The sequence below is a fragment of the Telopea speciosissima genome, chromosome 6, assembly GCF_018873765.1.
Source record: "Telopea speciosissima isolate NSW1024214 ecotype Mountain lineage chromosome 6, Tspe_v1, whole genome shotgun sequence".
NCBI classification, from domain to species: Eukaryota; Viridiplantae; Streptophyta; class Magnoliopsida; order Proteales; family Proteaceae; genus Telopea; species Telopea speciosissima.
The window spans coordinates 9,821,526-9,893,614 of record NC_057921.1 but is presented as its reverse complement, the minus strand read 5'-3'; positions in this window follow the sequence as shown (position 1 = coordinate 9,893,614).

The window sequence follows — 72,089 nt, the reverse complement described above, 5'->3', positions numbered from 1 at the left end:
AGCTTGCAACTTTCATTTTTTACTCCTAAAAAAGAGAAAAGATTTCTGGCTACTACATATTAAATATCTTCTCAAGAATCAAGATCTTAACTAAATAAATCATTTTATTGTCATACTGCCAAATCTATGACTATCATAGTGTACAAGTAGAAAAAATGAAAATCCTAAGGGATTTCATTATTTCTACTGGAGAAAAAAGGTTTTTATCATCCCTCATTTAGGGTACAACCTTTGTCAACAAACATGCTTTGAATTTTTCTCTTTTTTCAGCCATTTCATTTGTCCTTTTATAGATCCACTTATATCTAATGGGCTTACGCCACATAGTGGAACAATAAAAATCCAGATTTAGTAAAAATATAAAGAGAATTCTAAAGTGGAAATCTTCTATCATTTCATGTGTGAAAAAAACATCCTATATAGTCTCAACAAAAGCCAGTCTAATTTTGAAGAACTAGACACATTTGTAGAAATCTTCTACATAGTCATCCCCCTTCATAAGGAAGGTATGGTACGTAGGATGTTTAATGATCTTCCCACTATATTGGGGCATTTAGGGATGTTCCATAAAACTGGGAGTCACAAATATCGATTCAACTGGTATACATCTATGTCATCGGAATTATATGACAATGTGATACAATATGTAGGGAGGAGGATAATCTAAGAAGCCATACTAGATGCGGACAAATTGTGGCCTACCTCCTTGTAGATCGTAGTAGCATGCCATCTAAATATTGAGAATGATCATTTAAGACTCTCTTTGAATCTACCACTTTAGTCTATCTTTTTCTTAATTTTCTCTCAAATCTTGCCTTCTCAATGAGATGAGACAAGTGTTTAAATAGAAAGAGGGACTCAAGTGTTGGGCCTCATATGTGACTTCTTCAATTCATCCCATTAAGAAAGTGGAGATAGTTACATAACTTCATTACTAAATTAATTATGAAATTAAAACTAACTTTTCACAATAAGAAAGTGGTTACATGAATTAATTATAGATAAATTCATTACTTGTTTAATTTTAAAATTAAAATTGAAATTAATTATGCCAATGTGGCAATCATATGTCACATCAGCCAACATTCTCCCACTTGACTTAGATTATCATATGTCAAATAAATGATTAAATTCTAAACTTGATGTGTGACCATACTGAACTTAATCTCAGTGGAGAATCCTGCATTCAAGATGAAAATTCCAACTTGACGAATCATGGCAGTCTAAGTTCTTAATACTTAACTTTTTCCTTCCATGTATCATGATGAGCTATCCTTCTCAACTTGAGTTATTATGTAATGAAGTTTAAGCTTTATAGAATTAACCCCATGATTAATTCTGGATTGACTCAATGGTCAATTTAGGTCCAAACTTTATTACCTAACGACTTTATAGGCATCTGTTATTCTAAACGAATGTACATAACCATAACGAATAACAAGAAAATCAAATTGGCAGTAATTTTATTGATACTTTAATTGGAATCAAACTTTATATCGTAATATCTGAAATTATATTTAAACACATATTGATTTGCATAAACCCATGTTCCTTACATGATCTACAAAACCCTTAGGTGCAAGCCCTTTTGTAAATGGGTCAGCAATCATATCATTGGTACCTATATGTTCGATCGAAACATTGTGATCCTAAACATCTTCATTTATGACAAAATACTTGATCTCGATGTTTCTGCATCGACTAACTGAGCAAGTTTTGTTAGAAAATCTAACCGCTGTCGTATTATCATAGTAGACATAAATCGGCTTCTCAATGGAATGTATAATTTTAATGTCTGTGATAAATTACCTCAACCATGATGCTTGAGAGATAGCCTCATAGCATGCCACCACTTCAGCTTCCGTAGTAGATGAAACAGTCTTTGTTTGCTTTATGCTTCTCCAAGATACTACTCCTCCAGCCAGTAGAAAAATAAAGCCTGATGTAGATCATCTTGTATCTTTACATCCAGCATAGTTTGAATCTGAGTATCCCTTTAGCTCCAATTCTTCAACATGCCTGTAGGTGAGCATGTAGTCTTTGGTGCCTTTAAGGTATCTCTGCACTTTCTTTGTTGCTGTCCAATGTGACATTTAAAGATTCTTTTGGAATCTACCTAAAACTCCCATTGTAAAAGCAATGTCAGGTCTTGTACACACCTGAGCATATATATAAGACTGCCCACTACAGATGCATAGGGGGTGTTCTTCATTTCTTTCAGCTCTAAGTCATTCATCGGGCATTTCTCTTGACTAAATTTGCCACCTTTAAAAATTTGTGCAATATTTGGTTTGGAATCCTTCATTGTGAATCGGTCCAAAATTTTATCGATATAACTTCTTTGGGATAATCCTAGGGTCTTTTCTGACCTATCCTGATAAATTTCTATGCCTAAGACATAGAAAGCTTCACCCATGTCCTTCATATCAAAATTTTGTGTTAGAAATTCCTTAGTTTCAAGTAGCAGTGTGAGATTGCTACTTGCTAAAAGAATATCATCTACATACAAAACTAAAATAATAAAATCACTTTCCTTAGTCTTGATATAGATACATTGATCTGCACGATTCTCTGCAAAACTAAATGAAGTGATTGTGAGATCAAACTTTAAGTACTATTTTCGATAAGCTTGTTTCAATCCGTATATAGATCTCTTTAGCATACAAACAAGATTTTTTTTTCCAATGAAACCTTCAGGTTTTTTCATGTACACCTCCTCATTAAGATCTCCATTTAAAAATTCAATCTTGATAGCCATCTGATGTAACTCAAGATCATAATGGGCCATCAATGCCATTATAATGCTCATCGAATCCTATCTAGATATTGGCAAAAATGTTTCTTTATAATCTATGTCTTCCTTTTGACTATAACCTTTTGCCACTAATCGGGCCTTATATTGCTCTTTGTTACCGCTGGAGTCATTTTTTATTTTGTAAATCCATTTACAACCTACAGTAGTAACTCCTTTTGGTAACTCAACAAGTTCCCACACTTGATTCTTAGACATTGATTCCATCTCTTCCTTCATGGCGTTAAGCCATAAGTTGGAATCATGACTGTCCTTGGCTTGTTTAAATAACATTGGATCTTCCTTTATTCCAATATCATTTTCACATTCTTAGAGATAAACATAATATTCTAAAGGTATAGCTGACCTTCTAACTCTTGAGGATCGCATTAATTCTTATTGTTTATGTTGAATAACTTGTTCATTAACAATTTGATCCTCCTATGGTGACTATTCATGAGTTGGTTCCTCATGAGTTAAATCCTGATGTACTATAGGAATTAGATCAAATGTCATAGGTAAAGGTATTATTCTTGATCCTTCACCTTGTGACGTGGAAGCTTCTTGTGAAACTGTTAGTTCATGGAACATTATATTTTGTTTCTTTATACTCCCACTGTTGTTCCCATCCTCCAAGAATTTGGCTATTTTAGACTCGACAATAACATGAGTGTGTGAAGGACAATAAAATATGTGACCCTTAGATCTTTTTGAATATCCAATGAAATATCCACTAACGGTCCTAGAATCTAATTTGGTTTCATCGGGATTATATACCCTCACTTCAGCTGGACATACCCAAACACGCAAATATTATAAACTAGGTTTTCTTCCTATCCAAAGCTCAAAAAGAGTCTTTGGTACAACCTTTGAAGAAACTCTATTCAAAATATGTACAGCTATTTTCAGGGCTTTACTCCATAACGATATAGAGAGATTAGAGTTGCTAATCATACTTTGAACCATTTTCATTAGCATACGATCCCTTCTTTCAAAAACACCATTTTAATCTGGAAATCTAGGCATGGTATACTGAGTTATAATACCTTGTTCTTTAAGATAACGAGCAAATGGACCGGATTTCTGTCCATACTCTGTGTACTGTCCATACTCTGTGTACCTCCCATAATATTTACCACATCTATCTGACCTAACAATCTTAATTGTTTGACCAGTTTATTTCTCTACTTCCACTTGAAAGATCTTGAAGACATCTAAGGTCTCATCTTTATGATCTAGAAGATAAAGATAATGTACCTAGAATTGTCATCTATAAAAGATATGAAATATTTTCAACCATTTAGGCACGGTGTAGTGAAAGGTCCACAAATGTCTGTATGTATGATTTCAAGTATTTCTGTACTCCTTTTAACACCTCTCTTGGACTTATTAGTCTGCTTTCCTTTAATGCAGTCTATACAAGTTCCAAAATCAATAAAATCTAGAGTATTAAGTACTCTTTCTTTCACCAATCTTTTCAAAGTCTCTCAATAGAGATGTGACCTAATCTTTGGTGCCACAACATAGAGGATTTCTCATTAGCAATAATTCTTTTAGTGTTTACATTATTGGATGTGGATAATAAATTATTTTCATAAGCAGAACCCAAATATAATAAATATAAACCATCATTTGAAAAACAAATCCTAATGGTGCTAAATGCGAGACCGATATCAAGTTCTTCTTAAAAGATGAAATATAAAAAGTTCTATCAAAATTCATTACAAATCCTGAATGCAAAATTAATCTAAAAATTCCTACAGCTACAACTTGAGATTGCATTCCGTTGCCTGAATAGATGCATCTTTCATTTTTTGTCAGTAGCTTTATTTCCAGAAAGCCTTGTATTGTAGTGGCAATGTGAGTTGTTCAATCCAAATCAACCCACCAATTATTGTTATGAGAATCAACTAGAAATGACTCATAGCATACAAAGGTTTCAAACATACCTTTTTTTCTCTAACCACTATTTGTATTTAAAGCAGTCATTCTTTTGATGTCTTGGTTTCTTACAAAAGTAACACTTTTGAGAAGCCTTCATGTCTTCCATCTTTATAGGCATCTTCCCTTTGTCTTTCTTTATTTTTGTCTTGCTGGACTGACCCTTATACTTAGTGGTTATGAGATTTGCACTTTCCATCTTTGAATCTCTCTTCAACTTGTCTTCTTCCTCCACACAAATATGAGATAAGTCATTAAGTGACCACTCATTTGTGTGTTATAAGAGGTCTTCATGCCAGTAAATCCTTAAGAAGAGAATTCATAATGTGGTAAACCAGATAGTTATCTGGCAAAACCACCTTAATTGCGTTCAACTGTGTTATTATGTCTCTTTTTTTTTTTTTGGTAGAAAAAAGGCTATTCATTCATGCGTGCCTAATGCCAAATAAAAAAGAACACAATACATAACACTAATAGAAAGCATGATAAGCACAACGTATGGATAACTGGTATCCAAAACCAAGGAGTAGAAATTGACCCGGTCTCACATGCAATTGACTGAGTCATCCTAACTAGGGTTTGGTTCACAAACACTACCCTAGAGATCAAGTTGTAAACATAGCAAAATTTAAGCGCTTGCACTAATGTGCCAATAAAAGGATCCTCATACATGCCAAAAAGAAACAATCCACACTGCCCATGCGCATCGACATACTGCCACAACCTACTTTTTAAACAGACACGCCGGATAGGCAAATAACCTACTTTCGCACAGATCTGCAAGGATTTGCTGGATCGATGAGTGGAGCGTTGTCCAGCGACAGAGGGTGGTTGGTGCAGATTGAATGGCCGGTGGAATAACCGAGTCGCCGTAAACTATGGTGCCATAGGCACCAAAATGGGCATCACCTGCAAACAAACAAATAAATAGAAAAGAAAAACCCCCTTTAACAGAGAAACCCCCGGTATTAACCACAAGGAATTTAATTACAGAAAGCATTTGTCAACAATGGCAGAAAACTCTGATTAAACATATCCCAGTGAGCTTCAGGGGAGGGGAAGGGGGATAACATAGGTTGATGGCAGTGGCAGTAATGGAGGGAGTAGGGCGGAGATGGTGTGGAGGCAGGGACAGGTGGAGCAATATGGCAAGGGGGTGTATCTGATGTCGTTTCTCCAAGTGTGATCCTCTTTTTAGTGCTCTTCTCATAAAAGGCTCAGCCTGAGACTTAGAGATTTTGCTGAGCGGCAAAGTCGACATCCCCTCTGCGATGAAGTTGGGGTCACAAGACTTGACTGCATTGAATGATTCATGCACCGAGGGAGTTCCAGCTAGGGAGAAACGAGAGGACTGGTGATGGGGGTAGGGTGGGAAGGAGACTGTCATAGAGTGTAACGATCGACGTCCCTAGGCAGATATATCATTGTCCGCATCATCGTCTTCATTGGCGTCATCTTTATTGGCACTTCTGATGGTTATAATGCTAAGGTTGAGGAGCAGATGGGGTAGAAAAAACCATGTACTAAGGCAGAAGAATGAACACGCACGGCGGCATAAGTAATTTTGTAGTGGCGGAATGAAAGAAAAACCTAATTTTGCAGCGGTGGAAACCCTAATACCCTCAATAGTCTTTTGTGACACTATAACTACATTCTTTTCACTACCATACTAATATGCCTTTTAGGTATTTTGATAAATATGCTAGGCCACACGCCAATTGACCAGGTCAATAGACACAAATACTATGTCTCTCATTTCCCCAATATAGCCCTCACTCCTTTAGTTTTATCATACCTTATGGAGTTAAATTTTCTAATGAGGATCATAGTTATGGACTTATCTGACTAAACAAATTATTCATCCACAGCCTTAAGATAATCAATTGCTTTAGCACTGTTTGGAATTGATCCCTTGATGGTTTGGCTTATATTGCCTTTTATAATGGCAAGACAGACCTTGTTGGATCGCTCCTACTCTTTAAAGTGATCCTTTTCATCTTGCATACTTGATTCCGTGAGAGGCGAAGGCTTCTCTTTAGAAATTGTAAGATCATTGTCCATAACTATCAAGGTCGTTTTGACTTTCTTCCTCCAATCTTGGTAATTGTCTCCAGTTAGCATAGGGATTCTGTAAACATTATCTAGGTTTGCTACAATTAATTTAAGAGAAATAATGAATTAATTGAATAAGTAAAGTATGCTAATATTATACTAAAAGTTAACTCATGTTAATTTTAGCTACCTTATGCTGACATCAGCGAATGTAAATTATCAACAACATACTAAAGCTCATTACAGCTTGTCGTTGGACTATAATTGTAACTTGCAATAGTCTATCAAATTTTTATAGTGAAGTAGTTATTTAAAATAGCTTCAGTGTCAAATCGGGTTTCATTACAGCTCGCCATTGGGTTAAAGTTGTAATAACAAGATTTGATTTTTATGTGATAAAACCATGGTTCAAGAATTCGACTCGACTCGGTGAGATCTCAGGTTTTTGAGAAACCGAGTCGAGTTCCAATACGATATTAAAAAGTACACTATCTCAACGAGATCTCGGCGAGATGTTGGGTCGACCTAGAACTCGACCCATCTAGCTTTTGTTTTACTTACATAACTCGACAGAACTCGACATATCTCGGTCGAGTTCTGTCCAAAGCTCCTAACACTACTCTCTTCTTCCCCATTTGAATCTCCTTCTTCATTTACTTGTGGATTTCAAGACTTGACCTTCGGGAGAGGTGATTCAACTGCACATTTAAAGGATTCAACTACACATCTTCAAGATTCATCACAAATTTGAAGGATTTTTCAAAGATAAACTATTTTTTCCCTAATCTATTTTTTTTAATACATGAGTTTGACAATCAAAGTACTGGGTCTGGTTTTGGGCCCACATTCCCAGTCCCAAACCAGCCATACATGCCTCAATATAACAGTAGCAATGGATCTCACGCCTTATGGCAACCTCCTCTTCCATACCCTAGAATAGGGGACTTGGCATATGTTGATGACAATACTTATATGAGTGTTGTGGCAAACTATGTGCAAAACTATAGCAACACTATGATATGGGAATTCTTTGTGGATCGTGTTAGGACTGAATACATTAACATATCACATTTTATGTAATATTTGTTTAAAGATTGATGTCTTGTACACTTTAAGTCTTTAACATTTCTAATGCTTATTTAAGTTGTTTTACATTAACTGAATGTTTTGATTGCTTTCTATTACTAAATTATGTTTAGAGTAGGGTAATTTAGTATGTCGTCGCCTATCAACCTATGGTTCGAAGTGAAACTCATATTTGGACTTTGGTTTTGCAGCATCTGATAGTACCATTGTGTTTAAATGGCCTAAAATAGACTGAATAACAAATTTTAGACCCAAACTAGGTCTAAAACCCATCGAGTTGAGGCTTCGAGTCGGAAAAAAAATGCACCAACTCGGCGAGATCTTGACTCGACTTGATTTTTCCAAGGGTCGAGTTCGTACCGAGTTTTGAGTTTTAGTACCTTGGATAAAACTAGTATGAATCACACCAACTCAAACCACACCATTGGGTGTAGTGTCTAATATTTATCACTTCTATCTTACCCCAACCTACACGTATGTAATACAGTCCCCTCCCGTTGGGGATAGAAAACTATCTACATACATTAGTTGCAATATAATGATGTAATTTATGTATTAAAGGAATGTATATCACTTTATGGGATACAACCTAAATAATAATCCCTTAATAACATTTCTTACAATACTTACATCTAGATCCCCTATATGTTTTCGTAAGCTTGATTCTATATTTTCAAAATTAAACTAATAATGCCAATGAATTATTAAACTTACTATAATTCTAATTATGTTATCAAGTAAAATTCATCAAGCACTAATTCACATGCTACTAACTTTAATGCATTTGCAAGTTAATTAATGCTAACATATAATTATCTTATGAAAAAATTGATAATAAATATCAACATATGAAAACATGCATAAACATTCACAAGAATACGTAGAGAATACAAAAGAAGCCTAAAATATGATTCCATAATTCTGTAGTCCTAAAGAAATAGGTTGTTTACCTAAATGGTGCGGAATTAGGTATTAAAACACCAACATATTTGGACTCAGAAGATCCAAATTATATAAACCCAAAAGAAATCGATTTTGAAAACTTAAGAAAACATATCACCTAGCTTTAATAGTACAGAAAAACTATGCAGTCAGGTGTAGTAATGCATAATACATGTTCCAATAAAAGAGGCTCAAAACCATATGGTTCATTGAAAAAACATGTCATAAAAGAAAAATCAAAATATATTCAAAATGTAAGTGGTCCGGAATTGGATTGAATCACTTGTTCGATCCAGTTCAAGGTGATGATCTGAACCGTACCAATCCACCCAACCAAAATGGATTGGGCCTGAGTCAATCTAATTTTCTGGGTTGGGATGGTTACTTGAGTGGGTTTGGTTCCCAGATATGGGTCAATCAATATTGACTAGGACTTTTACTTCTTCCAAAAACCGCATAACTAATATTATTTTGATCCACTGATGACTCTCATAATTAAACATGGTTTAAATGAGAACAAGTAATTAAAACAACTTAAAAATTAATTATATGTTCCTTTAAGAGTTCCATTATAATCATGTTCCTTTAAAAGTCTCATTATAACTGTGTTCCTTTAAGAGTCTCATAGAACTATGTTCCTTTAAACTCATTATAACCATACAAAATATGAGTAACACGGTTATATATGACCTCATTTTTTTATTTTTTTAATAGGCTTTATGAGTTTACCCAAAAAAAATTGTTTTATGAAGGTTATGTTTTATGGAGAGAATTAAAGAGAAAGATTCATCTTTCTTCTTCCTCTCATGACCAATCCAACAAAGACCCAATGTCGCAGGACGAATGCCGATTCCGACCAAACCCAAAAATTACTAAGAAAATAAATTTTTTTTTAAATGAATTAAACCTTCAATGGGTCTTTAAATTATCCAATTCCATCAATTATCTATTCCAATCAAAACCCAAATCCAAAGGCAGGAAAAACCTGCTCTGATGCCAAATGTAAGGAGGAGGATAATCTAAGAGACCATACTAGATGCGAAAAAATTGTGGCCTACCTCCTTGTGGAACATAATAGTCTGCCATTTGAATATTGAGAATGATCCTTTAAGACTCTCTTTGAATCTACCATTTTAGCCTATCTCTTTCTTAATTTTCTCTCAAGTTTTGCCTTCTCAATGGGACGAGACAAGTGTTTAAATAGAAAGAGGGACTTAAGTGTTGGGCTTTATATGTGACTTCTTCAATTCCTCCCATTAAGAAAGTGGAGACAGTTACATAACTTCATTATTAGATTAATTATAAAATTAAAACCAACTTCTCATATTAAGGAAGTGATTACATGAATTCATTACACATGAATTCATTATAGATAAATTCATTACTTGCTTAATTTTAAAATTAAAACTAAAATTAATTATGCCAATGTGGCAATCATATGCCACATCAGCCAACACAATACTCTTAAGGAAAAGTCACAACTATTTTCTCTGTAAGATTATAAAACCTTATAGTGTCCATTGGATGCCCTAAAGAAATAGCATATTCTTGATCTAGATTCCACCTCATCTGTCAACTGCCTTCACATGTAAGCTATTCAGTCCCTATAACTTAAGAAATTGGAAAATAGGTTTGTGGCCATTCCATTATTCAACAGGCTCCATAGGTACTGATACACCATACTTCATCTACCCAATCCGAGCTTGACACATAGAGTGGCTGGGATTGCAAGCAACCGGTCCTCATCCAGAGTAGATCAAACCACTAATGAGACAGTTACACTGGTCTAAACACGTCAGCAAGATCTATTTAGAACACGCTGGTGGATGGAGATAGATAACCACAGTCCACGTGTGAGAAGATTCCAGATCCCAGGATACAAGGAGAGGATCGCGCTTTTGAAGGGTTTCTGAATCCAAGCACAGGGAACGGTCTTACAAAGAAGGAAAGCCATCTGGGAGATCTGGGAGATCGATAAAGGAAGGTTAAGAAGAGAAACTTGTATAAATAAGGGCCCTTGTGCCCATGTAAAGCAATGAGAAAACGTTCACTCATCGAGAGAGAAATCAAGAAACCCTAGAGAATCATCTTCGTTTTCCTTAATCATTTCTAATCTAATCTATAATTAATTTGAGCAGGAGTAAACTTTCCGGATTTGTATCCGCAAACTTGCTCATCAGAGGGGTTTTTAAAAGGTTGTGCCTTTAAGACACATCCCCAATGTTTGTTGCTAGCATCTAGTTTTGTACTGTTTCCTGGGTAGAAATAGGGACTATAAGGTTGAAAGACGGATGGAGTGAATTCTACTGGGGTGGCAGGAATTCGAACAAAATCAGTCCTTGGGGTAGGACCGTATGCTCCAAAAGCAGTCCTTTGGGTTGGAATTGCAACTGCTGCCTGGGGATCTCGGATGAGTATTTCGCCAGGACGAGAGGGGAAGGGAAGTATTACTTTGGAGATTTTTTCTTATTACTTCCATGGGCTAGTTTACCTTTGCCTTTGTCCGGAGGGCGAGGATTCATCTCTGCTAAGATAAACAGCCAAAAAGTTGTCAGTACCTTTAATATGAACAATTTCAAATGTACATTGATTAATGGTATTGTACCAATTAATCCATCAAGAATTTTCTTCCCGTTTTTTAGATTTTAGAAAATCTCTTACAGCCTGATTGTCGGTGCATATAAGAAAATTTTCAGGAATAAGGTAAATCTTAAACCTTTGCAAAGCAATTACGATTACAAGAATTTCTTTTTCATAAATAAGATAATTAATTTGAGCAGGAGTAAACTTTACGGAATTGTATCCGCAAACTTGCTCATCAGAGGGGTTTTTAAGAGGTCGTGCCTTAAAGACACATCCCCAATGTTCGTTGCTAGCATCTGTTTCTAGAATTAGTAAATCGCCAGCAAGAGAAAAGTAAACAGAAGGGCAAGATTGTTGTATCTCATCCTTAATGGATTGAACAATTTGAGAATCTTGGGTAGTCCAAGTAAACTCAGCATCTTTCTTTAATTTTAATAAAAGTTTCTTTTCTTTGGTAGAAAGATCTTTGATATATGTGCGTCCGTAATTGAGTATTCCAAGAAACTATTGTAAGTGTTTCTTATCAATCAGTTCGATATGAAAATCTCTGATTTTGACTAAAATATGATCTTGGAGTTGGAGACCTCGATCAGATAAAACTAAATCGAGAAATTCGATTTGAGTTTGTTCTAATTCAATTTTATTAGGTGATAATATGATTCCATGTTGTAGGAATTAGTCAGCAATAATTTTGAGATGCTTTTGATGTTCTTCCCGGGATTTGGAAAAGACGAGAATATCATCAATATAAGCAACACAGAAAGGAAGATTGCCAAAAATGGAATCAATCCATCTTTGGAAAATTTGTAGGGCCATGCATAAGCCAAAAGGCATAACGGTCCATTGGTAGTGTCTATTAAAAGGGATGCTGAAAGCTGTAAGAAGTTTGGATTCCTCTGTCAGCTTGATCTGCCAGAAGCCGGATTTATAGTCAAACTTACTATAAATAATTGCTTCTTTAGCACGATGGATTAAGACATCTTTGCGTGGAATGCAGTATCCATTAAAGATAATATTCTAATTTAATCTTTTGTAGTTGATTACCAGACGAACCTTACTGCACTTAATTTTGGCATGGTTGCGTACCATGAATGCTGGATAGGTGTGAGGACTAGTTGAAGCTTCAATTAATCCATAGTTAAGCAGTTCAGGAATTTGTTTGTCAAATTCCTCAATATCAGGCTTAAAATAGAGAATCGGTTTGACCCGGATAATCTTAAGTGGATGATCTAGTTTAATGGAGCAAAACCTGGGGCATTTATCCCAATGTAACAAGGGATAGTCACTAAAATTGGGTTTAAGCATGTCATAGATCCAATGGGTTGGTTCTATAATAGAGACTGTGATAGGTTCCTATGTGAATCCTTTATCACAAATATAAGAGTGAAAAGAAAGTAATTTGAGATCGACAGTGCCTGTAGGATGTTGTATCTGGAAGACACTTGGTAAGATGGTAATAGGCATATAATTAAAAAGAAAATTAGTGCCTAAAATGAAATCACCATGCATAGAGGGAAAACATGTAATTTTTGGAATAATAAATTCCTTGCCTCCAAGGGTAATGGGGATATTTAGAGCTTTGTACTCTAAAGTGATGAAAAGTCCAGAAACACCGCTGACAAAAACAGGTTTGTCCATTTTGGTCCAGAAATGTCCTGGTATAGCATTATGTTTGCATATACAATCGGTGGTGCCGGTGTCCATAAGGACATCGAGGGCATAGGGTTTGTAACCCAGAAAAATAAATTGTCCTTTAATATAAGTATAATCTTTTGGACTTTGGTTGGTCGAAAAAATTATATGAGAACCTTCTACAATGTAGTGAGTAAAAATGGTGATGACACCAAATTCGTCTGTTGGCTCATCTTGCTGTTGATTACTTTTGTACAATCTAGCGGGTAAATAAAAGGGATAAGCAAGGGGAGGATAAGTAGGGGGAGGAGGTGTAAAGGGTGTTTTCCTTTACGAAAAGAAGAGGAAGTGGGACCAAAAGAAGTAGGTGGAGTTGAAGAAGAAGAGGAGCCTAAAACGGAATTTCATCGTTTCATGTAGAGGTTGTTTCCAGAGGAAACGTCTTCTCTAACAAGATCATTAAGAGAGACGGAAGCTGTTTCGGCCTCAGAAATTTTTGTAATTTCAATGGCAGGGGAAGAAGTAGACTCGTTAGTCATAAAAACGAAATCGTCCTCAGTATCAGAATCAATTTCAGATTCGAAAATTAATTCATAAAGACGTTCTATTGGGTCAGTAACCTCAGAAAAATTAAGGACATCATAATGAAATTCGTCCAAAAACTTAATCATTTTTCGGGCATTTTTATTTTTGTTTGGACATTCATTTGCAAAATGTCTTTTTTCATTACACAAATAACAAGTACAGTTGGATTTGTTCTTAGGAGGGTAGGAATTTTTCTTCCTACTGATAAACCATTTTTTGGTAAACGTTTTATCTTTCTTATGTGATGAAAAATCTTTTGGGGTAAAGGGTTTCCATCGGTATCTCTTATTAGAAAACCGTTTAGTCTGCTACTGAAGTTTCTTTTGATAATTTGGTTTGGTACCAAATTCAAATTCATTTTTAAGCATATCTTTACACAAACCGAGTGAGATCTTGTGCTTGATAGCTTTAGCTGCTCTAGCTTTTAGGCAGTGGTCTAGAATATGACGGAAAACAAAGTTTATCCGATTCCCCAATGTATCACTACTTTTGGTAGTATTGATAAATTCAGGATAGGTAGTATAACAAAGTTCGTCCCAAGGTGGGGGTAACTTAGGGAAGAATTGATCGCTCCAGTACTCGGACTTGGCAGAATCAAGTAACTGATAGAGGCTCATGTATTTTTTAGAAAAAGCCTCGAACTCAGCAAGATTGTTTAACTTAATTTTGGTTAAATTAAATGTGACATCCTCGATAAGTTTATCAGGGGCATGAAAACCATAAAATTCTGTTTTTATGATTTTCGTCAATTCTACTAAAATTTTTTCAAAATTAGTCTGTAAAATAATAAGGTTAGTTTTGGCAAGTTTGCCTTCGTCAGTTTGGTCAAATTTTTTGATGAATTGCAAAAATCTCCCTGTAGGGAACCACTGAGGTATTCAATGAATTTCTCAGCCTGCCAAGTAGCCTTATTATTAGCTATGAGAATGGCAAAGGTTTGTGCCCATTCGTTTATAGCCTTATCAAAATCCTTGAAAGGTATATGGGTCAAATTGAGGTAGGTGCCTCCAAAAGCTAACCCATACTTGTGTAAGTCATCTTTTCTGGTGTAAAAGCCTTCTGTTTTAGTTGTAGAAGTCATCATCATCGTTAAGATGATCGTGAGAGTACTTATACATAAGAACGTGGCCCGTGGGGGAATATCAGGGATTGGTTGTGTGTCAACCGATTCTGATAATATACGTTCTATATTATCTAATTTTTTTGTGATTTTTTCATTTTGTAGAATATTAAAATCAACAAGAAAATTTAAGGTACTGCTAAGAGTTGTATTAGAAGATGCATGTGCACTATGTAAATATGGATGGTCCTGTTCTGCATAACAAGGGGGCTTATATGGATTCATAAGTGCGTTAAAAATCAGATAAGTTACAAGATGATTTCCTGGGGGCTAAACCCGTTCTATAGTAGGTAGACAATGGTCCAAACACCTCCTAGGCACTCTAGCCACGGTGTCCTCAGGACATCTAACCACTACAGAAAATATGGCCATGGAAACCACAAATGAAAATAACCGAAAGTAAAGCAAAAATGAAAACGTACTTCACACCTCGTTAGCAGTAGAACCGTCCCTTAGCTTGAAAGGTTGCAGCTTTTGAGGAATTCCCTCGAGCATCTTTCTTTGTGCAACATTCTTTGGCGCCGTCTGTGGAAAACGAAGGAGAAAAACCTGCGAGGATTCCATCATGATGAATATTTGAAATCAGTCAAAGATTTCCAAGGCTGCTGCCGCCGCTGCGGCAGCCACTGCTCCTGTAGTCACTCAGGGAGGAGCTCTGGGTAGACGTACAAGCTCTCACCCTGGGATGGATGATCCAATCCTAGAGGTAAACGAATCTCAGTAAGAGGAGTCTCAACTAAGACTCCTCGGAGATCCGTCGCAGCATGTGACTGTGGAACAGTTTGATGCGATGCAAGCTCGGTGGTAGGACAAGATGGATCAGATGATAGAGCTGCAGCACGATTTCTTGTAAGGAATCCCGGTACCGCCACATCCATTGCAAGCAAGGGAAAGAACCCTTTCCCTTGAGCATAGCGAGAACCACTGTAACGCGAATAATGCTCAGCAAAAGGGTAAAGAAGTCCAGGGGAACAACAAGTGCCAAGGTTCCCAGATGACCAAGGTCGAATAGGCTTTAAACAATAAAGTGTTGGAGTTATAGGATCAAATTCAAGAGGTCATGAGAGGAAAGAACCTAGCCCAAAGTCACGACTTCCACTTCACCACCGATCTTGCCTTCACTGACGAGATCATGGTGGAACCCCTGCCGAAAGGATTCAAGATGCCCGTGATGGAGTAGTATGTGAGCACGACAACTCCAGAGGATCACTTGGAAACTTTTAAGTCATCGATGTTTTTTCAGGGCTCCTCCGACGCATAATGTGTAGGGCATTCCCCTCTACCTTGAAGGGGGCTGCAAGACAATGGTTCTCACGCCTCAAGTCACGCTCCCTGACCAACTTTGTGGAGCTTGGGTGGGTTTTTCTTACCCACTTCGTAAGTAGCAGAGTCCATAAGAAGACAGCGGCCAATCTTTTGGCTATAAAACAGTGCCCTGATGAATCAATCAGAAACTTTCTCACAAGATTCAACAAGGAGGCGCTGAAAGTGTGAAACCTGAACCAGATCGTGAGTTAAAGAGGTCCCTGATCATGGATGAGCCTGCAAACATGTATGAACTCTTCTCACGCTGTGAGAAGCACATCAACCTGGCCAAAGTTCTTGGAGCTAAACAAGAAAAAGAAGGCAAACTTGAGAAGAAAAGTCAGGAAAATAAAGATGCCCAGGTTGGAGAGAACGGCCCGAAGAATGGTAGAGACCAGAAGGAGGGGAAGAGAAAGAGAGACGACAAGGCCTGGGTTCCAAAGAATGATTCAAGCCCAGAGCCAGTTTACATGACCCTCACATACAACCAGACATATATCTTAAATGAGATAAAAGATCAAGTGATGTTGCGTTGACCCACCAAGATGATTAAGCCCATGCACGAACATAACAAGAGCAAATACTCTAGATTTCACCAAGATCATAGTCATGATACCGAGGACTGCAGGTAATTGAAGGACGAGATCAAAGTCCTCATCTAGAGGGGCCGCCTGAGCCGATTTGTCAAGAAAGATGGCTACAAAAGGAGGCAAGGATATTCTCAGGAACCCGAGGAAAAGTAGAAGTCACCTGCTCGGTTGGAAGGTACCAAAAACAAAAAAGACCGGGCAAGGGTAAAGCGACACACAGAGAATGCCCTACTCAGGGAAATTGCCACAATATACAAGGGCTCGGGACTAGGAGGCGCGTCCTCCAAATCTAGAAAGAATCATGCTCGATGCGTATTCCAAACTGAAGTGCATGGCAAGAGGAGAAAGACTGAGCACCAGATCACATTCTCGGATGAGGATTTATCTGACATACAATCTCCCCACGATGATGCCTTGGTGATCAAAATAACCATTGCCAACTGTACAGTGGCCAGGGTCTTTGTGGATAATGGGAGCTCAGTTGACATCCTGTACTATGACGTGTTTGAAAAAATGCAATTGAGACCCAAGATACTGAGGAGGGTCGAGTCTCCCTTTTACGGGTTCAATGAAACCCTATGCATGTTGAGGGGTCAATTGAATTGTTGGTAACAGTAGGGACGAAACCCAAACTCTCTACGATGGTGATGAACTTTTTGGTAGTGAAGGTAAACTCCACTCACAACGGGATACTAGGACGTCCAGGACTCAACACCCTACCGACAGTTGTCTCCACTCCCCACCTAGTGATGAAGTTTCCCACTGATCAAGGAATTGGGGAATGTCGGGGAAGCTAGATAACCTCTCAAAAATGCTATGAGGGTTACCTAAGGGCCAAGGAGAAGGAACCTCAGACACTTCTAATTAGCCTTGAGGATGGTCAGGATAGCCCTACACATGAAAGGACAGAACCAGCGGACGATTTGGTCCCTATAAAAATCGTTGAAGGAGATGGGAGCCGTACCGTACAGATTGGAGTAGGCCTAAGCGACAAGTAGAGGAATAACTTGATGAAATTCTTAAGGCACAACGTTGATGTGTTTGCATGGTTGGTAGCAGACATGCCCGAGGTAGATTGGGAGCTAGCCAAGCATAGGCTCAGCATGTATCCGACCTCCAAGCTAGTTTTCCAGAAGAAGAGGACCATTGCTCCAGAACGACAAGAGAAGGTGATTGAAGAAATGATCAAGCTATTAGAAGCAGGGTTCATAGAGGAAGCCCCCTACCCAAAATGGCTTTCCAATGTTGTAATGGTACCCAAGCCTAATGGAAAATGGTGAATGTGTATTGATTTCACCGATTTGAATAAAGCATGCCCTAAAGACTACTACCCTTTACCTCGTATCGATTTACTAATAGATGCAACCGCCGGCCATGAAATGTTAAGTTTTATGGACGCCTACTCTGGATATAATTAGATTAGAATGTATGAACCGGATATATTGAAGACTTCCTTCATCGTCGGAAGGGATACGTACTGCTACACCTGTATGCCCTTTGGGTTGAAAAATGCGGGGCCACCTACCAACGCTTGGTGAATCACATCTTTAAAGATCAAATAGGGCGCAACATGGAAGTTTACGTAGATGATATGTTGGTAAAAATCTTGAAGGCATCAAACCATGTAACTGACCTAGATAAAGCATTCCAAGTCTTGAGGAAAAGCAAAATGAAGTTGAACCCAGCCAAGTGCGCATTTGGGCTCACCTCAGGGAAATCCCTCGGTTTTATGGTGTCAGTGAGGGGAATAGAGGCAAATCTAGCCAAAATCAAAGCTATACTAGAAATGCAGCCACCAGGCAGAGTCAAGGACTTGTAGGAACTAATGGGGAGAGTGGCGGCACTTGGGAGGTTTATCTCAGCTTCCAGAGATTGGTGTCTCCCTTTCTTCAAGGCATTGAAAAACCGAGCATGGGAGAGACAAGAAAAGGAGGTTAGGCTCACTTTTGAATGGACAGAAGAATGCCAGAAAGCGTTTATAGACTTAAAGAGATATTTGACCAACCCCCTACTCTTGACCAAGCCAGACCCGAGAGATGTGCTTAAGCTCTACTTAGCCATTACCGCGGTGGCAATAAGTGCAGTGTTGGTCAGAGGTGATGATCGGATGCAAAAATTGATCTACTATGTAAACAAGGTGCTCTTAGATGCAGAAACTAAATATAGCAATACTGAGAAGCATGCTTACACTCTGGTAATGGCTGCGTGAAAATTGAGACCTTACTTTCAAGCCTATACCGTAGAGGTAGTAACAAACCAGCCGTTGAAGAAAATTTTGACCAGATTCGATCATTCAGGACGTCTAGTGGCGTGGTTGGTGGAACTTGGAGAATTTGATATCCAGTACAAGCCCCATACGGCTATCAAGGCCAAGGCCCTGGAAGACTTCCTTGTCGAGTGCACTTTGCCCGATGATAAAGTAGTGGTGAATGGCGACTCCCTGGAACCGATGAAATCCTGGACTTTGTACGTGGATGGATCATCCAGCGGTAGCGGATGCGGCGCAGAGTTAATACTGACAAGTCCAGGAAGGTTCTTAGTGCAGTACTCGCTAAGATTCGAGTTCCAAACTACGAATAATAGAGTTGAGTATGAGGCCCTAATTGTTGGTTTGAATCTGACTAAAAGTCTGATGATAAAGAGTATCATCGTGCACAACGTTTCTCAGTTGGTGGTTAATCAAGTGAAAGGCGATTATGAAGCAAAAGAACAGCGCATGGCACAATATCTAAATAAGGTCCGCGACTTAATTCCTGGGTTTGCTTACTTTTAAATATTACAAGTGTCCCGAGCACAGAACGCCTCCGCCGATGCATTGTCTAGGCTGGCCACCTCAAAATTTCAAGACTTAGGCCGAATGGTATACATAGACGTTCTCGGCACACCAAGTATAGAAGAAACCAAGAGCGTACTCCCCATTGACGTGGAACCTTGCTTGATGGACCCCCTCATAGCCTAAATCCAAGGAGGGACACTCCCAACAAACAAAGAAGAAGCTAAGAAGATAAGGATGAGAGTAGCACGGTTGACAATGATCAAGGGGTATTATACAAGAAAGCTTATGCCATACCCTATTTAAAATACCTCTAGCCATCTGAAGCAGAGTATGTGCTTAGGGAAATTCATACAGGCATTTGCGGACAATACTTGGAGGCACAGTATTAGCTCACAAGGTCATCAGGCAAGGGTACTTTTGGCCATATTTATAAAAAGAGGCAATGAGTTTTGTATGCAAATGCATCAAATGCCAAACCTTCGCACCAATCACGCGCCAGCTAGCAACTAAGCTCACTCCCATCTCTAGTCCATTAACTTTCATACAATGGGGGATGGACATAAAATGTCCATCCCCAAAGGCATCAGGAGGTAGACAATTTATGGTAATGGCAGTAGATTACTTCACCAAATGGGTTGAGGCAGAGGCATTGCCATTAATCTCAGTTGTAAAGGTGTGGAGGTTCTTCCTCCATTCCGTCATATGCAGGTATAGCATCCCGAGAACCCTTATCACAGATAACGAAAAGCAATTTGAGCAAAAAGTTAAGGATCTTTAGTGATCGGTATGAGATTCAGCTACGTAAGACTTCGGTGGCACATATCCAATCTAACGGATTGGCAGAACCCATGAACAAAATCCTACTGGAAGGGATCAAAAATAAGTTGGAGACAACTAAAGGATTGTGGGTTAAAAGCTATCGAGCATTTCATGGGCATACCGAACAACCACCAGACTTACAACAGGCGAAACACCATTTATGTTGACATATGGAACCGAAGCAATGATTCCTGTGGAAATAGGAGAAACTTCACTGAGGGTACAACTCTATGATCAAGAAACTAATGGGGAAGAACTGAGAATAAATTTGGACCTATTAGAGGAAATCAGAGAAACAACACATGCAAGGAATGTCGTGCACCAGCAACGGACAGCGCACCATTATAATGCGAAGGTAAAATCAAGAATGTTTCATCAAAGAGACCTGGTGCTCTACAAAGTAGAAGCGTCCGATCTAAGGGCCTTGGGAAAACTAGTGCCCAATTGGGAAGGACCATACAAAATCTCCAAACAAGTGGCCCTGGGAGCTTATCATTTGGAGACTTTGGAGGGAGTACCCATACCCCGGTCATGGAACTCAGAAAATTTGAGAAAATTCTATTAATAAAGATTAGTCCTCAGCCCTCATTTGTTCTGAATCAATTTGGGATTATTTCAAATGCTCAGATTAGTACATTTAATGAAAATATCAATATTTGTGATTCATTTTGATGAGCAATGAGTTACTTTATAAACAAATTAGTGAGAATCCGCATATTGTTATCAACCCACAAAAACAATTAATGGTCATCCGACCATAATGGTGAGTTGCACCATAGTAGCGTTCCACAAAAATAATTAATGATCATCCGACCATAATGGTGAGTTGCACCATAGAAGCGTTCCACAAAAATAATTAATGGTCATCCGACCATAATAGTGAGTTGCACCATAGTGGCATTCCACTAAAATAATTAATGGTCATCCGACCATAATGGTGAGTTGCACCATAGTAGCGTTCCACAAAAATAATTAATGGTCATTCAACCATAATGGTGAGTTGCACCATAGTAGCGTTAGACAAAAGTAATTAATGGTCATCCGACCATAATAGTGAGTTGCACCATAGTGGCATTCCACAATTAATGGTCATCCGACCAAAACACTGAGTGACACTATAGTGGCATTTCATGGTCAACTGACCACATCGACAAGTTACACCGCATGAAAATAAAGGACCCAAAGTAAAAGAAAAGCAGCAGGGATAATCTAAGTAGCAGAAAGTTCTTTATTGACAAATCCAAATTTTACAGCAAATACATTGATCGGACTGTAATTATGCATTGAATTTCTAATTAATTATGATTTTAATTTAATATCTTTAATTTAATTAATTCCATTTTGCTATTTAATTTTGTTTGCAGGGTGTTATAGGGCCATGAGCATAAAAGATGTTGAATGGAAGGATTTGATGCAATCTAGACACCAGTCTACCCATGGATCGACTCACATATGATCAAGGACGAGATGGGAAGAAGTTCCATTAAAGACCCAAGGGCATAACCATAATTTTAAAAAATTAGGAAATTTTCAGAAGATATCCGATACTGGGCTCACATCATGCGGAACATTAATTGCAGCAACTTTAATTCTCGGATTGGATCCATTCGGAACCAGGATGGAGAGATATTTTCAAAAAGAGGATTCGATCAAATTTAGAATTTAGGTTTTTCTGAATAGCATTGCGCAGAGATCAACACCATCGTTAGTTGCCACACCATCATCTCTGCAACCGCTGCCTCCATCAACATTGCTCCAACTATCCACCTGCGTATTGTGTTCCATGGAAGATCACTGTTGTTGCCCCCTGTTAATTAGCACCATGAGTGGCTAAGTTCCCTTTGCCTTTAGGTGTAGATGAACCTTTGATAATTGTTATTTAATTTTTGGTTTAATCATACTTGATTGTTTGATGTTGAGACTCCATCCCTTTGTCGGTGATTTTAATTGAATTATTTAGTTTAGAGAATGTGCTTCTGTGATTCATATTTTCTATTCAAATAATAGTTTTGATTGAAATTTTGGTTGCACCAATGATAGCTTATAACTGACCAAACTAACCGTGCTAAGCGTATGCGAAAGATGATAGTGATCGGCAAGATAGGTTATAACTAGGATGAACTAAAATTATCATTGTGTGGTTGATGAGCACATTTATGTGTGAAATTATTCCATTTAATTCTGCATTTTTATCTTCTTAGAATGGAGCTACCTTGGGTATTTTCTGTTATTTTCAGGTTTAGGTCATTTTATGCGATTTCATACTATTCTAGACTATCAGGCATCGTATCTTTAGATTTACACATAAAGTGGTCTAGTTTCTTTTCATGGTTACAAAGAGGGCTGAATTCTGAGCAAGATGGACGTGTTGCATTAAAAATATGCATTGGTGTTCGGAGTCCATTCATGTGATTATTCTTTTTGGACCAGAAAAGAATAATGGGCCGAAAAATGAGTTGAAATGCAAGCCCGAGCCCAGAACCAGGGAAGATTAACTGGCATAATACAAGTGGGCCCCTCCTTCATTGTTGGACGAATTTCCTCCCCTATTTTCTCTCTCTTCTATTTTATTCTCTTATTTTATTTCCTCTCCTATTTTCTCTCTTCCATATATTTTATATATTTTATTTATTTTTCTTTTTCTTCTTTCTCCCATTCACTTTCCTTTTTGTTATTATTTTATTCAAACTCCACATGTTTTCAATCCCTACTTCTCTCCCATCTTCTCTCAAACTCTTCCACGGATTCCACTTTCCTAAAACCTATTTTATCCTCCTAATTCCTTAGTTAGGACTCTAGTTTGCTAGGGATTGATTGGATTTTTATTTTATTTTATTTTCTTTCCTCTTTTCTAGCAAGCTACCAAGAAGGAGAGCTCTCCTCCACACGCCAGCCTTGCTACCCTCTCTCTTTTCTCCATATCCCAATCGGCCACACTCTAGCTCTCTCATTCCTTTATTTTCTCTCACACCACCTCACCTTCCCACATCTAATACTTAACTAACTCCGATATCCCTAATTTCCTTCTTCATGCTTAACCTCTCCCATATCTTTATTTATTTTATTTTTATCTCCCCCTAATTCCCATCTCCCTCACAGATTCTCTATCTCTACATTTTCTCCATCTCTCACGTTCTCTTTTTGTTTTTTTTTTATTATTAGTTTCTTTTTAAACAGCAAATATAACACCCATGGACAGATGGGGAGATTGATTCCAAAAAAAGCAACCGCACTTTCTCTTCTTCTTCTCTCTATTTTTCCTCTTTCTTCTTTTATTTTTTTTGTTTTTGGATCTTGGGTTCAGCAAGGGGAGGAGGATCACCGTTCCAGCAGCTTCATCTCCATAGATCATCATCACTATTGCTTCCCTTTGTCTCTTAGCATCATAATTGGCTAAGTTCTCTCTATCTTTAGGTGTAGATGAACTAATGGTGTTTGCTATTGAAATTTCTGGTTTGAACCTTGATTGCTTGATGTTGAGACCCCATCCCTATTTGGATAATTTTAATTGATGTATTTAGTTAAAAATTTCTATTTCTGCGATTCATTATTTTTCATTCAAGCAATGGTATTTTCTTCTTATGTGGTTGTACCGATGATGGATTATAGCTTAACGAACTAAGTGTGCCTAGCCTATAAGCGAAGGATGATAGTACTCGTCAAGATAGTCCATACCTAGGAGGAACCTTACATTCTGTGGTATTATTAGGCCTATGATTATAATAAATCGAAGCATGCAACCGAATTGAATAGCAACCCATTGGGGATTCGAACTATAAAGATAATCTTCTCCCATATTTGCATATCGTTGTTAGCTTAGATTCGTTTGTTTCGTTCATAGTTTAAAACCAGATTTATTGTAATTTTATTTTCATCACTTTCATCTAATCATCTTAGTAATTTAGCCTTCCAGTTCCCTGTAGATCGACCCCTTACTTGCTACTTGCTAGATTAATTTAGGGTTTTATTTTTGATCGGTTAACGACACGATCAGTGGTTGCATTAGACTTGTAGCTATAATGCACCGAAGTATGTGCTAGAGTTAAGTAGTCATGCCAAAGGGGATTTGAAACCTAAAGGCTGTTTTTCTCATCAATTCTCACTTTTGTTAACTAGTCTTTAATTTAGTTTTAAATTTTGCAAATTACTTTTCAAAACCACTTTCACATCATTTTAGTTAATTTAGCCTTTCAGTTCCCCATGGATTCGATCCCTATTTACCACTATTCTAATTAGTTTAATTAGGGTTTATTTTTTATCTCTTAACGACACGATCAAATTTTGGTGCCATTGTCGGGGAACCGAAGCACGATTTGCTAAGATTGATTTAGTTGTTTCTTTTTCTGTTTTGTTTTTGTTTTAATTTTAGATTTTTTTAAAATAAAAAAACACAATCAGAATTTTTCTTTTTAATTTCTTCTTTAGTTTAATTTTTGTTTAGTCTAAGTTACTTTTATTTTGTTTTGCAGGCAGCCCAGTTTGAAGAGCAAGGACGAGTGCGCCATTTTCAACCCAACTTGTTGAACTTGCATTCACCCCCTTGCACACATTTTTTTTATATATTTTTTTCCACGCTTTTATTTGGTTCTCATCATTGTTAAAGCAGAATTTTATTCTCCCTTCCCCTTAAGATCATATATGTAATTTTTTTTATTGGTTATTCATTCTTGGATGCGGCAAAGTTCAAGTGAGGATCGATCTTCATTGAAGCTAGGCGTTTCAGGTGTATACTCTATCTCTTCTATTTGATTTGCTTAATTTAATTTTATGATGTTTTCCCATATTGGTTGTGAGTCTTTTTGTCGTTAGTTGTTTTTTTTATAGTTTTTAGTTTAGTTGATGCTTGGTCGTCGTTCCTATCATCCTATATTGACCGATTTAGACCTTGCAATTGAGAGAACTTTGAATTTAATTCGGAAAAATAAAATAATGGGAGAGAACAAACCAAACCACCACCCATTGAGTGAGCACTTCACTCCCTCGACCTATACATCGACATCATGCATTAGGGTTCTTGCTGTTCAGGCAGCCCAATATGGATTAAGTCCAGTGTTATTCAAATGCTCCCATCTTTTTATGGACTTAACAATGAGGAACCCTACAAACATCTGGATGAATTTTTAGAGATATGCTCAATTGTTAAAATCCAGAATTTTTCTGAAGATGCTCTGAGGTTGATCTTGTTCCCATTTTCCCTCAATGATAAAGCCAAACAATGGCTCAATTCCTTGGATGCTATAGTGATCACTACTTGGGCGCAGATGCAACAAGAGTTTTTGAAAAAGTATTTCCCCATAAGTCGGACCAATCAAATTAGGCAAGCCATCACTAGCTTCATAAATTGATGGTGAGCAATTTCATGAGACCTGGGAAAGACTTAAGGACCTAATTAGAAAGTGCCCCATCATGTTGTACCTAAGTGGCAGTTAGTTCAATGCTTTTATGATGGACTAACTGATAGACATAAACAGATGGTGGATGCTTCTTGTAGAGGTACATTCATGCATAAGAGTGAGATTGAGGCTTGGTAATTGTTTGAGACCCTTCATTGCATCATGTGTCGGCCTCTAGGACTGAAATTCCCATGACTAGACCCCAAAGAAAAGGTGACTTCTATGATGTAGGTCAATCTGTGGCCATAAACGCCAAAGTGGACATGCTTTCTCAGAAGTTAGATCATTTGTTATCTATAGGGTAGATTCCTAAGCCAACAAATTCTCCTCAAACCTTTCAGGATGTGTGCATTCTTTGCGCCAATCCTTCTCATTATATGAGTGAGTGTCCCTTAGCTAGGCAATTCCCTGAATATGTTCAAGAACAATCCCAGGCTGCACAGAGTTTCTCTAAATCGGGTAAGGATCCATTCTCTAATACTTATAACTCTGGTTGGAGGAACCACCCAAACTTTGGTTGGAAACAACCTAATGGATTCTAGGCTCCATCCTATAGACAGAATTTTTCCAATCAATAGAAAGCCTATAGAGAGCCACAACAACCATTTCCTCCACCGCCTATGAGTTCATCATTAGAGGATCAGAATGCTCAGCTCTTACACTTCCATACTCAATCTCTTACTAAGTTAGAAACTCAGTTGGGTCAGTTTGCTGATGCCATAAGTAGGAGAGAAGAAGGTCATCTACCAAGTTAAGTGGTAGGAAATCCTAACAATTAGCCTAGTAACTGAGTTTTCCATGAATAAGCTAAGGCAGTCATGACTTTAAGGTGTGGCCGAGTATTGGGAACCCCTGAACTAAGTTCCCCTGCAAAGAATTCTGAGAAAGAGGTGAGTCCAAAACCTAGTCCTAAAGCTTCCCAAGCTTCCAAGGACCATGAGATTGAACAAGTTTGGGAGGGTAACAACCTGATGCTTACATGCCTAGAGCCCCTTTTCCCTTTTGTTTAGAATCTCCATCTTCTTCTGCATTTGACAAGAAGGGTGCAAGAATGGAAGAGATGATGGAATTGTTCAAACAAGTCCAGATCAACCTCCCCCTTCTAGATGCCATCAAGCAAGTTCCAGCTTATGCTAAGTTCTTGAAGGACTTATGCACTCAAAAGCGTAAGTTGAAGACCCACATTCCTAAGACTATCCATCTTACTGAGCAGGTTAGTGCAGTCTTGTCTAATCAACTCCCCCCTAAGCTTAAAGATCCAGGCGCCCCTCTTATATCTTGCACCATTGGCAACCTTACCATTGAGCGAGCGCTTCTTGATCTAAGGGCGAGTGTTAATATTTTATCTAGCTTAGTTTATAATCATTTTGGGATTAGAGAATTGAAGCATACACAGGTTATTCTCCAACTTGCTAACCGTTCCATTAATGTGCCTAGAGGTGTCATTGAGGATGTGTTGGTTAAAATAGATGAGCTCTATTTTCCTGTGGATTTCCTAGTCCTTGACATGGAAACACATACTAATGGGAAACCACAGTCGATTATCTTAGGACATCCATTCTTGGCAACTGCCAATGTTTGCATCAACTGTAGATCAGGTACAATAGATATTTCCTTTGGTAATAAGAAGCTTCGATTGAATATCTTCAATGCTTCTTTAGGGCCCCAATGTGAGGAAGAGTGCTTCTCCGTTGATGTTATAGATGAAGTAGTAGTAGAGTGCACACCGATGATGTTAGCAAATGATCCATTGCAGTAGTGTTTGACCTTCTTTAGAGGTGATGATTTTGATATTGATGCGTATACTACTGAGGTCAATGCGTTATTAGATGCTCCTATTCCTCCTGACCGTCCTTCATGGACTGTCAAGTATGAGTCACTTCCTCCCCTGGTTGAGAAGCCACCATTGAGTTCTATTGAGTCCCCATCGGTGTTAGAATTGAAACCATTGCCTGATTCATTAAAATATACTTTCTTGGGATCGAATGAGACGCTACCTATCATCATTGCTTCCAACTTGACATCTGATCAAGAGAGCAAACTGTTGGGTGTTCTCAAAGATCATAAGGCTGTCATCGGGTGGTCCGTGACTGATTTGAAGGGTATTAGCCCATCGATTTGTATGCATCGTATCTACTATTATGATGGGGCTAAACCTTTTCAGGATGCACAAAGGAGATTGAATCCTAACATTCGTGTAGTTGTCAAGAAAGAGGTGGTGAAATGGTTAGATGCAGGCATTATTTACCCCATCTCTGACAGCAAGTGGGTGAGTCCCACTCAGGTTGTGCCTAAGATATCAGGCATCACTGTTGTTGAGAATGACCAGGGTGACAAGGTCCCTACTCATACAACCATAGGTTGGCGGGTATGCATATATTGATTATAGGAAATTGAACGCTGTCACCCGCAAGGACCACTTCCCTCTCCCTTTCATAGACCAAATACTTGAGAAGTTAGCAGGTCAAAGCCATTATTGTTTCCAAGATGGCTATTCAGGTTATAATCAGGTGTCTGTGTGCCTAGAGGACCAAGAGAAAACTACTTTCACATGCCCCTATGGTACATTCGCTTTTAGGCGGATGCCTTTTGGTTTGTGTAATGCACTCGCCACCTTCCAGAGATGCATGATGTCTATCTTTTCTGACATGGTGGGGCAGTTTCTCGAAGTCTTCATGGATGATTTCTCTATATTTGGGTCATCCTTTGATGATTATCTCCTAAAATTGACTAAAGTCCTGAAACGTTGCATGGAGACAAATCTGATTTTGAGTTGGGAGAAGAGCCATTTCATGGTTCAACAAGTGATTGTGCTTGGTCACATAGGGATTGTGCTTGGTCACATTGTGTCTCAACGTGGGATAGAGGTTTGTAGGGCTAAAGTTGATGTGACTGCCAACCTCCCGCCCCCTACTTCTGTTCGACAGGTCCGTTCCTTTCTAGGCCATGCAGGCTTCTATAGGCAGTTCATCAGCCATATATCGAGACCCTTGTGCAATCTGCTTGCCAAGGATGCACATTTTGTCTTTGATGATGCCTGTCTCCAAGCCTTCAATACCCTTAGAGCTTCATTGTCTACAGCACCCATAATCCAGCCCCCAGATTGGTCGTTGCCATTTGATATTATGTGTGATGCATCTGACTATGCAGTGGGAGCTGCGTTAGGACAGAGAGTCGACAAGAAACCCATTTTCATATATTATGCTAGTAAGACCTTCTCAGAAGATCAACTGAATTATACCACGACTGAGAAAGAGTTGCTAGCTATAGTGTTTGTTCTCGATAAATTCCGATCTTATCTCTTAGGATCCAAGGTTATGGTGTATTCTGATCATGCTACTCCTAGGCATTTACTTGCCAAGAAAGTCACCAAACCTAGATTGGTTAGATGGATTCTTCTACTGCAAGAGTTTAATTTAGAAATTTGGGACAAGAAAGGTTCGGAAAATGTGGTCACAGATCATCTGTCTAGGATCTTAGTTGAGTTTCCCTCCACCACTGAGTGGGTTAGAGAATCCTTCCCTGATGAGCAATTATTTGCGGTTTCTCATACTCCTCCTTGGTTTCCACATATTGTGAACTACCTGGCTGTTGGGAAGCTTCCTGATGGTTGGAGTAAGCAAGAGAAAGATAGATTCTTCTCACAGCTGAAGTTCTGTTATTGGGAGGACACGAAATTGTTCAAGTATTGTCCTGACCAAGTCATTCGACGTTGTGTCCTCGAGAGTGAGTTTCATAGTATCCTTACCTTTTGTCACACTCTTGCATGTGGAGGGCATTTTAGTGGCAAAAAAACTGCTACCATGGTTTTACATAATGGTTTCTTTTGGCCTACTATTTTTAGAGATGCCCATTAGTTTTGCCGCAATTGTGTCCAATGTCAAAAAGTAAGAAATATGTCTCATAGAGATATGATGCTCCTTAATTCTATTCTAGTTGTTGAGATGTTTGATGTGTGGGGTATAGATTTTATGGGACCTTTTATTTCTTCTTTTAGCCTTGAGTATATTTTGGTTGCGGTAGACTATGTGTCTAAGTGGGTTGAGGCATTGGCCACTCGAACCAATGATCATAAAGGGGTGGTTAAGTTTGTACAGAGCCATATTTTCAGTCCCTTTGGATTTCCACATGCCATCATTAGTGATGGTGGCTCTCATTTTAAGCACTGGATTTTTGGGGCTTTACTGCGGAAGTATTCTATTACTCATAAGGTTTCCACGCCTTATCATCCGTAGACCAGTGGTCAAGTAGAGGTGTCCAATAGGGAGATCAACCGCATTCTTGAGAAAATGGTTAGGCCGGATAGGAAAGATTGGTCGTTGAGACTCGATGATGCATTGTGGGCCTACCGTACTACTTATAAGACTCCCATTGGCATGTCCCCATACCGGTTGGTATTGGGAAAGCTTGTCACTTACCTATCGAGTTGGAACACTGTGCTTTGTGGGCCATTAAACAATTTAATTTTGATATGGTCAAAGCTGGTTCCACCCGTCGTCTTCAACTCTTAGAGTTGGAAGAGATACGAAATGATGCGTATGAGAGCGCACATATTATACGGCTAGGACAAAGGCTTTTCATGATACACATATTGTCTGTAAGTCTTTTGAGGTTAACCAAAAAGTTTGGCTTTTCAATTCCAAATTACGCCAATTTCCTGGTAAGCTTCGATCTCGATGGGATGGTCCCTTTGTTGTCACCCAAGTGTCACCCCATGGTACTATTACAATTCAAAATCCGCAGACAAGGCACACTTTTACAGTTAATGGGCAGTGTCTGAAGGCCTATGTGGATGGTATTATAGATAAGCAGGTCATTGAGTCTGTTGACTTGACTGACCCGATTTATGAGTTTTCTTGAGCTCCCACTCTTTGTCTGGCTGAAGACAATAAACTTAGCGCTTGTGGGAGGCAACCCACCATTTTACTTCAGTTTTTATTTTTCTTAGTTTTTCAGGTAGATAGTAAATAACCATGGTAGGTGCGGGTTGATGGTCGTTGCGCTCCATTTCACAAGATTGTATTGCTCCTTCCCTTTGTTTTTATTTGTTTCCTGTTTTTTTATTTGTCATATTCTTTTGCATACCATTGGGGACAATGTCATTTAAGTTGGGGAGGGCACAACTTTGAACTCTGATCTTTATTGGGAATTCATGTAAAATTTTGTTCCAATCTAGAGCATTCAATGTCATTATCAGGAGTTATAGCAGGTGATTCTAGAGTTTGTTGATGTTTTTACTAGTTATTTAAACTTAGAACATTATATCTCTTCCATTGTTGGTTAAATTTTTGCTTGAGATATGAATTTTCATCTTAAGTGAATGTTTATGATGATTCATGTGTAACTATGCAAGCCATTGTGATTAAAAAATTTCCAAAATCATGCATTTAAGACTTCCTCCTTAGTAACCAGGCCTCTTTGTCACAAACATTGAGTTTCACGTCAAACAGTTGGAATGTCTATAAAAAAAAAAAAAACTTCCTACTCAGTAACCGGGTCTCTTTGTCACAAACATCAAGCTTCTCGTAAAATGGTTGGAAAGTAAAAAAAAAAAAGTTTGACTCTTTAATCCAGTCTTGACTTGTAGCTTACTTGGGTTGAGTAAGTAAGTCTGAGGGGTGTTTTTACACCTAATTGCTTAAAGCCCTCTGGTCTAAGAGTAATTGACCCAAAGCTCGTTACATGATCCATGGACACTGCACTGATTGAAGAAGTTTAATATATATATAATGAAAAAAAATAAAGCATGATAATGAATAGTGGGCTTGTGTAACACTTGGACATTATGACATAGCTTAAGATGAGTGATTTTGAATGCATGAGTAGGAGTTGGCTAACTTGGAAGAGTTTCTTCTTCTTTGTTTTGAATTTCTGTTGGATTTTATTGTCATGCTTAAGGGTCGTTGCTATTGATTTATTGATGATGATTTTACTTGCTTCTGAGTGGTTAAATTAAGCTGAACGAGTGATAAGCAGAGTAGTTTTTGTTTTCTTTCACTCGAGGACGAGCAAAAGTGCAAGTAGGGGAGTGTGATCGGGCTGTAATTATGCATTGAATTTTTTATTTAGTTGTTGGTTTAATTTAATATCTTTAATTTAATTAATTTCATTTTGCTATTTAATTGTGATTGCAGGGTGTTACAGGATCATGCGCATAAAAGATGCTGAATGGAAGGATTTGATGCAATTTAGGCACCAGTCTACCCATGGATCGACTCACATGTGATCCAGGACGAGATGGGAAGAAGTTTCACTGAAGACCCAAGGGCATAATTGTAATTTTAGAAAATTGGGAAATTTTCAGAAGATATCAGATATTGGGCTCACATCGTCTGGAACATTAATGGGAGCAACTTTAATTCTTGGATTGGATCCATCCGGAACTAGGATGGACAGATATTTTCAAAAAGAGGATTATGATCAAATTTAGAATTTAGGGTTTTTTTGGATAGCATTGCACAGAGATCAACACCATCGTTAGTTACCACACCATCATCTCTACAGCCACTGCCTCCATCAACTTTGCTCCAACTCTCCACCTACGTATTATGTTCCATGGAAGATCACTGTTGCTGCCCCCTATCAAGTAGCACCATGAGTGGCTAAGTTCCCTTTGCCTTTAGGTGTAGATGAACCTTTGATAATTGTTATTTAATTTCTGGTTTAAGCATACTTGATTGTTTGATGTTGAGACTCCATCCTTTTGTGGGTGATTTTAATTGAATTATTTAGTTTAGAGAATGTGCTTCTGTGATTCATATTTTCTATTCAAACAATAGTTTTTATCAAAATTTTGGTTGCACCCATGATAGCTTATAACTGATCGAACTAAGCATGCTAAGTGTATGCGAAAGACGATCGTGATCGGTAAAGGGGATTTGAAAAGTAAAATTATCATTGTGTGGTTGCATTAGGCTTGTAGCTATAATGAAGCGAAGTATGTGCTAGAGTTAAGTAGTCATGTCAAAGGGGATTTGAAACCTAAAGGCTGTTTTTCTCATCAATTCTCACTTTTGTTAATTAGTCGTTAATTTAGTTTTAAATTTTACAAATTGCTTTTCAAAACCACTTTCACATCATTTTAGTAAATTTAGCCTTTCAGTTCTCCATGGATTTGATCCCTATTTATCACTATTCTAATTATTTTAATTAGGGTTTATTTTTTATCTCTTAACGACATGATCATACATGATCGTTTTTACAACGTTAGAATGGGAAATAAAAGCTATACAAAATCTGGAAAAAGAGTATCAAGGGTGTTCGGCTCCCGGTAAACGCTTCTTCCTTGCAACAAAAGTGAAACAGGAGAAAGGTGCACCTAAACCACAAGCACGCAGAGCATCGCCTTGACTTGCCAAAAAGGAGGTTTGGGGGATGAGGGATACAGGGGCCCAGAAGCGTGAGACAGGAGTAGCCATAAAGAGGATGCCGTACAGGTTACGATCAACCTAGACATTCATGGCATACCATCCTGTGGTCCAACGCTACCCCGAGAAGCCTTGGAAAGCTGTTTCTCCAAATGGGAATCACCATACAGACGTCTTTGAGCTCCTCTGAACACGGAATGGATCCCACTGGTGGCCTCCTGCCTCTGTAAAAGATGAGGAGGTTGAAGACAACAAGAAAGGCACCGGCTTTTATCCTCCAGCGCACTGCTTGTGCAAATCTCCCATCCTCGAACTCTGAGGAGGTTAGGGAAGGCAGGAAACAACCCACTTAAGACTCTCCTCCTCTCCGTGATAGCATAACCGCTGTAAGCATTGACACGGGCACACTACATGAAGAGGTAGCCCCCAGCTTGGAACTACAAAAGGCACCGTGTGTCCATTGAAGACCGAAGCTGCAAGAGCAAATGTCGATTAAAGATCAGAGCCAAAAACATGGCCGCCAAACTGAAGGTCAGCAACCAAAAAGGGCATCTGTATAGCCATAGAAGCAATGACAGTCACAACACCAAAGAAATAAGAGGGCGTCAAGGGAAGCATACGGAAGAAACCCACAGAGAAGGTCCATGGCTTCACTCCAAAGGGAAGAAGCAGAATGTGGTAAGGAAAGAAGAAGGAAAATTACTATTTATAGGGAGAACGGATGGTCTAGATCAAAAGAGAATCCCAAAGGCAGTATTCAGGATTTAAGAGAAGTAACTGCCAGGGGCCACACGGCGGTCCCCATTGCACCCACGCTTTTTAAAACATGTGGAAAGGTTTAAGAAGGGAGGCGACAGTTCAACTTCTATTTGAGTTCCATTAATGGCTCAGTAAATGAAGCGTTAAAAGGGGCTTAGATAATAAATGTTCTACGTTGGAAATTACAAACAAGGCATCCAGGAGATGAAACTAAGATCACAAAAAGATCTTCCAACCATAAAGGCGACTTTCGTCCCAAATGGTGATAAGAACCACAAAAAAAATAATTTCCTCCTAACCATGTTAGAGAATCGTGTCCCGAGCATTGCGAGCTAAACAAGGCCAGAGTGAAGTGAAGTTTAGACGCAACAATCACGGAACAAGGGTAACACTAGCAACAGACATTAAGCAGCAAAGAGATAAAAATTCCATCTACTCATATAAATAAAGTTTGCCAGTTATTTCTGCCAGGCCATACACAACAAACAATTACAAGTATAAGCGCTTGGGATGCCGAGGATTGGAGGGTAGTGGTCCTGGACCATTCTCGGGAGGAAGAAAGAAGGGCACCAAAATAGAAGATGGGTCCAACCTCACCTCTTGCACGGTAATTCTGGGATTGAATCCTAAATCAATCTTCCCCCACTTAAAGTGGGGGGCAGCCTTCTTTACTCTGTTATATAGGCGTTGGGCACCTTCCAAAGCCTTATCTTCACGAAAGCGCTGGAAGACTGTCGATTTTAAGAGATATTCATTGGTAAGGTTCGTCACGTCATACTTCTTAACCCAGAGATAGTTAGCAACATTATCCACGATATCACGAGCAAAATCCAGCCTTTCGAGCAGATCTAACTCTCAACTGACTTGTAGCAGTCTAATTCATCTTGAAGACGAGATTTGAACTTCAACAAGGTAGTGTTTGAAATCGCATACATCTTTATCTGAGCTTGTAATTCCTTTTCTTGCTCCGTAACGTCAGGTTGTACGACACCAGGCGTGGAAGTATAGCGCTATATGCAAAACACAAAGGTCATGATCGGATAATGTGACTCTGAAGACGAGCATAGAACAAAGAAGCCCAAAAAAGGGTTATTTTTTATTAAGAGCATGCATGATGAATTACAAATGCAAAATAACAGAAGAACACACCCAAAACAAAAAAGAAAAGGGAAAGAAGCTAAACTAAGGTGGAATCCTTTGGATCCTGAGCATAAGAGGTCGACATTGCTTCATCCACAGGTGACGAGGAAGAGGTTCCCTTTGGTGGGGCGATGCCTTGCTCAACGCCTTGCTCGAAATCTCTCCTAACCGTCTCAACTTGCTTAGTATCCCCAGCAACGGTCTGTTCAACCTCTGCAATAGAGGTGGACCCCTAGCTTTGGTGTTCGCCACATTTATAGTCCTTGAGGGGGGACGTGGCACCGAAATTATCAATTCTCCTCTATTCGACGGAGGGACGAAGGCCCCAGCCTTCAACCAGACGAGTATATATTCCACCTCAGCCATATCCTGGAAATCAAAATCATGCTTCTTCTCCTTCACCTGCGTCTAGATAGAGTGTGCCACCTGCAGAAAAATCTTGGAAGCAGTCTTCACGTGCTCCTTGGTGTTATCCTCCGAGCAAAGATAAGCTTCCACGGCCTCGGTACCAGCATCCTCCAACTTGGACTTTAAATCCGTAATTTCTATTTTCTGGCTCTTCTCCAACTGGTTCTTCTTATTTAGCTCTTCCTTAACCATTTTATTGGATAGGCTGAGGGCCTCAATACATTTCTCAGTGGCAGCACGACCTTTATCCGCTGTAGGGCCTTCTCCACGACCATCTTCTCCTCCGTCATTGATTTAACCTCAGCAACTAGAGAATGGATCTACTCATTCCTGTTGTCACAGGTTTGCTTTAGCTCCTTGCAATCCTTCTCCAGCTGGCCCTATACGGAGGCAATTTTCCTCTTCCATTGTACCAACCCAGAGGCGAAAGCCAAAGCTTGGGACAAGGAAAAGTTAGTAAAGATAAACCGAGATCACTGAAATCTCCAATAGGGAAGAGCGTCACATCATAGGCCCGTGCGAGGGCGGTGTTTTCCAGCGTATCATCCTCCATATCTGAGAGGGCATCCCGATCAGCTGGGGGAATGTAGGTCAACGCCATATGCTTGACAGCCTCAGTGTCCGCAATCACCTACTGGTCAGCCCATACCGACCACTTGGGGACAAACAAATCCGAACAAATCTTCTCCTTACCCTTGTTTTTCTTGATGCTCTCCAATAAGGGGGCACCATCAAAGACTATGAGAGAGCCCTCCTCCCGTGTAGTATGATTGGAGGAGGAGAGTGCCTTCTTCTTACTTAGGTGCTGGCCCTGATTCTTATGGCCCCAGAAATGGGGGAGGGACATTCTTCTTAAGTTCCTTCCTCGGGGGATCCTTCTTTTACTTGGTGGGAGCCGCCTTCCTTTTCTTCTTCTTCTCCAAGGGGGGAGGGGAGAGGACCATATCCCCGGTAACTTGGAGATTCTCCATCTCCATGAAGATAACAAGGGAACCCAGATCAAAATTCACTACACCAAATAAGGAGGAAGGAGTTAGCACACCAAAGTAAAAATCAATAAGGAGAAGACGAAAAGAAAGAGGGAAAATCCAGGGGCACTCACCCCTCTCCAACTCAGACATATCCAGGGCATCAATGTCGGCCAGTTCCATAGGCCTCAAAGTATTCACTATCATTTTCAGGTTGTATAGATCCTTGTCATCGAGAATTGGGATCATGTTCCTAGCAGAGGTGGTCGGAAAGCCCCATATATTGGGAAACCTGGGTCCCACGCATGAAGCCCAAAAGAACCTTTGTTTCCAAGCATGGATGGAAGTAGGGATTCTGCCCATAATAGGGATGTCACGCTGACAAAAGTAATACCACCCAAGGTGACCACTATTTGAATTCAATAGAAAACACCTAATGAACAGTGCAGGAGAGGAACGTCTACCTAACCGAGTACACCTAAGGATGTAAGCCCCAACACATCTCCAGCAGTTCGGGAGTAACTGGCTAGGGGCAACTCCGTAATGCTTAAGAAGACAGGAAACAAATGCAGGAAGAGGATAATGGAAGTTGGCTTCAAAGGTATCCGAGATGAGGCCAACCTCATTAGGATACTCGGTATTTAATCTGTCCTCTGGAGAGGCGGCCCTGAGATCAACGGACTCTGGGATCGAGTAGATCTCTCGAATCTCCATGGCATCAGACACAGTTAATACCGAGGGGATTTCATCCACCCCTTTTCCTATGGTGGGATCAATTTGATGTTGTTGAATGTGGTGAGCCTTTCTCCTTAGGGAAGCCGAAGGTTTTTTTGGAGGGATACGACCAGAGGTACCAGGGGAAACACCAGACTTACGCCGTTGAATCGAGGCAGAAACCTTGGGAACTGCGATAATCTCTCCAGATACCCTAGGTGGAACCACAGTGGTTCTCCTAACACCTTCCCCATGGTATAACTCCTCAGATTCTTTGAACAAGGAAGCTACATCCCGGTCGGACTTGGAAGCCGAAGTTTTCTTAGAGCTCGACATCTCTCAAAGAAAAAAAAAAAGAGAGAGAAATCAACTATAGAAGTAAAGGAAAGAGAACTTAATTGAGTAAGAGAAGTGTAGTTAAAGAAAAAATGTAGAATGGAATAGCTTCAAGGATGAATGAAGGCAGAGAATCAGAAGATTTTCAGGCTAAAAAAACTCGAAGATAATGGAGAAGAGAAGCCCCGGGAAGTTAGAACATTTTATACCCTTGGGGAAGGAATGGAAGCTTCTGATCAACCCGATGAATTTGAGTGGATGGTCAGGATATAAGGAAAAGACAAAAGAGACACGTGTTTAAAGGCTGAAGGAAGCTCCCTCGACAAGGAAAATACCGAGAAAAGCAAGAGGTTTAAATTTGAAGTTTATGATATCCTTTCAACTTTCCTTAAAAGGCGTGAAATCTGAAAGATATTTCAGATCCATGTACAAACGACGGCGGATGGTAGCGCAGTTTTGGAGACTCCCGCTCCATACCCAAGGGTAAAGTCATCAATGAGAGAAATACGACTCAAAAAAGGAAGTAATGTTCATATGTAACCGATAACTAGTTTTGCCGAGCATAAAGCAACATAAATAAAAACCGATCATCACTGAGATAAAGTGGTACGCAAAGGTCGCAGATAACCGAGCATACGGGCTGGAAAGCCACTACACCTGAGAAATGGATAATCCTCCCTGTACCTCATTCCAGGTAAGGAGAGTAGGGGGCAAATGATACACCATACTTTATCTACCCAATCCGAGCTTGACACGTGGAGTGGCTTGGATTTCGAGCAACCAGTCCTCGTCCAGACTAGATCAGACCACTAACTAGACAGTTATACTGGTCTAGACACGTCAACAAGATCTGTTTAGAACACCCTGATGGATGGAGACAGATAACCGTAGTCCACTTGTGAGAAGATTCTAGATCCCGGGATACAAGGAGAGGATCGCGCTTTTGAAGGGTTTCCTAATCCGAGCACAGGGGGACGGTCTTACAAAGAAGGAAAGCCATCTGGCAGATCGAAAAAGGAAGGTAAAGAAGAGAAACTTGTATAAATAGGGGCCCTTTCTCCCATTTAAAGCAATGGAAAAACGTTTACTCATCGAGAGAGAAATCAAGAAACCCTAGAGAATCATCTTTGTTTTCCTTAATCATTTCTAGTCTAATCTGGCTTGAAAGGTTGCAGCTTTTGAGGAATTCCCTCGAGCATCTTTCTTTGTGCAACAGGTACAAATTTAAATGCATTCTTGTTCACAATAATTATGGTTATTTCAAAACGATAATCCCGATAGAAATAACTCTTGAACGTTGTCTAACAATGTTCGACTTAGTCTTTTTACCACATCATACAATATGATTTCTCTCAGCATCTCGACGGGCAAGCGATCTTATATCGCTTTTAGGTAATACCAAAGAATATCCAACAAATATTCTCGCTTGATCTAATCAAGAATAAACACTCATATCCTCATCGATTTAAATTATTTATTAAATGGGAAAAAGATATCTACTTGGTGGTGTTTTCTACACCCTCTCACAGGACACCATGAAATGAAATCTTTGACACCTAGATAGATACCCAGATATGTTCTCCCATTGGCCCAGAGCTTGTGTAGAAATCATGCGACCAAGTAGAGATCTCTTGCCCTAAATAAATTTGATAAAGTCCCTACCTAAACTTAATTTGTACCTTATATTGCCGTGCCCCAACTTGATAACTAAAATGATGACAACTTTGATAATTTAGAGAAGTCAAAGCCACCATATCTTTTGGCTACCTCTCTGTATCTAATCAACTTAGATTTTCTCCCTCTTTTAGATATTATTGTCACGAATTGAATGGTCCAACTTCATGAATTGATAGGACAATTAGTTATTACTCTCTTGTCATATTAGGTGAATGAGACTGCATTTAATTATTAGAAATTATATAATCTTAATTAGGTTCATACCTTATGCACACATGTGATCCGAAGAAGCGAGAATTGAGGAAGAATTTGGAAAATTATGAATAAGGTCAACGGTTGTGTTACGCGGTTTTGATTCAAACCCTTCACTAATTAAAACGTGGTCAAAAAGTGAGATGTTCTTCAAGCTAACTATCCTATATTAATACATCACCATCCAAATACTTGAGTCAAAAAAGAGAGAGAGACACCTCTACATCAAGGACGGTGATCGCAATATCAAAAAATTATCATGCTTTGACCAGAGGACACCTCCGAAGGTGAATAATCAATTTTATATGGGATGCAGAGGGCAATAAGGTTGAGGACCCCAAGGCTATGGCAAAAATTTTTGCGACCAACCTTCAACAGTTGTTCACAACCACGAACCCATTGGATGCTAGTTTTATTGAATGCTTAGTCCCTCCCTCTGTGGTTTCTGGTAACCTTGACTTTCTCTGTTGTGCACCAAACTTTGGAGGAGGTACGAAATATTGTCTTTTCTATTGGCTCCTTGCAGGCTCCAGGTCAAAGCATAAGGAACTAGAAGGGGTGATCACCAGAATGCAGAACCGCCTTGCCTCATGGAAAACTAATCTACTCTCTTATGCAGGTAGAAATGTGTTAATTAAGTCAGTTTTGGCTTCAACCCCCGTGTTCCTTATGAATTGTTTCCGCTTCCCGCGAAAAACTTGCCACTAGATTGATTCTTTGTGTCTGTTCTGGCTGGGGGATTATGATAGGTCGAAGAGAAAAGGAGTTCTCATCTCTTGGGATAAAATGTGTACACCGAAGGTAAATGGTGGGTTGGGATTTCACAAGGCTGAAACCCATAATAGGGACCTACTGGTCAAACTGGGATGGAGATTACTGACGGAGCCACAGTCTCTTTGGGCGAAATTAATTAAGGGCAAGTATTTCAATAAGTGTTCTCTGTTTGATCCCTCCATAAGAACGAGGAAGGGATCTTGGGTTTGAAACAGTATTTCATAAATCATTCCCGATCTGGAGAAGTTAGTGATTAAAAAAATCGGTAATGACACAACCACGTTCTTTTGGTATGATAAATGGATTCCCAACATGGCAGGTAATCTCTCCTCCTTGCAATCTTCAATTTTAACGCCCTCTGACAAAAAAACACTGGATTACCCACCAAGGCCACTCTTTCGAAATAGATCCAGATTGACTCAACGTGTGCTCTTTGTGGAACTGGTGTTGAATCCCTACGGCACCTGTTTTTTTCTTGTGAGTGGGTCAAACACGTATGGGTGGGAGGTCCTTTGGGGTTAAGAACTGATCTCTTGGAGTTGGATAATCCTAAATCTGTGTGCCACTTTTTCTTTTTTTTTTTTCAAAATGGATAAATATATGCTCCGCTGGTTTTTTAGTGTCTTCCTCATTACCTGTTATTTTATTTGGATGGCTAGAAATAAGGCTGTTGTGGCCTTACTTAAGCCTGATCCTGTTTGGGTGGTGGACATGATTTACAGATGGTTATCGGATCTTCATATTCCCCCCCCCCAACCATTTCATCCCTGGATGTAATTGATAATTGTTCTCATATATCACTGCCTGGTTTGCCTCAAGCTTTGCCAAAGGTTGACTTTCCTGTTTTAATCTGTGCAGGATTCTCTAACTTAGGACTAACTACCGCAGGATGGTCCTATGTCTTTTTGTTACATGGCAGACTAAAGTTTTTTGATACAGGAACTATCTCTAACAATGCAGACTTGGTAGTTGTTCTTTTTGCAATCCGCAAAGGCTGTGATCCAGCGGGAGACTTGGGATTGAAGATCAAAGAGATTTGGGATGATCATGGTTTGATTCCGAATACTCTTTCTTCTCCAACCCAAGGTGTCTGGCCGATGGTTTGGTTTAAAGAGTTTATGTATATATCTAACTGTACTTAGGGTGTAAAGTTTAAAAGGATAGATGACAATGTGTGTATGGCCCTAGTTAAGAATATGGCTCGCAACGCTTGCTTAGGTACCAATGTAGAAAGTGTAATCTAATCTTGCTAGTTTTAATGAACTTTCTTTTATCTCCAAAACAAAAAAATGAGAGAGAGAGAGAGTGGAGCTATGTATGAAAACGTATTCACATTTACTTGGCATTTCTCCATGTCTTTTTGTCTTTCCTTAAATTACTCTGATGCCTAAAAATAGTAATTTTGTTAATGGGCCAATCTAAAAAGTTGAGATTTCATACTCATTATTCTTTGAAACTTTGTTTATTTAGCCCAACCGCATAAAGAACCGAATATCACCTGGTTAAAGAAGCTATCCCTAATTCATATTCCTTTAATTAATTGATCTTGGAATCTTTCCTGCATCAGCCAGTTAAAGAATATGTTGGTTTTTTTTTCCACGTGGAAGGCCAATTTGGTGGGACTAGGGATGTAAATGAATAGTCAAAATCCATTTCCGTACCCGTGTCCGTATCTGTTTAGCACTATTCGAATCCGTCCGAAAACTAAAAGGATACGGATACGGATAGGCTATAGCTATCCGAAAAGCTATATTTACATGTAAATGGATAAAATATCCGATCCGTATCCGTTTAGCACTATCCGAATCCGTTCGAAAGTTAATCTGATGCAGATGCGGATATAGCACTATCCGAGTCGAATCCGATCTGTTTATATCCCTAGGTGGGACCAATATGTCCTCATCACCTTTGTGGTGTTAAAATTTTGGGATAAAGTTTTCTGTGCTGGGACACAGGGTATGCCCAAACACACAGTGTGGGTGAAATAACCAACTCGCCTCCCAATGACCCAAACCTTGCCCATGTTCTGCTCCATGTGTCTGGGCACAACCTCCGCCCAGATACGTTCCCGGACGGAGAACATGCACCCTAAGATTTTACAATCAAATCTGATCTAATGGGTGGAGTTGAGATCTCAATCTCTCAAGATGGGTCCTACAGGTTGTAGTTGTGGTATTGATTGGACGATGGCCCCGCTCTGGCTCCCTGGAATACCTATGCAGACCTTAGATCTCGGTAAAAGGGCAGATTAGGAAAGAGTGAAATACTGAGAACATCTGGCTGTGGTGGGAAAAAAGAAAATGGATAATTGAGATTGTGACGTGGCCGCGTGAGGGAATAGAAACCTATGAAAAGGTTTGGTGTTCCTACTTTAATCATTCTATGGTAGGTGACTCGCGCCGAAGATTCTGTGGTCATATATATATATATATGTTAAAAGAAATTTTTGATACCCATATAACTCTGCCAATCATAACCTCACAATTAGAATCACATGTACACCTTGGCCATGTCAGGTATTACGAATTGGTACCCTGTACTATATAACAAAAAAAATTGATCCCATGTACAATTAGCTCGTGGGGCTACCGGGTACTATCAGCCGCCCAACAAAAGAGTAGACCCATTGCATTCGGCCGAAGAATAACGCAGGGCTAATTAATGAAAGCATATCTAGGAACATTGAAATAGATACCATTTTCATTTCATGAGAGGCAGGGCAGTACTTTCGAGCAGTCTTGTGTCTCCATTAACGGTGTAAATCGGTCCAATCTAGTGTGGTTTATCCGTTTTTATCTGATTTTTTGTTAGCCAATTTATAACCGATTTACATGTAGTTTGTAGTATCAATTTTGAGAAACGATAAGAAAGGCAATTTTAACTTTTCAAATCCTACATATTCTCCGTGTTCCCTCATTATCTCCTAGTCTCCCCCACTCATCCTATTTTTCAAGCCTATGGGATAAAAAAACCAATCACATCTTTAACCTTCTTTATTAATTTTTTTTACCCATTCTCTTCTCTCACATGATAAACAAATTATCTATTCCCTTAACAGGTAAGATTTTGTTAATTTATTTTAGGGAAACAGTTTTCTGTACAGGAGTGTGGCCTATGCCAGCACTCCTATGTGTCTATCTCTCTCCTCCTTAAAACAAGGGGGCAGAGGTGTCTTTTCACATGGGAAGGAGAGTGACAGACTCATGGGAGTGCTGGCGTAGGCCACACTCCCGGACATAGAACTTTTTCCCTTTATTTTAATATGATCCCTCATTTTCAATCTGCTCTTGAACATATGTAGCACCAAATGAAGTAACAATGGCAACTAAGAGAGATGTAGTTATCTTTTAGGAGATTGGGAACTTGAAGTGTTGATAGACACGATTCAACAAGATCATAGAGTAGGTTGAGCTGTACCAATGGGAACTCTCCTTAATCGCCCCCTACAGGTGCAATAGGTGTATGCGAGTAGGCTTCCAAGATACAACAACCTTGTTGGCTTTTCGGTAGTAACAGTTCACTTCCATACTACAAATCCCTTCAAGAACTTTGAAATAGTACTTAGGTTACACTAGTATACAATGTATTTGTGAAGATAGTATCGATTTTTCTAGTAAATGGGCAGCATAACAGTATAAGAGAGAGAGAGAGAGAGAGAGAGAGGATGCATTTGTGCATTAGTTTTGAAGGCACCCACTTCTGCTATTTATAGAGGTGGGTGCATCCCTTAAAGGCATCCCATGGAATGGGTGTGTCCACTAATCCGTACGAATTGGATTAAAATATTCCAATCTGAGCATTAAGATTGCACTCTTTCAAATGGATGTCGAGACATGTTCACTACGTATAGGTACATGGACATGTACGAATATGTATGTCTATGTTCGTATAGGCCTTGTGCCACCATTGAACAAAAAAAATTTAATACGTAACCAAGTCCAATCTAAAAATTGGTCCACCAATGAACCAACAAAATATATGGGTTGGACAACCATGTCTTGTTGGCCCAGCCCGACTTGGCACGCGTGTGTGTGAAAAAGCACTCCGGAACCCCAAACACATGAGTGAAAGGAAAGTCTCTACTCTAAGGAGCTTACACCTCTATAAAACCCATCTTATATACGCCATACATTCCACATAAAAAGTACACTGGCCAAAACATATGAAGATTAAAGTGTAAGAGTTCTAGTGGGAGGGAAAACCAAAATTTTAAAAATAAAGAAAAAACAAATAAGACATTTAGAAACTTAATTATTTAAATATCATTTAATGCAACAATATATATATATTATATAGTTAGACACAAGACATTTTACATATTTTATGTTTCAAGTATCATGCAACAATTGTTTTATATTAAATGGGAAAGACAACCCTACCTGATCGCGTGTGGCGCATGGCTCCTGCGCCTAGAAACAAGGTTGCCACACCCTCGGAGGTTTTTGCCTTTCCATGGGGTCACGACGATCATTTCGCATGGCCCTATGTCTAGGCGCAGGGCACACCGCACGCGACTAAGTAACCTTCTTTATCCCTTATTAAATTAATCATTATTTTATTAGTTACCTCAATTTATGCGTGACTTAGTAGTCAAGTGAGATGTACCAGTTTCTATTCTGTTTTTCCGATTCCTATTTGATTTTGAACTATTAGTTTTATGATACAAATTAAAACCAAACCGAAAAATAGACTCTTTGAAATCAAAACCAGTTCATTTTTTCTGCAGTGTAGACCAATTCAATTATAAATGGCAAGTTCTGATTCGAATATTCGGTTCCTAATCCATTTTGATACTCTTAGTCTAGATGCTCAAACAATGCGATCAGGTAGCATTCTTTTTTGTTTTCGTTTTTTTGTTTTTTATAATTTTAGGTATTTTTTGAGAACTAAGAGCCCGTTTGGTAATGCTTTTGTTTCAGAAACGTTATTTTTTTACTTGTCTCATTTTTTTTCGTTTTTGTTCTGAAAACACATTTTTGGGCTCTAAAATGGTGTTTGGTAAACTTGTTCTAGAAACATTTTTAAAACAAAAAAACAACACAATTTCGTTTGATAAAACTTGTTCTGAAACACCTTTTACCAAATTAGTGGATTATTATAGAAATGTCATTACTTGACTATACTTACTTAAAATTAAGATGAAACGTCCACCATGATCATGTGTGACCATCCAAAATTAATGACAATATCTAAAAAAATTATACACTAAAAATTTAAAACCTAAGGTTAAAAAAAAAGGGCATTTATAGAACTACAGTATTCCAAATCCTCAATAAACAATATTCTAAAGTATTTCAAAAACATATGAATGACATCAATCTTCTTTCTTGTTTAACTCCAACTTCGTCATTGCACTGAGAACGTCTTTCAAGCTCTTTGTATGATCCTCTAACCCTTTAATTGCACCTTCAACATATTCTTTCATATAATATGATGCAGGGGAAGGAAGCATAGATGTTGATGTTTTTGAGCATGGTGACGTAGGCAGAGTATGCTATATGGAAGAGCTAGGCGTTGCCTCATCTATCTATGTGAACATACCACAACCACTATTGTTAGCCTGTTGAAAAATTAAACATGATTGTCATACTTGAATATATATGTAAGTAAAAATAATGAAGTTTACTTATTAAGAAGGAGAATAAACATTATCCTGTTGGATTTAGGACAGCATAAAAAATATCGTCCATTATTCAGAATTATTGTCGCAGTTCTAACCTTACATTGACCTACTCCATAGTTACAAAATCTTAGTTGGTCAACCCACATGAAAAGTCACAGTGCCTTAGACATTTGAAAATGTCCCTTTTAATATTTTTCTCTTGCTTTGTTTTGTAAACAACACAATCAATATTGCATATTTCGCATTTAGCTAATGCGTGAGAGGGAACTTTAGAAGTCATCTGTATATATTGTATCTTGTTAAAACAAATAATGTCATATTAAAGACAAAAAATATTAAACTAATAAAAAATTCTACCAAGTTAATATTGAACTGAAAATTTCAAACAAAATGAGAATACATTGTATCATATTAAAGACAAAAAAAAAAAATGATCACAACCATAGAAAGTATTGTTTAACTGAAGATTATATAGGGCAATCATGTCTGTACTATCTTTGACATTCCAACATTTCTAGCCAGTTCATTAGCAGTTTGAATCCTAGTTTCATTCATCTCTCTACCATGTTCACGCTGACTTTTGTGATGTAGAAGGGACATAGTCTTCATGCTGGGGGTTAAGTGCACCAGGATCTACACATACTTATCATTGCTTCATAAAATCCTCCTCTGCAACATTCTCTTCTCTGATAAAGTGATGAACTCCACAACATGAAATCACAATGTGAACTTAGTCCTTCAAAGAGAAACCATGCATTTGCGTTAATAAAAAGAATTTGTTATTCAACATCCTAAACGTACGTTTAATGATGTTCCTAAGAGATGAATGCCTATAATTAAATAATTCCTTCATTGTTGTTGGTTTTTTCCTATTCCCTCTATAGTTTGGTAAATGGTACCTCTTACCTCTAAATAGTGTTAGATATCCTATTGAACTTGCATACCCGGAATCGACAACATAATACTTTCCTACAAGTGGAAGTATTTGCATTACTATACTATATACACAAAAAGAAAAATATAATATAATGTGTATAACTGAAATTGACATACCCTTATGCCAATAAGGGATAAAGTACAATAAAAGGGTATGACTGGGATGACGCGCGTCATCCTACATCACCGCTAGGATCACAAATGCAGTGTCTCAAATCATAGTACAAATTAAAATAATCATCATAATAATATCAGAGTGTGGAAGCAAAGACATATTACCTTTTCAAAAGGATCAAAGGTAGAGGAAGCGTTTAAATAACAATTGTAACACATTTAATCGACTAAGTGGTACATAATAAAATTTAACATTTACCTCACTAACCGTAACATGATTACTCAAATATACATGTATAAAAATGAAATGTTTAAAAAAAGGCACAAGGCCCCAAAAGAACCAAAAGGGAGTAAATCCCAACTCAGGGTGCTCCATTGCCATGCTCCTCAGTCACGGCCTCCGGGCCTTCAGGTCCAAAAGTGTCGTAGACCGAAGGATAAACCTCAAGACCTGCCAAGTATCCATCATCTGGATTAACATCTAAAAAGGTGTGTACACAGGGTATAGCTCCACTGAGCCAGTGAGGGGATGGGGAATGCACATACAAGCAGTTCACATATAGTCCATGATGTATGAAATTATTATCCATTTTTCACCTATCACACAATCTAAGTCAATGGTATATGCTACTATAACAATTCGGGAATCACCATGGGTCACTTATATTATCACTACAGTGACACCTCAGTTGTTACCAGGGGCCCACGCCGGTCGAAGCCACCAAAACCACCCAGAGACAGACCCCGATGATCAGTGGTCATCCCTGACCTAGCCTCTCTCCCCCACAGACCACAAGGAGTCCTGATCACCCAACACCTAAACCCCTGTTGGTAAGGGTTGTAACATAGGGAAAGAAATCCTAACCACAGTTATACTACATGAAAAATCTATTGTCCCGAGAGGTATTCCGGGTGCATCAATGTCCCATACCATTTAGCACCCGGGTACCAGCACGACATAGCGCATATAGGCCAATATGACAAACAATAGCAATTTTTTCGTCGGGTTCCGGTATTGGCACTCCTGGCACCATACTCCAACATAAGTACTGAAACACAAATCCATATAATAATCATCACAAGTCATCATAATTCATCAATCAAGATAAAGAATGCAAGTATGCAACATGCTCGAATGCAATTCAATATAATGATGGATATACATAGATATAGTCAAACCTAAACAATCACTCAAACCCACTCACCAATAGTTCACGTATCATTCGTATTGTTCGTTACCGTCCGTCTTGGTATACGTTTTCCCGTAGTTAGTTAATAGCCTAGGAGTGCATGAACAAGGTGTTAGGAAGTGTAGGAGGGCCCCACAAAGAATCCCCAAAGTTTACTTATTAGGACAGTAAAACAGAGTTCGAACGGATTCTCGAATGAATTAACATAAGTGAGTCCGGTCGTGGATCCGTTCATAGTTTCATTCTTACTGCATTGAAAGGAACCTCGAATGGAGGCATACCGGTGAGTCCGGTCGTGGTTCCGTTCAAGACTAAGCTTTGATTTTAATGAATTTAACCGCCCAAACTTCATTTTTTAAGAATCATAAGGCCATAGAGGCCATGTGAGGGTGCCCTAGGGTTTCCTCAGTTCATACTACCATAACCATGACAATGGATCAAGGTCGAAGGGATTTAAAGTACTAATACCCAAACCTAGGGTTTAGAAGATTAGAACCCTAAGTCTAGGATTCAAACACAAGGAGGTCTTGAGGTTATAATGCATTATTAGTGATATTGGTCATTTAGGTCTAATAAACATATTAGTTAAGAGATTTGTAAACCCTATGAATTGGATTACCAACATTTGATCCTAGGGTTTAAGGTCTTTGAAACTTAGGGCTTCCAAGTTGGGTTAGGGGTAAAGGTCCATGAGGTTTCCAAGGATGAGTATTGACTCATCAAGGACTTACCAAGGGACATGCAGCCAATACTTGGGTTCCAAGTGGAACCATAGGTTTGAGGTCACCGGGGTAAACATATTTAATTCTAACCTTTGTTGTCAAAACATATCAGCCAGGTTTGGATCCACTTTGGAGGACCTTACACTCCAAGTTCGTCCAGGGTTTTTTCATATGAAATGTATCCCTAGAAGTCTAGTTTATAATGCAACTTGAATCGTGTTGATACAATATATATAGACAAAGTTATAGCCAAAACAACGGGCAGAGGTCAAGTGGTCAACGGTTCTGGGGATGGGCGGTTTTATGGGTGGTTGTACCCCAATACCTAAAACCACAGGTAAAACCACTCCCAACAGAGGTCTTTAAGCCCTGACGGTTTTATGGGTGGTTTTACCTAGAACATGAAACCGCATGTAAAACCACTCAATACTAAGTTCGAGATTTTGGGGTTTTTCACCTAGGATTTCATCTCCTAAGGGTTTGAGGGCTTTAGGGCTTCAAAGGGGAGTTACCCTAAGGTCTTATAGGGTCCTAAGATCCTGTTAGGTCCATTCAACCAAAGGATTCAAGGGGATAAACCTTGGTGAATCCAATATTAGGTGAAGTAGGATAAAACCCTAGGTTTTAGTAGTAGGATTCAAGGATGAGTCTTTGGGGTCATGTATAGAGGTTATTGATCCCATATAGGCATAAGGTAGAAGTTCCAATCGATCCTTGGATTCCAAGTGGAACCCTAGGTCAAGGTCTTCCCATTACCCCAAGTTCTTAAACCCCAAAATCGATCAAAGAGGGGGAGGAGGTGTTAATGGCTTACCTTACCAATGAGAGGAGTTCCACGATTTGGCCATCAAGGGATGTGGGTTCAACTTCAGCCAATCCCCTACTCCCTTCACCTTCCTTCAATCCTTCCTTCCATAGCTTCCTCTCTTAGCTTGACCTTTAAGAGGGGAGGATGAGATGAGCTTCAAGGGAAGGACAGCAAGGGCTCCCTTCCTTCTTTCCTTCTTCTCCTCTCCTTTCTTCTTTCCCTTCTTCCCATGTTTTTGGTTGGAGGAGGGAATGAAATGGCTAAGGGAATCCAAGCTCCTATTTATAACTTAAACCCTTCCTAAGGTCCATTTGGTTGGGTAGTAAATAGGTCAAAACCAATTATTGGGCTATAAATGGTTAAGTGGGTCCACTTGTTGGTCCCACAAGAAGAGGAAAGGTTATGGATGGGGTCCACAAGGTATGGGGACACCAATCCCTTGCACATTTTCCAAGGTAAGTGAGACCCATAACAATTCTCTCCATTTACAGTTATTTTAGCCTAGGTGGTTTTATGGGTGGTTTTACTCAGCACCCAAAACCATATGATAAACCACCCACGTAAAGATGGGTTATTCTTCACTCCAAACATCCCCAGCTTTGTCTCGTACTTCAAGGACTTCAAAGGGAGCATGTACATATAATATTTAAGAATTAAATACTCACCTTCGTGTGGTCACATTGCCCATCAGATTGAAATTCCACCCTTTTATTTCAGTTATCCCCTTGACTGCCGCTATCACGCCCCCTCCTAATTAAGGATAAAATAATACATTATTGAGGGGTATGACTGGGACGACACGTGGCATCACACAAAACCTCTAGGATCTCGATGCAGTGGCTTTAAATCACAGTTAAAAATAATAAAATTATCACAATAATATCAGAGTGCGGAGAAAGGAAATGTTACATTCCTAATAAAAGTTAGAGTTTGCTGAAGTGTATAAATAGAAATTACATCAAATTCAATCAACTAAGTGATACAAATATAAAGTTTATAACTGTCCGACTGGACTGACCATGACGTAACTACTCAAAATATAACTGTATAATAGTAAATGTTTATACAATGGTATGGAACCAAAAATATCAAAAAGGGATACAATCCCAATAATCACGGTGCCCCGAAGGTACAGTCATCGCAAGTACATTCGTCTTCGTGATCCTCAGTCACGAATCGAAATCCTTGGCACCAATACTGTCGTACTCCGAGGAATGAACCTCGAGGTACGCCAGGTATCCATCATCTGCATCAACAGCTAAAAGTGTGTACCCAAGGGGGGTAAGCTCCATTGAGCCCAGTGAGGGGATGGGGATGCACATACAACAACCCACATAGTCCATGATGCATGAAATTATTAATTCATTTTTTCACCTAACACACAGTCTAAGTCAGTGGATATATGCTACTACAACAACTCGGGAAACATTGTAGGTCACTTATCTTATCACCATGATGCAACCTCAATTGTTACCTTGGGGCCCACATTGGTAGAAGTCCAAGACCACCAAGAGGCAAACCCCGATGACCAATGATCAGCCTACCCTAGCATTCTCACCTCCTCAGGTAACATAGGGGCCCTAGTCATCCAACACCTAAACCCCTATTGGCAAGGGTCGTAGCATAGGGAACGAAAGTCCTAACCATAAATATACTACATGAGATCCTATTGTGTCGAGAGGTAATTCAGGTGTATCAACGTCCCATTCCATCTAACACCTAGTTACCAGCACAACACGGCACATACTGGCCAAAATGATGCATAATAACCATTTCATTTCATGGGGCTCCGGTACCGGCATATCCGGCACAGTAGCCCGACAAGTTCAATAAACATAATTTAACAACAAAATCATCTCAACAATAGAATCAAGTAATAAATATGCAAGGATGCAATATGCTTGATAAGTGATGCAATTATATATGATAGTATAAATGTATATAAATAAACCCAAGAATCAACCCAAACCCACTCATCGATTAGTTAATCTCTCGAAGTTCATGCCCGTGGTTCGATTCCTATGTGAATTACACCGTATGCTTACTAGTGTCTAGGGGGGTGTACGAGAGTGTTAGAAGTGTTAGGTAAGGTCCCAAGTGGGGCCACATAGACTGCCCAAAGCAACAGTCTAAAAGAGCAGGGTCGGATTCATGAGCAGGGCCAACAGCATTCTTGAACCCGTCCATGAGTCCGACCAAACTAGTAAGGCCAATCGTCCAAAAGGGAGGGTCGGGTTCACGAGTGGGGCCAACAACATTCGTGCACCCGTCCATGAGTCTGACCAAGGTTAAGCTCGGGTTCTTGAGGGCTTCACCCAAAAAACTCAAACCACATGGATTCTCAAACCATAGAAGTTTAGGGAGAGTGTCTTAGGGTCCATTAGGGCCCGAACATCATAGCCAAAATACGGTAATTGGGGATTTCAAGAGGAGTTGAATCCATAACCAAAACTAGGGTTTGGATGGCTAGAACCTTTCAAACCTACAATGGGTTTAATGGAGTCTTTTAGGGTTCACATGACAACATTAATCCATACTTGAGCTACAATAAGAGCTCATGATTAACCTTGGGTTCCAAATGGAACCCTAGGTCAAACCCGATTCAAGAAGGGTTCCAATCCAACCTAGGTATAGATGAGAGAGAGAGAGATAGATCTTACCTAGATCAAGAGTGGGGTATAAGTGGTACCCCCCCAATGGTAAGCCTCCACCTCCTCTCCTTCTTTCTCTCCTTCTTTGCTCCTTTTCTCTCCATAATCGGTTGGTAGAGAAATAAATGAGCCAATAAATGGCTCCCAAGCTCCATTTATAGCAAGTGGGGACTTAGGGCTTGATTGGTTTAGGTCTTAACCTTAAAATCACATTTTAACTTAAGTTGGGCCTTATGGGCCCACCTATATGGTCCAATTAGGTAAGGGATAGATGGGGTGGGGTCCACCATGCCCGGGGATACATCTGTGATGTACGGGGTACAGGGGCATGTGGATCCCACACAAAACTAACATAAAAGGGTTGGACAGCAAGGTCGGATTCATGAGCGGGTCCAACAACATTCTTGAACCCATCCATGAGTCCGACCAAGGTTATATGCCCCACATCATTTCTATTGGGTCTGGGCCTTGGCCCACACCACGGAGGCCTTAATTGGGATGTATGCAAGTGATTATTAGGGTTAGAACCCTACCTCATGGTCAGTCTCGATCTACGTCGAGGCTTAACTCCCAGATTCCATATAGTAGTCTCTTCTTGATGCACACTTCACAGAGACACCATTTGTTGATGGTGCAGGGTACGGGTTGCTCCTGGCGAACCTCCTCACTATCGGGCTGGTACAAGGAGGGTAATAAGAGAAGTCACCATCCATGAATCTTCCCCAATCCCTGTTGATGAATCTGTCTTCCACCACAAGACCTGTATACTAGTCAATGATCTTGCGAGTTGGTTTGATGGTCATTGCATACAGCTCCCCAGCATACATGACAACTTCACGTACGTGGCAAGAAGAGAATAATAATAAAATATTAATATTTTGGATGCAGGCATAACATTCCCCCCACCTTACAAGAAATTTCCTCCTCAAAATTTAACGTACCTTATAAATCAAGAAAGGTGGGATACTTTTCCCGTATTTCTACTTCGGATTCCCAAGATGCCTCCTCAACCGGGTGATTGCCTCACTTAATCTTCAGATAAGAGAGAGGGCGGTTGCGGAGGTGAAGAACCTTATTGTCGAGTATCCTTTCGAGCTACTCCAGGTATGTCATGTCGGATGTGAGCTCTGGTGGTTCTTGTGATAGAATGTGGCCCGGATCATGAACATACTTTTGCAACTTGGAGACATGAAACACATCATGTACACCCGTCAAAGAAGGAGGTAGTGCCAACCGATATGCTATCAGACCGATCTTGGAGAGAATCTCATAGGGCCCGATGTCCCTCGGACTCACTTTCCCCTTCTTTCTGAATCGCATCACCCCTTTGGTCGGTAATGTAGACACCCAATTTTGTATTTTTTCTTAGAGGTTCCCTGTAACAATGATGAGCACCCTCCAAGGCCTAGAGCCGATGTATCTGTGGATGTAGTGTCAGTGTGCACTACCCAGATTCATAACCTGATCACCCCATTCCCGATCAAAGCCCAAAACAGGCCTAAACAGTCCCCTAGACCAGCTTGACCCAGCCTGACCTAGTCCATTAGCCCATTTCCAACCATCGATGCCCACACCCAGAATCGACATTGAATCACATAGCCTCAACATCGAGCCATCCCATTTCACTGTCGAACAGTGCATTTTTACTGTCTATCTCACCTCGACATTCAGAGCAATGGAAATTGACACTAGATTCATTTCCTTCGATGTCGATCCCTGTTCATCGACAGCCACTCGATGTTGACTGCACCCCAGTTCGATGTCGCCTCAGCCCCTTTCACTGTCGATGCTGTGCTAATTCGGGAAGCCCAAACTTGCCATATTTCACCCCGATTACAATTCCTTTCGCGTCCTAGCCTATTTTTGGCACTTTGGATCTCAATATTAGCTCCCTTAGGCCCCAAGAAACACTCCTAAAGACAACTAAACACCTTCCTAAACCCCATTGGTCTTTCCCTTGACTTTACACCCACCATCGATGCAAAGATCCCCCATTTGGAGGGTCTAGATCGGCCCAGCCAACCCTACACGAATTTGGGAGTGCACACACCCCTCTACATCTATAAATACACCCCCTCTCACGTTGAGGAGGGTTACATACATAGCCTTGGTATATGCTAGAGTTAGTCTTGCCTCCAGTTGAGAGACAGTTTCCTCTTTTAAATGCCTTAGCCTACAAAGAAGGTTAGAACTCTCACCCCCAATTCTCCATTACTACTTCAGACTCTCACTATCTCATATACCCATAGCCATACTTGGTGACACCGCTCCAAAGCTCCCTCGACTTGCCCAAGGTAGTGCTAAGTACAAGAGCCAAGAGAAGCCACCACAAGCGGCGATACTTGCTCCCCATACAAATCTCCTGAGTTACAAAAGGGGAACCTCCACTCCCACCTTTTTGGTCTTCCGCCTATCAGGTAGGCCTTGATTTTGTCCTTTTATTTTCATTGGGTTGTTTGCTTTTTACTTATTCTGTTTTGCATCTCTCAGGAGGGTGTGATCCCATCTCTCTAGATGGTGATCACACCTTCTCCCATGTTGCTTTTCTCACATTTTTCTTTTTCTTCTTTCTTCTTCTTTGACCTATGTTTCACACATGTTTTATTACACTTTGTATGTTTTACACATTTTTATGTGTTTTCCATGCATACTCACATGATCCCTTCTCCGATAAGCTTCGCTATTTCTTTTAGCATGTCTAGCTTATTTTTATTTCCCTTCTCTTTTATTTTCATCGCATGCACACCCCATCTTCCATGTTAGCCTAGATCCTACCATGCTTAGGTTTATTAGGATGTGAGTCCCTTTTTCTAACTTTCAGTATACTAAACTTTGTTTCGCAGCCAGACCATCAGGTATGTGATTTCTTATCTCCTTTTGTACTTTAGAATTCACTCTATCTTCATTACAGTACTTCACCTTTAATGTCAAACCCTGCCCCTGACTGACTGGAATCTTGACTGAAGGACAGGAACCCCTAACATGTCATCCAAGCACACTATGGAGTATCACTCCAGTGATTGAATTTGATGAAGAAACCCTGAGGATGTCTTCCTACATACCTGTCTGAAGATGGACAGCATAATGTACTGCTTGGACTCGAGGTATTCTCTCTCCTCTCCATAAATGTGAGACCCACCCCTGATAATTGGTGTAAAAGACCCTGAGTGACATGTGGGTGCAAGGCCCTGACCTTGAATTAAACCCCTGTGCAAGCCCACAGAGAATCAGCCTTACTGAAATCATTGGGCGATGCACTGTGGGATGCAGACATCACCCAGAGACATCGTGCAGAGTGGGAAAATGCAATTTTTCCATGATTTGATCTGTGTGGACCACCCATATTGGACATGGGCACCCTACATAGGTTGAGGGGAGTTTGAGGGACCACCTCATACATTTGGATCACTGTGGACCCCACCTAAGTGCCTAGAATGACTGAGAATGCAGTCAAAAATGCATTTTCAAAAGGGGCCTTAACAGCCAAACATACCCTAGTTATGGGCTGGGCTATAAATAGAGGTGCCTTAGGCTCATTTAGAGCTTTGGCTACTATTGGAATCGTGGAGGGAAGGAGAAGAAAGAAAAGAGAGAAAAGAGAAGGAGAAGAAGAAGGAAAGAGAAGGAGAAGGAGGAGGAGACCTCACCTTGCATCTGCATCCATTCCCAGCTTGGTTTCAGGTATAAAACTGAACTCATACCACTGCTGTGATGCTGCTACTGATTCTCCTCCATAGATTTATGTATTTTTGAAGTTATCCTAGCCAGTGGTAGCCCAGAACAGCTGGGGGCTACTATGAACCACCTCAGATCCACTATGCAAACCTGATGCTTGGAAGATCTGAGTATTTTAACCATGATTTCATATCTGTTCTTTAGCCTGAGACCGAAACATGGGCTGTGCTAGGCTGTATTGTTCTGTTACACCAAGAACAAGCAGTCTAGGCTCAGATCAGTGTGCCCTGACTACATGCAACCTAACCCTGGGCTGTAATAGCCTTGGATCATAGTAATAAACATGAATCCAGCCTTGCATACAACCAAAACCATGTTTTGCAACTGAAGATATGCTGGGTTACTATTCACTGGGTTGTCTGGGCAGCTCCTGGCAGCCGTGGTGGGCCTAAGTGAAAATCCATTGGGACCAGTGCAAAGTATGCCCCTGGGGGTCCATGATGACCTAACATGCATAGGGGGAAGATCCATGCAGTACCCATGGCCTGCAACCTAGGAATCTCAGCCTGTCCTGGTTTTGCAATCTCTGGGCGATGTAGACATCACCCAGTGAATGAAATTTGGCTGGAATGCTGATCTGATTTGGGGATCTTCACCCATGGGCTATAAATCAGTGTAGGGAGGTGGAAAATGACCAGAATGCCCCTCCCCACATCTGTCCACATGTATGAATGCCTTGGGTACCCAAGTGGGCCCCACAGGACTTGGAAACCCTGTCTGTGAAGGTCTTGCAGCACTGCCAAGTTGGGGACTGTACTGTGAAGCTTGAATAACCTAGGGACATGTACCAATGTGATAAATGACCATTCTACCCCTAGACCACAATCTCCGAATGATGCACTGGGACATAGGCCTAAGGCCCAGTGCAAGGCCCAGAGATTTCCAAGTGATGACCAATTGTACACAGAGTCAACCCAGTGAGCTTAGATCAACCCTAGGACATCCAAAAACAATTCAGAATATTAAATGACATATTTTTTATTTATATCTAGGGTTTGATCCCATGCCCCATGCTATGGCATCTTTAATTATGATGCTGTGTTACTTATTCAATTAAAATTTCTCAATTATTACACATCGTGTGACTGTTGATCAACACTGCTTGAATTTATCATGATGACTGTGAATGTTAGACTAGATGCCATAGTCGGCTTGGAAATGAGGCCGGTGGTAGCCCGTAGTATGGGATACAGTTGACATCGCCCGACTCATACGATGCCATATAGACATGGGGCTAGAGTTTCATCACTCGTGCTACACACCCTTGCCAACAGGGGTTAAGGTGTTGGATAACTGTGAGGACTACCATAAAACCTCAGGCATTTATGTCGGGAAGCCTCAGCACAGCTGGTATGCCCCAGGGCAAATATGCCAGGAAGCCTCAAGCTACAAGCTTGGGAAGCACTGAAAAGTGAATCATGGCTATATGCCACATAAAGTTTATCCTCGAATTACATGTCTAGAAGCACCGGAAGGTGAAATTATTATTGAGTCGGTTACCTCACAAGTTCAATCTAGAGGGCCAGTCGGACTGACCTGGGCAGGGAGATGCTCGAGCTGGCTGGTTCTCTCCGACAACTCAATGGGTGTATCGGGGGAAAAGGTAACCAAGCCCACACCAGGGATTCATGTATTGGGGATTGTAGTAGCACTGACCTGACTTAACTGTATTGTTAGGTGGCTAATAAATAATCTGGACTTGCATACCATGTAGGTTCATGTGGAATGTGGTTGCATATGAATGCATGATGATATGTTTTGCTCACGAGCTCAGTAGGGCTCACACTCTATTATATATGTTTTTCTTCTAGATGATTCTGCAGGTGGATGCCGCTGTGGCATGGCGGCTCATTACGAGGAGGAGAGCCCTTGTGATTATGATGCTATTGGTATGGATCCCGACAGAGGTCGTACCGATGATGCAAGCGTTCTCAGTGGTTATTGATGAAGGGACTCCTTTTTGTTTTTGATAGGAGTTTATCCCCATCCTTGGTTCTGTCTTAGTCTTTTCTTTTCTTTTTGGGGTTGAGTTATCTCGCCCTGTATATATATATATACTTTTCTTTTGCTTATGTAGATGTCAGCATTCTCTTTTTAGTGTGTGGATTGTACTGGGAATGTATCAGAACTTACATATGTATATATATCACATTCATTCCCGTAGTGCTACGCTTTCTTTTCTTGGGTATAATTATAGATTATCTGCAACACTCTGATCTTACCTATGGTAATGTTACGAATATGATACCGTGAATGTATTAACCACTTCTAGATCCGTGGGATTTGGCGGATTGCCGTTATGGAATTCGGGTCACCTACCTAATCCTCCCAGGGGTGGTTTGGGGTGTGGCAGAGCTTGGTATCAGAGCGTGAGGCTCTTCTTACATTCACAGGATGCTGAATAAGAATAATAAGCTACCAACATTAAAACATGTAATAAAGTAAAAGTTACAGGGGAGGTAGATGTAATTAAAGGACAAAGATGCATAATTATATTAACTTAAAGATAACTGTGGCTGAGCCCCTACAAGAAGTTTGACTAAAGGTACTACCTTCAAGTTTACATAAGCTAACAAAAAAATATATACACCACACACAAGAGAAAATACATAAACTATATAAAAAAAAAAAAACCTACTACATAATCTATAAAAGTGAGATAAAAGTCAGAACTACATAGTGACAAGTCAGACTGGAGCATATGGAAGCTGGCTGGTGTACTACTCTGTCGGTGGTAAATCACTTGGTGGAGGCTAAGGCTGGCATGAGGCAACTCTGTAAAATGTATCCCAAAAGTCCAGGCATCGCTCCACAGATCCCACTCTACCCTTAAGTGATGAGAAGCCCCGGTCCATCCTAGTCGCCATATCAGTGAGCTGATTGCTGAGGCTCTGGAACTGAGACATCACGTGTGACCACTCAGATGACTCTGACACATGCGAGCTAGTGGCACCTATTGCCTCATATGAGGGCAAGTCAGTAAACTGCTCACCAATCCCCTCAAAGTCACCCTGCTCATCTCCCTAAATGTCTCCCTCATCACCCTGCATCTCTCGCTGCTCCTCATCGCCCTGCATCTCCATCTGATCCCCCTCCTCTGGATCACTACCTGGCTCCCCTGGTACCTTCATCTTCAAGATCGAGGTCTTGTTGATGGGCCTAGACCTGTCTCTCTCCATATACTCACCGCCCAAGGGAACCTCGAAGTGTCTGAAAACCAAAGTAAGGAACTTCCCATATGGAAGGTTCCCATCTGAAGGGTTTTGGGCATGATGCAACATGACCTGAAGAAGTAAATACGGGAGGTTTATCACTGGACCCCCCTTGCCCGCTCCCAGTAGAAAATACTACCCCTGTTCCCGCCTTTTGGGTAGATGTTGAATAAAACACATCTACTGATGATGTGAGCAATGGGCTTATAAGAAGCCTCAGACCTAGGAGGGCTCTCAGAACAAGTCAGTGCTTTGAAGACCCTCCTCCTGGTCTCCAAAGAGAACATGTCAGAAATATCAACCCTGGGCTTATAATAACACCTCTCACCAGTACCTGGCAGCCCTAGAATCCCTGCTAAGGTGGCAGTGGTCAGTCTAATGTCCACCCCCTTAACTCTGCTCTGTAATCCAAATACCCGTGCCCCAGATGGCACTAGGTTGCAATAAAAGTAACGAACCAAGTTAGGATAACAAGGTTCTGTAGGTGATAGCATAGAGGCCCAACCTAGAGTGTTGAACCTAGTATATAAGTTGTACTGGTGGAAGTCATCCACTTGTACCATCCTTCCATTTACAATCTTTAGGGACCTAAACTTGTCCCAATCCCTAGAGTTCTCATACCTAGAGAACATGAACCGATTGAACTCCGACTCCTCTGATGATGAATCCTCCCTGGGAGAAGTAGGTGGCACAGAAGAAGAAGAGGAATGCTCGCTCTCGGACCGTAGCCTCTTGTGTGCTATGGATTTCCTTGCCGTTCTGTGGCTAGTAGACATTAGGCTGCAAAGACAGAAGAAAAGAAATAGTTAGGACATGAGAAAGTGATAAAACCCTATCCAAAACATGAAAAACAAAGAAAATGACCTAATGTAAGGAAAAAGGGTAAAGAATCTTACCTAGGGTTGTGTAGAATCGCGAGGGACCCGTGGAAGTGGAAGGAAGTGGTGTGGAAAAGGTCACACTAAGCTCCAAAGCTATGCCCTAGGTGTTTAGGGAACTTTAGAAAAGAAATGAAGTGAAATGGGGCCCTCTTGGACTATTATATCTGAGCCCCGATTCTTTGGGCGATAGCACTGGGCGATGCATCTAACGCCCAAAGACATCGCCAAGATATAAAATTTTTGCTGTTTTTGTATAACAGCTTATGGAATTTTGGTTTTTGCTTGTAAATGCTTCAATAAACACAAAAACATTAATTTTGACAAAATATGCATATAAAAGAATTAATACACAAAAAAAATGATGATAATAATAAATTAAAATATTAGGCTAATAATGTGTTCGAAGGAAGCTAAGTTAATGCTTGAGGAATGTAAAAATAAAATATATATATATACGATACATAGGGAATTTAGGAATTTTTATTTTCTTTTGTATGTAAGTAAATAATGACCAATAAATATGCTTATACATATACGTAATTAGTGTGTATATAAATAGTTAATGATATGTGCCTAGTACCATGCATTTATGAACCGAGTGGTGTGATGCTATGCAAACTTGAACATAGATATTTAGGTATGTTGTAATACGTATCTATGAGGTTTAGGGAACGTAGGACTCATCCTACCCATCACCTAAGTCAACCAAGAATAGGATCCAATAGATCGTACAGTCAAGTTGAACCATTAGACGCTAAGACGCCTCGAGCCAACCCATTTATTTTCTCCTGCTCATAAGTTATCCCTACAGCCATGTACTTAATTATTTTAATTAAGTATTTATAGTGACTTGATGCTTAGAACCTTTTCATGACAGGACCAGACTACCCCATTCCAGCCTGGAGACCCCGGCAGCATGCGATATATTAGGCAACTGAGGAGAAGATTGATCAGGATACGAGTGGTACAAGCCCGTGCTGAGAACCAACTAGTAATCTACTTAGCTCTTGCGGATGCCAGCGAACCTGTAAATCGAGCCATTTACTTATCCCACGTCGACGAGGTTAGAGGTGATATAGCCTACCTATATGTGCAGAACAATATCACCAGTTGGCAGTTACAGAGACTTGCCTGTTAGACTCAGGTATATATTTAAAAGATTTTTTGGTTAAAAATTTAAAATCTATCATATAGTGTCATGCATAGCTTGTCATCCCATAAAATACCTGAAGGATAAGAACACAAGTAAAGAGAAACACTTCAAAGAAAAATACAAGCAATACTAAATATAAATATAATAATCCACCTTGCTGGTATGACAACAAAATTTCACTGGAACTGTGGAATAGGTATGTACATGTCTTAACTAGGAATTATTCTGTTGACCTCAAAAAGGAGGTGTTGGATTATTGAGTGTGTTGCTCTTTTCAGAAAAGCAACCATGGTCAACACAAGAAGTTCTCGAGGTGGTCGTAAAGGAAAACACCCTCGTGTTATACTGGAGGTTGAATTACCAAATGGAACTGAGGCCCAAAATTCTGAAGCATCGGTTGCTTCGTCAGGAACACCAGCGGCTGGTTAAGCCACTGCTGTGGCACCTCAGCCAGGTATAGCCGCCGGGGAGGTAACTGCGTTCATGACCACTATGATGCGAACCATGCAGCAATAATAAGAATTGTTGGGTCAGATGTCTACGCAGTTTGCGGCCATGATGCATGAGCATGCAGCACCACCTCCACCACCCAACCGGCCCGTACTTTTCTCACCTCCTATGCCTCAACACTTGGCGAAAAACTCTACCACTAAGTTGATGGAGAGATTCAAGAAACTCCAACCACCCGTGTTTTCCAAACTAAACTCTGAGGCAATGCAATCGGAGCGGTGGATTAGCGCATTAGAGAAGGCATTTGATGTGCCCGAGTGCACGGATGCGCAAAAGCTGATATGTGCGGGTTATCAGCTATAGAACGAGGTTGAAGCTTGGTGGAAGGCCATTAAGCCAAATCCGGAAGCCACTCATCCGAATCCCACGTGGGAGCAATTTAAAGAGGATTTCTTCTAGAACTACTTTCCTGAGTACTTTAGGGACAGGAAGGAAGCTGAATTCTCTGCACTAGTATAAGGGACCAAGTCAGCGCTAGATTATGAACAATGATTTGAAGATCTGTTCCATTTCACTCCAGAACACTTGAAAGGGGAAGTTAGTCAGACGAAGAAGTTTGAGAAGGGACTCAAACCCAAGATCGGGTCAGTACTGTCAATTATGGACATCCGGGATTATGCTCAGATGGTCGACAAGGCGAACACCATGGAAGATAGATTTAAAGAGAAGGAAAAAGAGAAGACTATGACGTCGCCTGGGTTGAATAAAAGGCCAAATAACTTTCAGACCTTTGGTTGGCCAAACAAAGTTTATCGAGGAACAAGTTCAAGCCCCAATCTGACTCCGTACCGTAGGCCACAAGTGGGTCAGAATCCTTTCCGCCCTATTATCAATTGACTTGCTCAACCGGTTATGAGTCAAGCGACAATAGCAGCTTCGCCAACCCGACCAACTACAAGTCAAGTGAGCCAAGCCTCAACACCAACTGTTCCACCTTATAAGTGTTACGTGTGCAGCAAAGAAGGGCACATGGCCAAAGAATGCAGATTGCGTGGGTACAACAATAACTCGCCGAACCAGCCATACGCTAGACCTTTTCAGCCACGGGACAATCGGACAAGAGGAAAGGTGTTCACGCTAACTAATGAAGAAGCTGAGGCGAATCCCGATGTATTGACAGGTAAGGCCACTGAATACTGCTAAGTTGTAGGGAATAATCAGTGTATATTCATAACTCAAGTTGTATACAAACCCTAGGTACCCTGAGTGTCTCAACCATCCCTGCACAAGTACTATTCAACTCGGGCGCATCCCACTCTTTCGTTTCTATCACCTTTGAGAGTAGGATGAAAGATCAACCGAGAGACATCGGGCACGACTTAGTAGTCAGCACACCGATGGGTAGTGTCGTGAGCTTAAAAGAAGTCTATGACCCATGTCAGGTGGAAATTTATGGGAGGAACTTGACCGCACGGCTAATAAAGCTCGATATGAAGGATTTCGACGTGATATTAGGCATGGATTGATTGTCCGCCTATGGAGAAAACGTCATGTGTGTGGAAAAGAAGATAATATTCAAGTTAAAAGAGGGTTAGTTTTTACCTATCAAAGTGAACCAAAGAGGAAACCCGGAAGGATAACTTTATCCGCCCTTCAGGCTCGACAGTTACTGGACGAAGGATGTCAAGGCTTTTTGGCCACTATGATGGACACCGACGCAAAGATAAAGCCCTTGGAGGAACTTGACATCGTCAGAGAATTTCTTGATGTTTTTCCAGAAGATCTGACCGAGGTACCGCCCGATCGTGAGACAGAGCTCGCGATTGACCTAATTCCTGGTGCAGCACCGGTATCCAAGGCACCATATCAAATGGCACTTATTGAATTGAAGGAGTTGCAGGTTCAATTGCAAGACCTGTTGAAGAAAGGATTTATACGACCCAACGTATCACCCTGGGGAGCACCCATGCTGTTCATGGAAAAGAAGGATGGTAGCATGCGGCTGTGTATCGACTACCGCGAGCTGAATAAGCTGACCATCAAGAATCGATACCTGTTGCTGCGCATTGATGACCTATTTGACCAACTACAAGGAGCAAGAGTTTTCTCCAAGATTGACTTTAGGTCCGGGTACCAATAACTGAAGATCAAGAGTGGTGATGTACACAAAATGGCATTTAGAACTCGATACAGACATTATGAATTTCTAGTCTTATCGTTCGGGTTAACCAACGCCCCGGCAGCATTCATGGACATGATGAATAGAGTGTTCCATGACGTGTTGGATAAGTTCGTCATCGTATTTATTGATGACATTCTGGTGTACTCCAAGAGTGAAGAAGAGCATGCTCGGTACCTTACTTTCGTGCTGCAGCGGTTGAGGGAATACCAGCTTTATGCCAAGTTCTGTAAATGTGAATTTTGGCTTCACCAGATCGGATTTCTGGGACACATCGTCACCAAGGACAGCATTACAGTGGACCCAGATAAAGTGAAAGCGGTTCTCGAGTGGGAGACACCAAAGAGTACCACTGAGATCTGAAGTTTCTTGGGCTTGGCCGGATATTACCGAAGGTTTATTGAAAATTTCTCGCAAATCTCAACACCAATGATAAAGCTAACAAAGAAGGGCGCCAAGTTTGAATGGAATGAAGCATGCGAGAAAAGCTTCCAGGAGTTAAGAAATCGGTTGGTGACGGCTCCAGTTTTAACCATTCCAGATGGAACTGGAGGAATGGTGGTATACACCAACGCATCCAAAATAGGATTGGGTGGCATCTTAATGCAGAAGGGTAAAGTGGTCACCTATGCCTCAAGACAACTAAAGGAACACGAAAAGAACTACCCCACTCATGACTTAGAATTGGCAGCAGTAGTTTTTGCATTGAAAATATGGCGACATTACCTATGCGGTGAAAAGAGTGAAATCTTCAATGATCACAAAAGTCAGAAGTATTTCTTCACCCAGAAGGAGCTAAATATGAGACAGAGGTGGTGGTTAGAACTGGTAAAGGATTATGACTGTGAGATCCAGTACCACCCCGACAAGGCCAACGTTGTAGCGGATGCGTTAAGCAGAAAATCTCAGACTGCATCCCTCGCTTCCTTGGTCGTAAGCGAGCAATTGTTAGAGGAAGCTCGAAAGTTTGATCTAGAACTCGTGATTGAAGGAACGACTATACAATTAGCAGCTATGGATCTACAGCCATTGATACGAGAAGAGGTAATTATGAAATAACCATTGGACCCCGAGTTGGCCAAAATAATTTGGGAAGTTCAACAAGGAGTCCGTAAGGACCCAGATTTTTCATTGGCCCATGATGGAGCATTGAAGTTTTGAGACAGATTATGCGTGCCTGATGATTTTAACATCCAAGACCGAATCCTTAAGGAGGCACACAACTCACCCTATACAATCCGCCCCGGAAGCATGAAGATGCACAAGGATCTGAAGAAGTACTATTGGTGGATTGGAATGAAGGAGACTATAGCGATATACGTGTCTAAGTGCCTCACTTGTCAGTAAATTAAGGCAGAGAGACACCAACCATATGGATTGTTGCAACCGCTCCCTATACCTGAGTGGAAGTGGGAAAAATTACTATGGACTTCGTGATAAATCTGCCCAACACCAGGAAGGGCATGAACGCGATTTGGGTGATTGTAGACAGACTGCGAAGGGCAACCAACTTCATACCGATCAAGATAAGTTATTCGATGGAGAAGCTTGCCCAACTATATATAGAGAATGTAGTCCGCTTACATGGCATGCCTATTAGTAATATATCTGACAGAGATCCTCGATTTACCTCAATGTTTTGGAGAAGTTTACAAAAGGCACTGGGATCTCAACTAAATCTTAGTATGGCCTTCCATCCGCAGACAGACGGACAGTCAGAAAGAACTATCTAGACTTAGGAGGACATGCTCAGAGCCTGTGTCTTGAAAATGAACAACAGTTGGGATGCCCACATACCCTTGGTGGAATTTGCATACAACAATAGTCACCACTCCACCATTGGCATGTCACCATTTGAAGCTCTCTAAGGTCAGAAGTGCCGGACCTCATTATACTGGGACAAAGTTGGTGAACGGAGATATCTTGGGCCAGAGATGATACAAGCAACCTGTGACAAGGTGGATGTCATTAGAGAGAAAATCAAGGTGGCTCAATCAAGGCAGAAGAGTTATGCAGATAATCGAAGGAGGGACATTGAATTCAATATCGAAGAAAAAGTGTTCCTCCGGGTATCTCCAACAAAGGGATTGCTACGTTTCAACAAGAAGGGTAAACTGAGCCCGAGGTTCATTGGTCCATATGAAATTCTCAACAAAGTGGGACCCGTAGCATACCGACTGGCATTACCACCATCTTTGCTGGGCGTTCACAATGTTTTCCATGTGTCGATGCTAAGAAAATACATCAACAACCCGACACATGTACTCTCAACTGAACCTGACTAGTTGGATGTGGACATGACTTACGAAGAATAGCCTACGGAGATATTAGACAGAAAAGAGCATAATCTTCGTAACCGCACGGTCACCTTCATAAAGGCTCGATGGGAAAACAATCCCATAGAAGAGGCTTCGTGGGAACGAGAAGAAGAGATGAAAGAGAAGTATCCCAAACTCTTCGAACTACACGGTAAGCAAATTTTGAGGATGAAATTTTTCTAAGGTGGGGAGAAATGTCAAACCCTGCCCTTGACTAACTGGAATCTTGACTGAAGGACAGGAACCCCTGACATGGCATCTAAGCACACTGTGGAGTATCACTCCAGTGATTGAATTTGATGAAGAAACCCTGAGGATGTCTTCCTACATACCTGTCAAAAGATGGATTGCTGATCCCTGTAATTGTATGGCCCACAACATAATGTACTGCCCGGACTCCAGGTATTCTCTCTCCTCTCCTTAAATGGGGGACCCACCCCTGATAATTGGTGTAAAAGGCCCTGAGTGACATGTGGCTGCAAGGCCCTGACCCTGGGTCAAACACCTGTGCAAGCCCACAGAGAATCAGCCTTGCTGAGATCTCTGGGCGATGCAGACATCGCCCAGAGACATCGCGCAGAGTGGGAAGATGCAGTTTTTCCATGATTTGATCTATGGGGACCACCCATAGTAGACATGGGCACCCTCCATAGGTTGAGGGGAGTCTGAGGGACCACGTCATACCCTTGGATCACTATGGACCCCACCTGAGTGCCCAAAATGACTAAGAATGCAGTCAAAAATGCATTTTCAAAGGGGCCTTAACAGCCAAACAAACCCTAGTTATGGGCTGGGCTATAAATAGAGGTGCCTTAGGCTCATTTAGAGCTTTGGCTATGGTTGGAATCGTGGAGGGAAGGAGATGAAAGAAAAGAGAGAAAAGAGAAGGAGAAGAAGAAGGAAAGAGAAGGAGAAGGAGGAGGAGACCTCACCTTGCATCTGCATCCATTCCCAGCTTGGTTTTAGGTATAAAACTAAACTCATACCACTGCTGTGATGCTGCTACTGATTCTCCTCCATAGATTTATGTATTTTTGAAGTTATCCTAGACATTGGCAGCCCAGAACAGCTGGGGGCTGCCATGAACCACCTCAGATCCACCATGCAAACCTGATGCATGGAAGATCTGAGTATTTTAACCATGATTTCATATTTGTTCTTCAGCCTGAGACTGAAACATGGGCTGTGCCAGGCTGCACTGCTCTGTTACACCAAGAACAGGCAGTCTGGGCTCAGATCAGTGTGCCCTGACTATATACAACCTAACCCTGGGCTATAACAGCCTTGGATCATAGTAATAAACGTGAATCCAGCCTTGCATGCAGCCAAAACCATGTTTTGCAACTGAAGATATGCTGGGTTACTATTCACTGGGCTATTTGGGCAGCTCCTGGTAGCCAAGTGGTAGGCCCAAGTGAAAATCCATTGGGACCAGTGCAAAGTATGCCCTTGGGGGTCCATGATGACCTAATATGCATAGGGAGAAGATCCATGCACTGCCCATGGCCTATAACCTAGGAATCTCAGCTTGTTCCTGGTTTTGCAATCTCTGGGTGATGCACTGGGCGATGCAGACATCACCCAGAGACATCGCCCAGTGAATGAAATTTGGCTGGAATGCTGATCTGATTTGGGGATCTTCACCCATGGGCTATAAATCAGTGTAGGGAGGTGGAAAATGACCAGAATGCCCCTCCCCACATCTGTCCACATGTATGAATGCCTTGGGTACCCAAGTGGGCCTGTAAGGACTTGGAAACCCTGTCTATGAAGGTCCTCCAGCACTGCCAAGTTGGGGATTGTACTGTGAAGCTTGAATAACCTAGGGACATGTACCAATGTGATAAATGACCATTCTACCCCTAGACCACAATCTCCGGATGATGCACCGGGATATAGGCCTAAGGCCCAGTGCAAGGCCCAGAGATTTCCAAGTGATGACCAATTGTACACAGAGTCAACCCAGGGAGCTTAGATCAACCCTAGGACATCCAAAAACAATTCAGAATATTAAATGACATATTTCTGATTTATACTAGGGTTTGATCCCGTGCTCGAGGCCTACAGTCAGACTGTAGTTGGAACTGAAACTACAACTGAATTCCTAGAACCAGACCCAGGTGAGTGAAATGTTATCGTGTATGTACGTGTAACAATATTACTTATGCCGGTAATTTAAATTCTTTAAATATGATGTTGTGTTACTTATTCAATTAAAATTTCTCAATTATTACACATCGTGTGACTTTTGATCAACACTGCTTGAATTTATCATGATGACTGCGAATGTTAGACTAGATGCCATAGTCGGCTTGGAAATGACGCCCGTGGTAGCCCGTAGTATGGGATACGGTTGACATCGCCTGACTTATACGATTTCATATAGACACGGGGCTAGAGTTTCATCACCCGTGCTATGCACCCTTGCCAACAGGGGTTAAGGTGTTGTATAACTGTGAGGACTATCGTAAAACCTTGGGCATTTACGTCGAGAAGCCTCAGCATAGCTGGGATGCCCCAGGGTAAATATGCCGGGAAGCCTCGGGCTACAAGCTTGGGAAGCACCGAAAGGTGAATCATGGCTATATGCCACATAAAGTTTATCCTCGAATTACATGTCTGGAAGCACCGAGAGGTGAAATTATTATTGAGTCGGTTACCTCACAAGTTCAATCTAGAGGGCCGATCGGGTTGACCTGGGTAGGGAGATGCTGGAGCCGACTGGTTCTCTCCGACAACTTAATGGGTATATTGCGGGAAAGGGTAACCAATCCCACACCAGGGATACATGTATTGGGGATTGTAGTAGCACTGACCTGACTTAGCTGTATTGTTAGGTGGCTAATAAATAATCTGGACTTGCATACCATATAGGATCATGTGGAATGTGGTTGCATATGCATGCATGATGATATGTTTTGCTCACGGGCTCAGTGGGGCTCACACTCTGTTATATATGTTTTTCTTCTAGATGATTCTGTAGGTGGATGCCGCTATGGCATGGCGGCTCATTACAAGGAGGAGAGCCCTTGTGATTATGATGCTATTGGTGTGGACCTCGATGGAGGTTGTACCGATGATACAAGCATTCTCAGTGGTTATTGATGAAGACCAGTGAGGGGCGCTTCTGATGCTTTTTGTCTTAGGGACTCCTTTTTGTTTTTTATAGGAGTTTATCCCCGCCCTTGGTTCTGTCTTAGTCTTTTCTTTCCTTTTTGGGGTTGAGTTATCTCACCCTGTATATATATATGTACTTTTCTTTTGCTTATGTATATGTCAGCTTTCTCTTTTCAGTGTGTGGGTTGTACTGGGAATGTATCAGAACATATATATGTATATATATCATAATCATTCCCGTATCGCTACGCTTTCTTTTCTTGGTTATAATTGTAGATTATCTACAGCACTCTGATCTTACCTATGGTAATGTTATGAATGTGGTACCGTGAATGTATTAACTGCTTCTAGATCCGTGGGATTTGGTGGATTGCCGTTATGCAATTCGGGTCACCTACCTAATCCTCCCAGGGGGTGGTTTGGGGTGTGACATTTAAAGCATGTTGTCTTTCCCATTATGCCTAGTAATAGAGCGACCGGCTAGGCTAGGCGGATTGGGGTGCCTAATAGCTTCTCCGGATCGTAATTTGACCTGTACCCAGATCAACGGACCATTTGTCCCCAAAAGGGCATTTTTTGAGAGTAATTACATTACAATCTCGGGTCCTAGACCCTACTCTAGGTGGTGACTCCATACATTCAATTCACCTCTCTCTTCTCCCCAAAGAGGGATGAGGTGGAGGACATGTAGCGATCCCCCGCAATGTCATTGCCCTCACAGTAGCGACTCCACTGGGGACAGGTTTTACTTGTGTAAAATAGGTCAGACCTTGATGAATTGGGCATATATGTTGAACTATTATAACATGCTTTTTCTTTTCATTGGGTGCTTTTGGATGCTAACTTCTATGCACTAACTTGCATCATACTTGCATACACTATCACACACCATTGGTCATCCAACTACTGCAAATGTTTACCCCACTTTTACACCTTGTAGCGTAGCCTTGGGTCCGATGTATAGACATACGGCTTACCCTTGGTGAAACTACAACTCTTAGCACTATACCTTTGGGTATATCAAACAGACTTGCACCGTTGTACCGCTTGATCATCTTACTCATAGGAGTGGTGAGAGGTATATAGGAGCATCTTGCTAAGGGAACCCTTTTTCAGTCCTATTATCCTCTAAACTAGCATGCATCATGTAGGAACTAGAGCCTAAAGTTTAGGCCACGACACTTTAACTGTAATATTATTTGAGAACCGAACCGGCACTTTGTTGAACTTATTCTTAACCGGCCTGATCAACCATGATCTTGTTTTGGGTTCGCTATGCCAATGCTGCCCTCAACATTTGGGCCAACTTAGAACTTGATCAACTCAGCGCCCACACTTATTAACAATTGCTTGGGTTTGGATTGTTTGTTGTGAACTTGTTTGCGCATCATATTGCATATCATGTTTCCCCTAGGGTGACATACTAGAGGTATGAGGTCCACCATAGACTTAGGCTCCACCTATTCCTTCTTTCCTGTCTAATCATGACCATTACTTCGGGACAGCAGGATACACGTTCCTCTACTAGTTGGACTAGGATCGAAGGGAGATTAATTCATACTTTGAATTACCCTGAGTCATCAATGGCCGAGATGGAAGCAATCCGTACAACATTTGGTGGCTGCTATGGCCAAGCTTACCCTGAACCCTACTACATCGGCACTTCAAGATAGCAATGACTAGAATTGACCAAGGTTCTTTGGGGGATCCTCTACGAACCCTGACTTAGCCTAGGAAGATGAAATCATAACATCTAGACCTCAACAATCTGTGGAAACAATTGAAACCCGGCTTCTGAGATAAAAAGTTAAGAAACTGGGACATGCCATGAAAAATGTCAAAGGGGTAGAGGATCAAATGATCAATTTTGAGGGACTCTATTTCTTCCCCAAAGCCCGCATACCTGAAGGTTTTATATGGAAATCTGAGAAGTTCGATGGAATCGGTGACCCGAGAGCCCACCTGAGGGTTTATATAGGCCAGATGAGAATCCATAACTTTTCTGAGCAACAAATGGGCCAAGCATTTCAAATGTCTCTAACTGGGCCCGCCTTGAGATGACTCATGTCCTTGGATTCTTCACTAACCCACACTTGGGATGACATAGTGAAGGCTTTTAAGAACCAATACTTTTACAATACTGAGATGGAATTGACCCGTCATGATTTGGAGACTACTAAGTAAGAGGCTAATGAGGGTTTCACCCAGTACTTGATGAGGTTCAGGTCCAAGGCTGCCCTGATGTGGGACCAGCCCACAGAGAAAGAACAAGTCAAAATGATTATCAAAAATCTCCAGATGGCCTACAAGACTCACCTGTTTGCTCAACCCTTGACCACCTTTGAGACCCTATTTGAAGCGGGCTAGCAGGTTGAGGATGCCTTGAACCCTCCCGACTTGATTCAAGGGAATCCCAAACAAGGCGTAACCCTGAATAACCAACATATTGGTGCTAAGAAGACTTACCCAAGAAAGAACATTGAATTGAACGTGGTGGCACCAACCATGGAGGACCCACTCTTGATTGACGACGATGCTCCAAGGGCGGGGGCGAATCGGGAAAGAAGATAGTTTACAGATGTAGGCATGCCCTTGAGCCTGGTCCTTAAGAAGCTGATCCAAAAAAGACTCCTCACTAAGATTCAGCCGGTTAACTTGTCGAACCCATTACCCAAGTGGTACAAGCCCAACCTTTATTGTGAGTACCACCAACAACATGGGCATTCAACCGATGAGTGCTACCAACTGAAGCATGCAGTCCATAACCTACTAGACAAAGGGAAGTTTGCGGTTCAATTGAACCAGCCCAATGTTCACACCAATCCTGTTCCACCTCATGATGGGAACTTAAAGTCCATTAATAATCTGGAAGAAGAGGACCGACCAATCAATTTACAAGCCCTCATTACACCGGCTGGGAATCCATCGGGCCCTCCAGTTACAGAATGAGCAAAGGAAATGGTTCAAGCATTAACCGCCCTCGTACTGGC